The following is a 72,089-nucleotide window of genomic DNA, read 5'->3' on the forward strand; positions in this document are numbered from 1 at the left end:
GTTGGCTATCAATTTCACAGACATAGGAGTTATTCCTTAATATATATATATATATACACAAACCATCTGCCATTTAAGCCCATATTTTATGCCTGTGCCCATGTCTTGTCTGCCAAAAATGAATCAGTAAGTTTCCTAGGACCCCAAAATTGATACTATTGGGAATTGCTCACTTGAGCAAGGGCTTCTGGGCCTAGTTACAGATTGCACTAATAATGAACAGAAGCTTTCCAATTATTTTTCTTTTTTTTTTTTTTTTTAAGTATTCTTATTCATATACTTGAAAAATAGAATTAAATCCCTACCTTTTATTGTCTTTCAGGATGACTTGGGTGTTGAGACTTGTCCATGGAGTAGCGACAATTTGTTACTACACCAATAATACTTGCACAGTCATGTGGGTGTGTAGGTGATAAAAGTTGGGTCCCTTAGTACAAAGCTGTCCTGTGGTCATGGAAACTATAGTCCTCTTCTGGCAGGCAGTTATAAGAGCAAGTCTCTTACTCCTTCTCCCACTCTGCTCTCACAAAGCTATATCCATATCAACATTGGCTTGGATGTGTGCCATCAAACAGGTTGTTCCTCTGAAACACTAAAATCAATGTGGAGTTTGTTAATTTTGGACTTGCTAGGCCCTCACGCTGTCAATGTTAAAGCAGCCTGAGGAGAACAGATGGGCTGAAGGAGGAAAAAAGGAGTTCTTGCTGAACTGAGTGAGCAAGGGAAAGAAATGGTGGTGCTCCCAGAAGATGACATGGAAAGCAGGACATACCATAAGCACAAATTAGGAGAATGCCACACAACCTACTCCCAACTTTTTCAAGTAGGACTACAACAATATCTCCAGTGGTCTGAGATAGTCATGTTCTTCTTTGAACGTTCTTTGTCCTGACCAACAGGTGCTATGTTGGTATAGGTTACCATCTCAAGGATAAGATCAGTTCATATTACTGAATTATTATGGGTGTATCTGCTGCAAGGGTTCTGGAAACTTGTTTAATTTATTTCCTTTTAGAAGTTTTTCTATCACTTTACACTTATGAGGTAAAGAGTAAGACTATAAAAAATAAAAGTATGCCCACTTTTCTAAGTAGAAAGAGACTCTGAAGGAAGAAGATTTTCAGCGTTGCAGTGTGTTAGGAGTAAATGCTTTATGGCAATCCTGTCAATCATCCTGTGCTAGTCTGTATTCCTCTCTGCTCCACTTTGTTCCTCTTCCCTTGGAATGTTGTTGCAGGAACAGTTTTCAATGGTCTTCATGTTTCTTCTTTGTCTTTTCTTTCCACGTTGTCTTCTCCCCTCTTTCCAGTTTTCTACTTCAAATCTTTGCCAGCATCCTTTTCTGTCTGAGACTGGGCACCTGAAAGAAAGTAAAGGTGTGGTTGAACCAAGCAGGAAGTGACAGAGGGAAGAAGAGCACCACAGCACCTTGCACTTCCCTTGTCACTCAGGTTTTTTTCCTACTTGATTGAGAAAATACATTTTGTGCAATTGCCACATAAGACTGGTTCCTATGCCATGCTTGAAAGTGTGTTTCATAAGTCTTGCTTACCAGCTGGTGTAAGTTTATTGACCTTCAAACCATTCTTTCCATCTTTACCTTTTACCTCTTCATCACCTTTTGCTCTTACTTTGTCATGTTAGTGTGGTGTTTGTGTTTCTGTATCCCTCCTTTCTATGAATGTCCCTGTCACCAAACTCCATCATAGCTTTCTTTCTCCACTGCTTATAGAAGCAGTGTTTGACTTGGATGCTACTTGGAGGTATCTTAAGCTACAGAAAGGTGAAGGGAGTCTTAGTGCAGTCATTTTTACAGTTCTTCACAGCTCTTGTTAATGGAGATAAAAATTTGGTAAAATACTTGTGACTCTTCCAAGTTGAACTGATAGTTGCTGGTACATAGGCCTGTCTGGACAACAGATTTGGATAGATGTCCTAGAGTGATTTCTTTTTAAAAAAAAATTTTTATTGTTATTTTTTTTACTGTGTTGCCATTCAAAACTTTTCCCTAAAGAAGGGCTTAAACCTGGTTCAACCAGAGCATGGAGTTTGCAATACATATTAAAGAAACTTAAGAAAACTTTCTGGTTTCTGTGATAAAATAGATTATTTCTTCCACTTCTCCTCACACAGACATTGGTAAAACTAGAGCGATCTATCCTGCACATGTCCTTCTGGGCAGCAAATGCATAACCAGAGCTTCCAACAAGGTCATGTACTTGGAGTTGTCCTGATTTCCTACCTCCTGGGATGCAGAACATCTCACTGAGCAGCAACCAGGAGATTAAATTGTAGACCATGAAGTTTGCAAAGTAACTGCAGTGGGATTTTAGATCCTCCCATTTGCTGAATAAGTTTGTTCTTTATTTATTGTGGTCCCTCTGCAGGCTGCAGAAGTGCAGGCAGCAAACAGCTGGTGCATAATACTTCCTATAGGATGCTTATGGTTTCACAAGTGTGGTGCTCCATAACATCATCTAACTGGCTTAGTGCATGGGAGGTCATCATTCTTGAATCCCTTCTTAGTAAAATTGCAGATGGAAATGCAGAAACTCTCATGGATCCTACTTGCTCTACTCTTGCATGTCTGTCTCTCAGAGCTCTGTGGAAAAGTTGTCACTTCCATGCCAAAGTAATGTGTTGAAATGATGGGAAAATGGCACTACATGGAGCAATTTTCTGTTAGATCACTATGATTTGTTTCTGATCTTCACCAGGTTCCTGGGTAAATAAATTGATTTATGCTCCTCTAGCCTGAAAGCTGAGTTTGGCTATTGTCCTGACACCTCTGGTATCCTTGTCTTAACTTTTTTAGAGGGAAAGGGTCAGTTAACAAACTAAATCTCAGTCCTTAGTTTTACATGCTTTCAGGCTGATACTTGATGTGAGGTTGTATTAATCTGATGGATAAGTTAGCTCTGCTTGGTCCAAGCAAATATAACAGGCGTTGGAAAAGTAGGGGAATGGATAGAACAAGAATCTCTGGTGTAAATCTATTGACATTGTAGATCTGTATGTAACCTGTTGATAGGATGATGTTTCTTACCCACAAACTACTGTTTGTAAGGAATTGATAGGGCCGTAAAGGAAATCCAGACTTCAGTTTATTTTGATGGCAAAGGAATACTTCATCTTGGCATTTTAACTTGTACCCTCCACTCGTCTCTAGGCAATGGAGTGGAAACCAAGAATGGAGGGAGAGCAAAAACACATCAGTCATTCACTTTTAGAAATAGTAATTTTGGGATTTTTTCCATGAAACTTCTGCAGTAATTAGTCTGGAAGGTAGCCAGGCAGCCTCTTTGGATTTGATGCACCTAGCCTTGTATGATTTATTCTAAACTTGAAGGATTTTTGCTATGAAGTGTGATGTTTTATTTAGAACAGACTTCCTTGCAATACAAGCTGTTGTACAGTGTGTCTGGAAACAGAGCAAGTGGGCCAGAAACATCCCACTGCAAACCATGTAGACCCACGTGAGCCACCCAGATGAAGCTGCTGTTCTCCCGGGTGAACTCATCAGTGGTCCAGTGACAGTTCATGAGAAGTGACTAAAAATTATGCCTTTTTCTAATGTGTGAAGGAGGGCAGTGGAGGAAGTTGCTGTACATTGAAGATGGTTTTCAAGAATGAGAACTTTATTTTTAGCTGGGATGTCATTTACTCAAATACACTTTCTTCAATATGTAAAGTGAGCTTGTTAAGAATGGACACACTATAGACAGAGACAAGACTTGGGTACTTTAATTCCTGTTGAATTTAGGCATGTGATTACATTTCTAGAAGTTTGTGGTATTCTAGGCTGTGAAGAGCTTTCTCTATTTTTTAACTTTGTATATTATTAGAAATAGAATGTACCCAGCAAAGTCTTCACCAGTGACCTGAAGTGACTTCATATAGGTTTGTCCTCTACATCTTTCAACCTTGTAATAGAGCAGAGCTAATAGAAATTGGTAAAAGTAGATTATTGTCACAGATCCATGTGCAAAGTGTATCTGTATGCATGAACATCTCCTTTGTTGAGTTTCTAGGATTTAGCTTGCTTCGAATAGTCAGGTAGAGAATCATTGCCTTTTTCTTTTGAAGGGCAGAGATTGACAATGAAAGGTGGAGATGCTTCTACTATGCTGAGTTTTGGTTTGGTTTTGTCTTCATCAAACTGTGGGTTATCACTGAGCAAAAATCTGCAGAGGAATTACACCATGTAGGCTGAACTGAGTGGTGTTAGAGGTAACTTGCCATGTGAGATTTGAGAAGTTAGTTTTCTTGAACCCAAATACAATCCTATGTGACTGTCTCTTATGAGACTTGTAATACCCTCTTGATCTTTCCTTACATTGGTAATGCTTTTAAGAGGCAGTAATGGACTGAAATGCTAAGTTAGAACTACAAAATTAGAGACTTTCAAAGCACTGTTCTGTAGCTTGAGAGAAGCTGGGGGTTTTGTGCTCTCTGTCTCCCCAACTCTGCTGTGATTTTAACCTTTTATTCAGGGCTCTTTTTTTTATTGCTTAATTGTGTGGTATGTGCTCATGCTCACAGGACTAAAATTCAGTTAAATTTTTCTTCATATCTAGCCTTGCCCTCACTCTCCTAGTGAAATACAGAAATGCAAAATGTCAATGTGTGATGGTGATTAGAAGTGGAAAAATCTTATTACCTGTGACAGTGTGACTGAAGTCAAGTCTTGCTTATTAGTGTCATCGATCAAGTGTGACATTTTGTTCCAAGATTTTCTTCTAAAGAATGCTTGACGCTGACTACAGCTTCATCTTGGGCTACATGGAAATGAAAATGCCCTTCTCTACTGGGATGGGAAACTGAGTTCACACAAGCATTTCCCAGGATGTCCTCTGAGTTGGAGAGGTCTGAGCAGTGTTCTTGCTATAACATTCAAAGACCAGTAAATGATTATGCTGTAACTGAGATGGCTGAAGATCCTCTGTTTTTACTAGTTTGTTTAATACACTTGAAGTGACTTTTATGCCACCTTTGCACATGAATGAAAGATGGAACATGCAAGTAGGTATGTGTCTATTCCATGGGATAGCTGGATAAACAATGCTTGCTTAGAATTAGAGTGGCTTGCCAAACTGGAGTCCTAGAGTTGTTTGGGTTTTATTTGTATTTGGGTTTTTTGTGTGTTGTGCTGATATTGGCATGACTCTTGTAGACTCTTGTTCTTGAATTGTAGGACCATAATAAGACTTGTTTGTGGTCGAATTTCATGGTGGAGGCTTTTGGTGGGAGTGGTGATGAGAGATGAGAGAGGGAATGATTTTGTTCCATCCTAAAGCTAAGCTTGTTTCTTGGAAAACGTTGCAAAGTATACAGGAATTTACTGAGAAGCAGGTAGCTCTCAAACTGATAAAATAGCAGGGACTTGGGCACCCTGTCAGCTGTTATCTCTATAGCACCATAGTACTAAGGGTATTTGGATATAATGCAGGATGTTTGAGATCGCCCCATGGGAGTGACTGTGGGGGAAGCAGAGACTCAAAGGCTGGAAGGGACCTCAGACTATCTCTAACCCAACTTCCTGCCCACAACAGGGTCAGCTTTCAAGTCAGGCTTCTCAGAGCTTCATTCAGTTGGGGCTTGAAACCTCAAAGTCTCTCCGGGCAACCTGTGCCACTGTCTGACTGTCCTCTTGGGAAAAAATTTTTGCCTCGTATCCAGACTGAACCACTCCTGTTTAAGTTTTGCCTGTTGTTTTTCCCCTTCCTGTCTTGCACTGCTGTAAAGAGTCCATCTCTTGACCTTTCAGTGACATCCCTGTAGGCACTGGAGGTGCTGTTGTGCCCCTTCGAAGCTATCCCAGCCTGGAGTTGAACAAACTCATCTCCCCCAGCCTCACCCCCATCATCTCAGTGGTCTCTGCTTAACTCTGTTCAATTTATTGGTGTCTTTTGTGTATTGCTGGGGCCCCAAACTAGGCAGTGTCTAAATATGACCCAGAGTGCTGAGTAGAGGAAGATAATCTCTTCCCTCAATCTACTTACTGGCTCTGCTTGTGTTTATACAGCCCAGAGTGCTGTTGTCTGTCTTTGCATCCTGCTGGCTTCCTGCCAGCTTGCTATCCTCCAGGACCTCAAGGGACATTTCATGTGTATCAGCTATTCTTCCCCTTTCTAATTCTAGTTATCTCAGATTTGTGTTCGAGACACAGAAGCACTAACATTCCCATCAGCAAAAGAAAAAGGAATACACAGTAGCAAAACACTTTTGGTGACATAAGGCTCAAGCCTATTGTCCCTCAAAAATAAGTAAATGTAGGCTTTTGAGGTGAATGAGGAGTAGATGCCAACCCAGGATACCACTGGAAAGAAAAGTGGCAACCTGAAATCAACTTCATGGTGGTGGCATTCAGAAGAAAGTACTTTAAAACTGCAACAACTGAACTTAAAAATAAATTACTTGGTTTCGGGTTTTTTTGGTAATCTAATGATACATGTAAACAAAAGATATTATATTATATATATCCAGTATTATATCCAGCCTGCTCACATTTATGTTTCTGATTTATTTTTTTCTTCAGCAAACCTAATCTTTCTTTATAATTGGAATATAAATTTTAAAGTGTTTGCAATATACCAGGTTGCAAATACCCATTAGCTTGCAAAACAAAAATTGTGAAGGAAACTACCTTGGGTTTATATTTTATTCTGAAAGTATGGTGCTTTATATTAAATAACACAACTTTTCCCTGCAGCTGTATCTGCAGTTTTATTGAAGACAAACAAAGCAAAGCCTCAGCTTTAGATAAAGAAGTGATGTTTAAGGCTTACTCTTGTTTTCTTTAAGCCTCCAGCAACTGTTAACCTTTCAGATTGAAGCATGTCTTGCTGTACTACTAAAAAGATCATAGAGTCACAAGAAATTCAAATAGCTGGTGTTTATTTAAGGAAAGCTTGTTTTATATTTTCAGACAGATCTTGCAAGAGGTCTTTTGCTGTTCTGTGTGATTATAGTAGTACTGCTTTTCTTCCAAGAAAAGCTGTGGTTAGTTTTCGGAGGGGAAACTGCTGTCTAGTTTAACATAAAGTGGATGAAACAATTGGCAATGGATGTGTACGTGGGTGTGTTGTTGGAGGGAGTAGGAAGCTGCTTTGTGGAAGTGATGTGGTATGGGATAAAGTCCTGCAAGCTGAAAACTTGAGCGTATGGGAAATCCAAACTTGATCCTCACCCCATCATTCTCAATATAAAGGCTTAGAACATGAATGAGTCTCTTCCTGTCAAAGAGCATTCAAAGGTGCCCTTCAAACATTGAGTCTAGAGGCTTCTGTAGTTGCAGATTCAATTAACTTCTATGAAGTTAATGGAAAATTGCTAACAAAGTCAAATCTACTTGTCTTTAGACTTATTTCAGCCGCATGACTTAAAATCAGGAAAGGCTGACAAACTGACCACAGAAGAAGAGAAGTATCTTGAGGGTTCCTTAGTGAGAAACTGTGTGTATAGCATGAAGCTGGAACATTTTCTTAAGCCGTAAAACAACCCACAGCTACAAGTTCATGTGAGTGAAACCATGTAAAAGCACAAACTCAGGCTCTGAGCAGTGGGTGGGTGCTGGGGCAAACTGGCTGCTCCCCAGCACTTGCTGTCTCTGGGTGTCCTGCTGTTGAGTCTTCAGAATTTTGTATTTCAGTCTCTCCAAATCCGTAACTGCTGTCAGCTTCTCAACTGAATTGTACAATTGTTGTGCCCTTTCTTTCAGCAAACTCATAAACATTTATCAACAAGATTATCACTTGTTGATGAGAATCTTTTTTCTCATGTGTCTTTCTTTCCTACAAGTGGACCTTGAAAGCCTTCCTGATCTGCAGACATCCAACTTGCTGAGGAAGGTCTTTCTTAAAGAAAACAGGAGGCTGGAAGTCAAGTCCTTCTCCCTGAATAAAAATGAATGTGTGGCTTTTTGGTTTGGGTTGGCTTTTTTCTAAGCACACTTAATGGCAAGTGAGTTTTTGGGTAAATTCTGAATTGCTGATAGAGCACACCATTCTAAGCTAGGGCTGTTCTTCCTGTTCACTGGGATGCTATAACAACCTCACTGGAAGTAAAGTTTCATCTATGAGAAGTCTATTACATTTTGAGATAAAAAGACATTGGCAGAAATTAGGTCTTCTGGCTTTACAGGTTTATGAATAGTTGAACTTAGCTGTAAATTGTAGTAACAATCTTTTTAAAGAGTTTAAATACCATTTTCTTCACAGAAAATCTTTACTGAACTCCACTAGAGGATCACTTAAGGAGGTATATGGAAATAGAGAATGCTGCCCTCCAGTCCTACTTGTTTAAAGATGACTGTAAATTCTCACCTTCTGATTCAGCTTCTCAGTCTAGCCTGGATGTAAATAGCTTAATGCCATGTGTATGTGTGTGTTCACAGAAGTGAATTGTTGCAAGAACTGGAGAGCATGGCATTGCTTTCTATCTCTGTACTTAGCAGGTGACAGCATTTAGAAAGGCTGTGTTCCACACACAAAAATTAAACTTTTTACCTTATGAACCAAGACAGCAGCATAGATACCCTGTACTTTTGTTTGAGTTGGAAGTCTTGCCTCTAGATCTTGAAGCCCTCTTGTTAACAGAGTCAGGTGGAAGTTGATTGCTTTGTGCCCCTGTGGAGGAAACTGCTTTTGAGGCCATGGCCTTCCTATGGACCCAGTTATTAGCTGGGACTGTACTGTAGGGAGCTGGCTGTTGAACTTGCAGGGTGAGCACGTTCTCTCCAAGTTGAAGGGCTTTGATATTGACTTCTATGGCATCAGGTCTTCAGCTGTAAAGTTGCTTTCTATAGACTTCCCCACATACATTTTAATTAAAAGGGAGAGAGCAAGGAAAATTTATTCTTGTAATTTCAAGTGTGGGCTTTTGAAGACATCCAAAATAGGTGCTTTTAACCACTTGTCATGCTTGTTGTGTCACTTAGCTTTTCTTTTTTTTTTCAATCAACTACCTTCCTTTGAGTTTAGCTTTTTGCATAGAAGACAAGGGTCTCTGAAGAGCTACAGACATGCTCTAATTTTTAATGAGCATTCAAAACAAATTTATAATTTATAATTGTCTGTAGCTGGTAACTATTCTTGAAGAGATAGTATCTTGAAGCTCCTACCGTGCCATGCTTGTATGAGCCATTCCTGAAGGTGCAGGAAGTGGAACTTCTCTTCCCTTCAAAGCAGTAATAACGAAGCAGCATAATTTTCAGCAAGGACCTTGGTCAAAATCAAGAAGGAGCTGACCTCAGAGGCTGAGACTAGCATTTTTAGAGGGGGTTGATTTGACAGCTTCTGGCAGTTCTGGTGTGTTCCTTACACTGATGCCCTTATGGGTCAGATTTTGCAGTGGAACTTCCTTTGTTCAAGTTGATGTTAAAACGCTGAGACTCAGCTGTGAGAATCTTTCACAAACTGTATCTTTTAAACAGCAAATTATTAGACTGGAGAAGGGGAGCAGGTTACATCCCCTCCAGTTTTTGCCTATCTCCTGTGCTCGCTGCCGTAAAAGACCTATCAAAAGCTATAGCAGGAAGTGTTTGGAGCCTGCCTCTTGTGTTCATTAATGAACCAGAGTTAGCATCTCTCTGCCCTTGCAAGCAGGTGTCACTGCAGCCAGCACCAATTACAGCTGTATTCAGAGGACAGCAACATGATTCAGCCAGTCAAAAACAATATCAATGAAGGAAGCTTTCACAGTTCAGGGATTATATATTTTTAGCAAGCTGTATGTGATGTAACCCAACAAGATAGCTGTATTTTTCTGAACTTAAATGCTTGTTCTGTTCTTGTCAGCAGGCAATAGCACAATATAAAACTTGCAAGTTACAAAGAGGAAAGAATATGAGAACATGGTAGGGCAAGAAGATTTTTATTCTATCAGTGCTGATACATCCTGCAGAAGAAAATAGGTTTGAGGTTCTCTAGATTTATAAATTTGTGACAAAAGAAGTCAGACTTTTTAAGGCCTTCAGCACTTTTCAACATGCAGTGCTAAGGAAAAATGGGCTCTTAAATGATTTCTTAATGAAAGAACTTTCATTCAGGCTTTTGTGTGTGGTTTGTACTAGTACAGAGCTCAAAAGCATGGTCTTGTTCCCTTTAAGTGTTGGATTAAGTTGTCCCAATAACAGACATGTGTAGCAGTGTCCCGTTTTCTGGCAGCAAGTAAAAAAGTTTTAATGCCTTTTACAGGACATGAAGTACAGTAATTTGAAAAGTCTGCATCTTTTAGTCAAATACCATTTGTATGTGCATACTTAATTTTAGAAACTTAAAGTAAAGAGGTGGTGCCTGGGGAGAGTCTACAGTACATAGACAGGGTTGTATTTATGAAATTTCTTCATGAATTCTTCCTGTTCTCTGCTGGAACTCTCATGAACATTAATGAACATTAATGAACATTAACTGTAGGACACTAGATCACAGAACCAATGGGCAGCCCGGTCAACTGTATTTTAAGAACTCTGAATTCAAGAAGTGTTTGGGCAACACTCTCAGGCACATGGTGTGACTCTTGGGGTGTCCTGAGCAGGGCCAGGAGTTAGACCCGATAATCCTTCTAGGTCCCTTCCAACTCTGCATATCTTACTGTTCTGTTCTATGTAGCATGCAAATTATGGTGAAGAGAGGACTTCCAACAGCAGAGTGAACTGAGTGTCTCTTGAAGCTGCCACTTGGGAGCTGCTGTGAACCAGACAGGTGTTCAAAGAACACAAGTGTTTGAAAATGTCTAGGTACTTCTTCAAGCCTTCTCACTTATTTCTGTATTCTCATTCAAGTTTTTTACTTCTCTGAAAAAACACACAGGTGGTATAGTCTGGTCAAAGTATGTGCTCAGGCTGAAGTGTGAACACCTTATTTTTCATTTTGGTTTTATTTACATGAGATTTTTTCTTAACGTATTTCCCTTGTATTTCCATGGATGTTTGTTTCAAGAGCAATTTCAAAAAACTGAAGTATCACTTTTTTTTTTCTATCAGTAAATAAGTCTCAATTCTATTTCTACAGCACTATTATCACCTGTGAAGAAGAGGTCATCAGTGATCAATATATTACAGCTCTAGAAACACCAACCAAACCATCACCATGAAACACTTCCTGAGGTAACTGTTCTGTATTTTCTTAAAAGTGTTGAATTATCCTAATTACTTTTATGCTGCAGTGAGCTAAGTGGTTTAGCTGTTACAAGTATTACAGAAGGTGTAAACTAGTTTATACTAGACTGCTTCCCATTCACCTAGATTTCACTATTTAATTAAAGCTATTTTAATTTAAATTTTCCTTTGCGGTTCTTTTTAGAAGCAAAGAATGTAGGAACTGTCTTGTGGGATTGGAGCAGTGATGTATCAAATCAGTAGTGCCTGATATGTCACGGGAAAATAGAAGAAATAGTAATATAGAGCAGAGCTTGAAAAACATCAGGTTTTTTCCTTCCTGCTCTTGTCCACTGTCTGGATTTTTGGAGTGTTGTTTGTGAAAGCAGAGAAGCTTGCGGAAGGTGTGCAAGTGTTTTTGAAGCTGATCATGTTCAATTTTCAGGAGAAATGTTAATTACTTGCTCCTATATATGGGTTGCAGTTGTTTCCCTATAAACCTGGGATAGAATGGGGGACTTGCAAACAACAGATGTAAGGTGCAGAAAGCCCATGTTGCGTTTGTTCTGTAGTTAGTGGAGGGATTTGAACACTTCTCAAAACTAATACAGATCAAGAGCTTGATTTGTGTATAAATCAAAGAAATCATATTCCGTCTGTATGGGAGGAATCTTTTCAAGAGGACTGAAACATATGCTTCTGTATAGAGCATCTGTCACTATATTTTTCTCCCTTTTTAGACTGCTTGTAGGAAAGAATCTTACACACTATGCATATCAGCATCATTACCTTTAGGCTGATCATCTGTAATGGTTTTGTTGCCAAGACAGACATGGCTTAAGCATTTCTGTGGAGTGTTTGGGCCAGCTTCCTCAGGTATCTTGAACCAGCTGCAAAAGGACTCTGTAAGCAGGACATAGACCAAAAGTATAAAGCAACTATTTGTTTCCTAACATCCACAAAACATAGCCAAGGTTGAATTGAGCCTTAATTTAAACATTGGTGTGCTCACCACCTGATAGGCACCAGCCAGGAGGGAAGGAATTGATCCTTGCAGCTCTGTGCCCCAGGTCCTGGGTGGTCCCAGGTCTTCCACCAATTCCATTGGGGCTGGTCCAGTGACCTGAAAGTTCACAAATAGCCTGACTAACATCCCTTCACTGCTTTTTCCCTTTACAATTTTGTAATCTCATGTCGGAGCCTTTCTTCTGGAATCCTCCTAATTATTTCCTTCTCAACAGTCCTGTCTCTATAATTTTTACCTTTTTTCTCTGTACAGACTTGTTCAGCAGCCTGACCCAAGGTCACAAATTGATGCCATATGGGATTTGGTTCATGAGTCCTTCATAAAGTGGACTCTACCATCCTGTGAGAGGGGCTAGAACCTCTGGCTGGGATCACAGAGGGTGTTACAGCTTGCCCCCATAATGGTCTGGTATTTTCTGAACATGAAGTAACTTTACTCCCTCCTGATGGAGAAGCTGAGTTGTTGACAAGTTTGAAGCTGCCAGCTCTCTTCCTGTTAAACTACTTGTTCTGCTCACCTTCAGCTCTCCTGGCCCCTTGATGATTTTTCCATGTTGGAGGAAGAGTGCTATTTTGAATATGTGGGCTCCTGAGGCTATCATGGAGAAACTACCCTCTACTTCTCTTCATGTTATTCTCGAAGTCAGTGAATCCTAAAAGATTTGAAAAGTCTTGGTGGGGCTAGATTCTCTTAAATAGTCAAGGTGGATCTTCTGAAAAACAGTTGCTTATCTAAACAGGACAGTCTAGGACTTTGTTATAGAAAGTCCAGTATTCCAAATGGTGAACAGAAAGTTGGATTAAGGGATGGGGGGGAGGAGAGTACAGAGCACCAAAAATATGAACACAGTGTTGAAAGAGAAAAGCTATTTCTGTTTGCTTACAAGCATCTGGATTCTCTTATATTATGTTAATCCTTTGACATGAATTGGTAAGGGTACAATCCTCCCCATATTTTGTAAATATAGAAGAAAACCAGAGAGATTAAGAAGCAAAAATCCTCCAAGAAAAGCACTTACTGGGGATAATGAGTTCTGCTCTATGTGTTGCAACCTGCAGTCACAGGTTTGTGTGATGGGGAATAAGGCAGTGAAGTGTGGAACTGCAGGGACATATATGTGCAAGACTAGGATACTAAGCCTTCCAGCTTGGAAATCAGTTGGAAAATAAACAAGTTAATGTATATTGTGTCCCCGTGTTTGTCTGTTACCAATAGCAGCACCACCTGGGAGCTTAAATCATCCTTAACTGTGTTTGAAGATCAAAAGCAGGGCTGAAATGCAGAATTCTGGTGGCAGGGACTGCTCAGTGGCACAGTGTTCTCCTTGTTGCACAACGTGGAACAGACCCCAGAGTAGCTGATGCTGATGGCATAGATTATCTTTGTGTTTAAAACCAATGAGTTAAGTCTGCACAAACTGCAAGTCATTTTGTTGATTGCAACATGGAAAATGCTATAAAACAGATGGTGAGAGGAACAGGGCTTTCATCTCTGAAGTTATGATAACCTTGACTTTGCTTTCTAAGTAGTGACAGTACTTTACCTGTAGCAACTTCATGCAGCAGATATTCACCTGGAGACCCAAGGAGAGCTTTGAAGAGTGGATTTCAAATCCATCTTGCTGTAAGTGTTTAGTGAGGTTGAGAGACAGCTCTGGAAATCATCAAGTCCTATCCCATCACTCAAAGCAGGGTCAGCTATGGCAGGTTGCTCAGCGCTGCATCCAGACACATTTTGAGCACCTCCAAGGATGGAGATTCTGCAGTCTACCTGAAAAACCTGTTCCATTTCTTTAGAATCATAGAATTCCTTAGGTTGGAAAAGACTTTTAAGATCATTCAATCCAACCATTAACTCAGCACAGTCAAGTCTGCCACTAAACCATGTCACCTGAATGCCACATCTATGCTTCCTTTAAATATCTCCAGGGATGGCGATTTCACCACCTCCCTGGGCAGCCTGTTCCAATGCTTGACAATTCTTTTTGTGAAGAAATTTTAAATAATTTTCAATCTAAACCTTCCCTGGTACAACATGAAGCTGTTTTCTCTTGTCTTGGGAGAACTACACCCTCCTTTCAGGTGGTTGTAGAGAGCGATGAGTTTCTCCCCTGAGCCTCCTTTTCTCCAGGCTAAACACCCCCAGCTCCCTCAGCTGCTCTTCACAGGACTTGTGCTCCAGACCCTTCCCCAGCTCCGGTGCCCTTCTCTGGACACGCTCCAGCCCCTCAATGTCTTTCTGGCAGTGAGGGGCCCAGAACTGAACACAGGATTGGAGGTGTGGCCTCAGCAGTGCCGAGTACAGGGGGACGGTCACTGCTCCGGTCCTGTTGGCCACACCACTGCTGATCCAGGCCAGGATGCCATTGGCCTTCTTGGCCACCTGGGCACAGCTGGATCATGTTCAGCTGCTGTTGACCAGCACCCCCAGGTCCTTTTCCACCAGGCAGCTTTCCAGCCACTGCCCCCCAGCCTGTAGCGCTGCCTGGGGTTGTTGTGACCCCAGTGCAGGACCTGGCACTTGGCCTTGTTGAACCTCACACAACTGGCCCTGGAGGGATCTACCTCTAACAGATCATCACTCCCACCCAACTTGGTTGGAGAAGGAGTCTGTCTGTTAAACAGTCTAGTAGTTGGAGTAGCTCTAAATCCCTAAATTTAGACCCTTATGCTCATATTTCCAATTCAAGGTGATGTCCAAATGAAAATAGCTGGTTTAGGTTTCTTTTATTTTCCAGAAAGGAAACCGAAACCAGCTTGCTCTGATATGAATTATTTCTGACATCTGAAATATTACTTATGAAAAAATAAAGCTGTTTCTCAGTTAAATACTTAATCTTTCGGGGCTTTCTCTTTTTGTTGTAAAGGGGTTCTGAGGAATCTGTCAACAACACTTCTACTTTGACTGTAACTTATCTTAAACATCTGAAATAATAACTTGAAAAACCAACTCTAGTAGACCCTTAGGTTTTTTTCAGTAAATCCTAGAAATCTGACATCTTTTCTTGATCTACTGCAAAGCAGACTGTAAGCACTAGTAGATTTTAAGTGTACTGGAGTCATATCAGATAAAATGGAAATCAAATCAGCAAAGAGCAAGAACAGTGAATGTGTGGAAAGCTGCTGTTAAAATCTATTCTTATGTCTTCCCCAGTTGCCACGGTGAGTTGCTCCCATGTCTAAATGGGGAGATAAGGTGGATTTCAGTTGTCAAGTCTGCCAAGGCACAGAATGAAAGCAATTTCTTGTATTTTAAAGGAGGTAACAGCAGGTCTGACTATGGCAGAAATGGTGACTGCTACCTCATTTCTTGGTTGACCTTGTATACACACTGTAAATTATGCACATAAACCAAAGATAGTCAAGTTAATGAGCTCCTAACAGGGTTGTATCACTTGCTTACTCACCCATTTGGACAACTTATCAGCCATGACTCATGTGTCCTTGACTTCTCAAACTGTAATCAGAATTCTCAGAAAGGAAATACTGATATGTACTGTACTCTCTTCTGAGATGAGTATGTCCTTCAGGAAAAATAACCATCTTTAGTATCCATAGGACCTAAAACAGGACACAAAGGAAAGAAAATGATGTGTAAGTATGCTCAGTGACTTGTGACTTTTGTTTCATTCTTTTAAAAGAGGGGCTTTGGGGGGTGTGCGGTTTTTTGGTTTGGTTTGGGGTTGGTTTGGGGTTGGTTTGGGGTTTGTTTTGTGTTTGGGGTTTTTCTGGTAGGGGTGGCTTTTTGGTTTTGGGGTTTTTTTTTTGTTTTAGGGGTTTGCTTGCTTTCCCCCCAGTTTTAAGTCCAGTAACTAGCATTGAGTATCTAGTTGAAATTTTTCATTTTATCCAGAGTACCTATGTTTGTTACTAGCTCTGAAAATACTAAAATTCTGAAATTACTGAGGGAGGGAATAAGCACCTTTTATTTTATTAGTTTCAAAAATGTTGCACAGTAATCAATCCCTACATCCCTTCAGGAAGTACTTTGTGTTGCATTATACATACACCTTGCTGTTTAGGTGAACAGATCACACAGGAAAGAGCTTCACAGAAATTCTGGGCAACTTTGGAAAGTTTTGTTCAATTTTGCTTCTGACAGTTTATCATGGAGAAAGTTGTTTAGGGCCAGTCACCTTTAAATAAAAAGCCAGTTTCCATGAAAATGTGATGTCATACTGTCATTGGAGAGAGATGTAAGTTCTAATAGCCATCTCATGTGCCATTTCCATCACACTGTCCCAGCATCAGCTGGGCTAGTTGAGGGCAAACCTGGAAATACCTTGTTGAAAACCACTCATGTCCTTCCCTTTGCAGTGTTGGGGTGAGAAACAACGTGCTCAGAGCTCTCTGCTGGTCGCTGCCACATGCTTGCTTTCCCCAGGAAGAGCAGCACATGCTGTGGAAAATAGAAGTACTGTCACTGCTGCAGCAGTACTCTTATTTTGTGCTGGTTTTGGCTCTAAATTGCTCTGTGTCTTGCAAGGCTCTGAACAATTGTAGAAACCCCTTTCTTTGTCCTTTTTGTCATGGAAGAGAGCTCTCCAGAATCTCTTCTGGGCCCCATTATTGCTGATAGAGATTGTTTGCTTGATTGGGTTTGTCATACAGCATCCTTGGCAAGGGAACCAAATGTTGATTTGACATCTTATTATGCAGTTTTTTCTTTGTTTTACTTGAATAAATGTTCATATGAACTGTTTTAAAGCATGTATAAACACAAATATGCAGCTTTTCACAGCTGCTTGGAATACAGGGGAAGGAACTTGGATTGAAATAGGAAAGAGTAGAGTGTGAGTTTCTGAGGAATGCCTTCATTCCTGGAATACTTCTGTTCTTAAACCTCACCTCAGGATCTGAAATAATGCGGTACATGACCACATAAACTATTTTCTGTGCTGAGAAACCTGCACAGGCAAGCAGGTGGGGAAAAACCCACAGAACAAACAAACAAGAATAACAAACCAAAGAAAAAAAACCACGGAGGAGACTAAGTGGAGAGGAGGTTTGGAAGTTAGCTCTGAAACAAACCAGAAATTAGTGCTGCTGTGCCACAGTCAAACATGTGGCTCATGCTGTGCTTTTGGGGGTTCCTGTTCCTGATACTCTGTGTTTGGTTCTAAAGTGCATAGGGGCTAGCATAAAACTTGTCTTGCATAATCACTGGTGTGCTTTTATTACAGGATTTCTGCAAGCAAGAATTCCCTTTTATAAACAGCTTGTGATACTTTTTATGTCTATCGTGTTACAAATGGAAGGTTTCAACAATTGTAAGCTTGAGATGGATGAGTAGTAGAAAACTGAAGGTACCCACAAAGGCTAACTTTCTTCTATAAGCTACCTAGTCAAAATTAGTGTGTGTTTGGTTTATTAGTAATAGCTGCTAAACATATTTTAGTGAATCACAGAAGGAGTGCTTGTGTGTTGTAGCGTCATGTTTTTAGTAGATTAATTTTTATTAATCTTTGTGCAAACCACAGCCAAAGCAGAGCTTTAGTGGAGAAAGTGGTTGCAATTATGTGGTCACAGCTCTATCCCATTTGGAGTCTTCCCTTCAATTTGCAAATCTGTCCTTGAGCCTAAGGCAAAAATATGTAATTCAAATGCACCTGATAGCTTCCCTCCTCTAAGCCCCCAAAACTTACCCACAACATGCAGTATTCAATTATCCACAATATAGTAATCAAAATGGTTTTTAATGAAATGGGTTGTCATGTTTCAGCATTGGAGGCAACTAAGTATAGGCATGAACTTTCTTAAAGGACATGTGGTTTTTACAGGAGCTATCTTGCTCACTAGAAGGAAATCTTACACGTACTGTTAACATGACATTAAGTGAGTCTTTCCTCTCATCTTCCATATAAATGGGCTCTCTGTATTTTTTTTTGCTTTAAAAGAGACCTAACATTTGGAAACAAAGCAGACTGAAAGAAAGCAACTCTAATTTCTACTACAAATCTATGATGAAAACTCAGGACTTTGTTTTACCATACTCCACCTTTCAATTTGGTGTTTTCCTGTGCCTTTAGCCTGACTACAGAGCTGAGTTGTGCTGAGGAAACTAAGGAATGGCTATAGATTATATCTGAATTCTTCACAGATGTGGCACTACTCAAATCTGTGAAGGTTGATATCAGATGTCTACTGGAAAACCAAAATGCCCAGTGTTAGCCTATGGGGTTTTCCAAGCCACTATTAAAGGCTGCAGTTGAAGGTACTGGTTAACTTTATCTGAGATTGATTCTTTGATATCCTTATATCCCAAGGCCAGTTGGATGGGGTTTTGAGCAACTTGGTCTGGTGGAAGGTGTCCCTGCCCATGACTGGGGGGTTTGGAACAAGATGATCTTTAAGGTCCCTTCCAGCCCAAATCATTCTGTGTTGATTCTATTACTCTATTTCTGACTGTTGGAAACTTTAAAAATGGCTGCTTGCCTGATGATGGCCTTGCCTCCTGGTACTTGGTGCTGTTCTCAATATTGAAGGTGATAACCTGCTGTGAAGCACAAGTTAGCTCCTCACAGTAGTGTGTTCTGGCACTTGAACAGATCTCATCTTGAGTCAGGGATGAGGGAGTACCCAAATGCTTTGATGTTAGCACCTGAAACTTCTTTTTTTTGTCTAAAACTTGATTCCATCATGGGACTGATTCCCCATTCTTTAGGTGTCAACTTATATCTAAAATAGAGGCTTCCTGTTGCATAAAACCAAGGAGGTTTGCCTGCATGCAGGCATTTGGGAGTACTAAGTGAATTACCTAGAAGTGTGAAGATAAAGTGGATGCTTTTAAAGTATTTTAAATACTTGTGTGGATACTTTCCATTTAGACATAAAATGTCTTTAGTTCCCATTGCTTAATCCCCCTTCAAAGATGATTAAGCTGAAGCTAACATAAAGCAGATTAAACTCCTGTGTGGACATTAACACACATTAATTCATCTTCCCTTCCTTGAACATCCTTCTACACCATGCCCTTCAGGAAGTTTTTAGCAAGTGATGGAGCTCTTCAAGCTTTACATACATACATATACGTATTTATAACTGATTTGAGTATCTGGAATTCAGTATTTTGAAATAATCACTGCTGTCTATTGAAAAGGATAATAGATTCTCCTAAGAAATAACTGTCCTTTGAAAGCATCAACAGCAGAAAATAATGGGCTAATGACGAATATTCATACACACAGGCTTAGAACATGATGGACCAAACTATTTGTGAATATTTATTGGCAAGCCAGCATATCAAAGTTGTATTGATGTTTTCCTATAATATAATCACAGAATATGATCACAGAGAGGTTGAGATTGGAAGACACATGTGGAGGTCATCTACTCCATCCCCCTGTTCTAGCAGAACCACTTGTAACCAAGGACCAGGCCCAAATGGCAATGTTCCTACTGTTAGTTCTTCGCAATTTGTCTTTTATGGGATGTGTTTCTGAACCCAGGGACTGTGGATGGATCCATGTGCACCCCAGGAGGTTGACAGATAGTTGGGTAACATGGCAGGATCTGTGCCATCATAGCCAGAGAAACAAGAAAGATAAAATATTTCCAAATAAGTTGTTTCCCATAAGAAGTATGGGTTTGGGGTGTGTTGTGTAATTGGGGTAGCAGTATGTGGGCTTTGGTAGCAGCTGTAATGCTAACCAAGTTTAAAATAGAGTGTTTCTCATGTACGTGGGCTTTTGTAGGATCCCAGCTGAACCTGGGAGGGACCTTAGCAGGCCTCTGGTCCAACCTCCTTCTCACAGCAGGGTTAGCACTGAGGCCAGACTGGGCTACTTGGGGCTTCTTCCAGTCAAGGATTAAAAAACTGAGGAAGGAGACTTCAGAGCCTCTCTGGGCAGCCTGTGCCACTACCTGACTGTCCTCGAGGGGAAAAAGCTTCTCTTCGCCAAGCTGATTCTCTTGTGTTTCAGCTTAGGACTGTTGTCCCTTGTCTACTGGCCCTGCACTGTCAAGAGCCCAGCTCTGTTTCCTCCAAGATCTTCCCACAGGCAGATCCCCCTGAAGCTATCTTTGCTTCAGGTGGAACAAGCCCATCTCTCCCAGCCTTTCCTCACAGGATTTGTGCTCCAGCCCTACCATCTCCACTGAAATACATCCAGTTTGTCAACGTCTGTCTTCTGTTGCTGAGGCTCAAAACTAGTTGCAGTAGCTAAATAAAGGCTTTCTTGGCTTACTGTCAGTTCTATACTTTGAGAAATTGTGCAGCATCAGTGCTGTGTAACAGCTGATCTTGGGAAGAATTGGCGATCCTCAGGACAGGTCCTTAAGCACCTTTTCTTTTGAAAGGGAGGAAGCTTTGATTGCCTTAATTTTCATTCTTGGGGACCTGACATGAATGCTCTCAGCATGTCGAGTTTGTCAGGATAACTAACCACTCTTCTTGGAGCAGATGGTTGCTGAGGCAAAACTAAGCTGGGGTGTAGTGTCTTCTTGGGTTCTCAGCATCCATCGTATCAGGGTGAGCTATACTGCCTGCTCATGTAGTCCTGTTTCCCCAAAGCATTGGTAGGAACTATACAGTCTTTTATGTTAAGAGGGCAAAGAGTTTTCTATAAGTACTCTTTTGAAACCTCTGGAGTTTACTTTTTCTGTGCTTGTAGTTGGGGTGCTTTCTGTGTGGGTTGTTTCGTTGGCTAATACTGAAAAGCGCCATTTAACATTTACTGGCATAAATGTTTGTAGTGTGTTTGCTGCTTTTGCTCTAAAGGTGCCCTTAGGCAATGGGAGTTTGGGGTGAGGAAGTCTTTTCTGTTTGGGTGCTTAACAGGTTGAAATAAACTCTGTTCCAGACTCTTATTTTCAGTCTTCCTCTTTTGCCAGGATGTTTGTCCAGGTATGCCTGTACTTCTACTGCAAATGCTTGTGGCGCTGCCTGAAATTTGTGGTCAGGAAACTAACAGGTCAATGTGAATTGCAAAGGATCTGTTACAATACCAAACCTGGAGCTGCCAGAACTATGAAAATAGGTAACTGCAAAATACTTAGTTCTGCACACCTTTGTAACTTTCTGCATGTGCTAAAAATAGCATGCCGTTGTTATCAGAAGTAAGTTGTTAAATTGATCCAATGTCAAAATGCTCGTCTGACATGATGCTTTCAAATACTGTTCCCTTACAGAGGCATCCCTGAAAGGTTCAAAAAGCAAGGTGAGTGAAAGATCTTGTTATTCACCTTTTCTATTGTGTCCTGTGCTGTTGGTTTGTTCAGTCTGCTCTTTGCTCACCCCAAAAAATCACTTTAAGATTTGATATGATTTTACATTAAAACCATTTTCCACTGAAGAGGGTCTTGTGTCTGCAATAGCAGTTGATCTTGCAAAGTCAGGTAGAGTGTCCTGTGTTCCAGGGACAGGCCCACCATGGCAAGGATGGAATCAAGGGAAAAATTTGCCGTGGTGGAGATGATGAGAGTGAAGTGTTGTAATCTAGGGTTCTTGGCTTGATTCCTCATCCTGTCTTGGAATATCTGTAATCTGCAGTCAGTCACCTGCAAACTTAGAAGAAAAAAGTAAATTTTTGTCTGGAAAGGAACTTTCCCAACTTTGTTCCCTCCTTTCCTTTTAAATGCATTAATGGGGACAAGCTTCTCTCACTTCATCCCTTTTACTGTGCTAGTGGTTATGCTAACCTAAGTTCTTCTCTAAGGCATTTGTGTATATGTTAAGTAGCATCTTTAAGCCTTTAAATTCTGTCACAAGAGTCAGTGATGTTGAAAAGCTTACCTCAACATTAGCAAAAATGATGTCATGGAGCTCTTAGTTCAGCATAGTACTTCCAAATGTATTTCTAGCACAAACAGAAAGGCAGAATCTTATTTAAAAGCTTGCATTTAAGCAAGTCTGTAGTTCTGAGACAAAGCACAAGAAAGTTGAACCTCTTAAATTTTCAGATGGCATGTTGGTTTTTGAATACTGAACTTCCAGGGGCATTTCTACAAATAGCAATTATGTGTGAAAGAAAGGAAAGAACGTTTTGCTGTGTTACTGCAACATGTGGAGAGAGGGAATGTCAAATGAAGGCTAGAAATTCCAGTGTAATTAGGGGGATGGTCTGAAGCTGCTTCTTGATCTGCACTGAGGCCTTTGATCATCTTCACTGACAGCTACCACAGAAATGCAATAAACTGACTACAAGGGCCAAGAGACTCAAGTTCTTATGGGGCAAGTGCTCTGAAATGAGTCAGTAGGGTTGATGGAAAGATACGCACATGTGTTGAGTTGGGTCTTCTGGGCTCTTAATGTAGAAGCTTTCGGGTATCAAATTTAGCATTGTTAACTTCTGTTGAGTAATAGCTTCTAAAGGAATTAATATGTGTTTAAAACCTCTTTTTAGCGGCTGCAAACATCAGTAAATGTTCACCCTGATGCTATTGAAAAAACAATAGATGACATCATGGAGCTGAAAAGGATTAATCCAGATATAAATCCACAGTAAGTTCATAGTTTCCTTACGGAGCAAGTGGGAATTACTGATTTCTTCAGTGCCTAGGTCCATGGAGAACTGGTTCTCCATAGTTTTTGTGGCACACAGTTTGAAGATGAATCCTGTCTCTCAGCATAAAATTCTCATTTTAGCTTTGCCATAAAAAAACAAATGTAAGAATGAATGATTTTTTAATGGTGACTTGTCCCAAGTTTTTTATCTAGCTGTTCTGTCTTAGTATATTGTCAATGCATGGATTTATGGGGGTCATTTCCCCTGGGATAAAATACCACCAAACCAGGGATCCTGGCAGGGACAGTGACAGCTTCTTAGAAAGGCTGTATGTGGCCTTTTGAGTAGGGAAGAAAACATCCTGGTTTAGCTAATATAAACATGTACTGGTTTGCATTTTAAAACTGCCTTTAATTATCCAAACAGAAGTTTTAATGATATAACATCACTTTTTTACTATATTTATTTATTATTGTAAGAAGATATTTATTACTGTAAGAAGAGATTGACAATCAACCATTAAATTTACAAGTGTGTATTTCAAGAGTAGATAACACTTTTGTGGTTGCCTTACCTCTCATTTCCTAGCTTAAGGCACAAGATGTCTAGGTCAGGAGTCACTAGGAGGTAAGTTGAGACCTGTATTAGCCAGGTGATCAGTCTGAGGTTCACTCCTCTTCCCAAGCTTGAAGTTGACATACATAATTAAAAATGGGCATCCATAAATTGATAGCTACTTTTCTTTAAGTGGTCATCAGCATCAACAGATAACGTGGTCCCAAGGTCTGGCTGAGAGACAACTGTTGTGATGGTGACCACACTACCAAGAATTCTAAAAATGGTGACCCAGCAATTAAAGAAGGGAAGAAAATAACAGAAACAAAACAAAGAGAACCCCTCATTCTCATAGGTGAGAAGCCCTTTGATTTTTTTCTGGAAGTGAGCACAGAGCTTTTCCAGGCGTGTCTCTTGGCCCTGCCCACATGCTGTTCAAAGGGAGGGATGAAAGACCAGCTGCTTCAAGTGGATGTGAGACCTTTCTGAGAGGCTGCCATCTGAGGAGGGTGTCACAGCACTGGTACTCTTGTGTTACACAGGATGCTGATAGCTGAAATACAGAAAAAAAAACAGCAATAGCAAAATTAGTGAAGGTGACATATGAGGAAAAACTGCAGGATGTAAATGTGCACAGCTCAGAGCCTGTCCTGTGGACATCAGTAATTGGAATGTTTAGCAGTCAGGATGATCCAAATTCTAGCTTCTCAGTGTTGGACCCTTGGGAAAATGGATGGAATGATTTCAGGAGAAAACAAGAAATTATTATTTTGTATGACATCAGAGATTGCCCTCTGATTCTCCTCATGGCATGCCTTTGGCCTCTGAAGAAATGTTGTCCTTCAGAAGAGAGAGAGAACAGAGGTGCAAATGACTTTTCCTTGCTTCAGGACCCTGAACTTCAGGTCATATTTTGAGTGATCTTGTCCTTCCAGTACATGAAGGCAGCCTACAAGACATCTGGAGAGGGAGTTTTACAAGAGCCTGTAGTGACAGGAGGAGAGGGAATTGATTAAAATTGAAAGAGTAGGTTTAGATTAGATGTTAGGAAAAATTTCTTTACGGTGAGGATGGTGAGGCACTGAAACAGGTTTCCCAGAGAAGTTGTGGATGCCCCATCCCTAGAAGTGTTCAAGGCCAGGTTAAGTGGGGCTATGAACAACCTGATCTAGTGGAAGGTGTCCCTGCTCATGGCAGTGGAGTTAGGACTAGACTAACTTTAAGGTCCCTTCCAACCCAAACCATTCTGTGACTAGACAATAATATTTTTTTTTAAATACCACACAAAGGGAGAAAAAACCCCCAAACAACTCAAACACAAAATCGCCTGAATTATCTTTTCTGATCCCAGTGGTGTTCATATGCTTAGCACAGGACAAATGCTTCACTATTTTTAGACTAGAACCCTTGCACTCAATATTTTACTGCATTTGAGTCTTTTATCCCCTTTCCCCCTTGCACTCCCTTCAGTCTGGTAAAATATATTTTTAAAACAGTGAGGAATGGGGGCCTGAAATGTGCAAGATGATGCCACATACGTAGATACACACTCTACCGATAAATCGGTCCTTATATTAAATTAAACATATTTCTGCTAGACTTTAGACATCTGCACTGAAGTTTTACGTGTGAGCCATTTATTTTATACTGAAGTTTTCTGGAGAAATTTGAGCAAAAGCAGGTCAGCTGTTTCTTTAGACATGATTAAGGAAAATCCAATGCCTTGCCTTCTCTTGAACATAAAAAACCTGCATCCAAATCATCTTGTTTAGAAGCTCTGGCCTTGTGTTGGCAGAGACTTGAAATCTCCTGGGGTAAGGACAAGGGAGCGAGTCATACTGTATGTGTTTCTGCAAATCTATGCAGTCATTTTTGTTAATGTGGCATCTTTGCAGAGCTGACCTAGCATCCCAGGGCTGCCTGCATTGGGCTGTTCTTGAAGGCTGTGTGATCTGAAGAGGAGGACGTGGCCCACAGTAATTTTCCTTTATCAATGCCTCTCAGATAGGTGTGTATTTAGCAGTAGGACCAAGTAGGTTGAATAACCTGGTGGTGACATGTGCAGTCTACACTAACTATGGAAGCAGAGATAGAATCACAGAAAGGCTTGGGTTGGTAGGGAACTTAAGGATCATCTAGTTCCCCAGCTCCAGTTTTGGGCTTGCCTTCATCTGGTGGAGCACCTGGAGCTGAGAACAGTGCGGGTGCAAGCCCAGGTACGTTGCTCCTGTGCTGTGAGAACTGCCACAGCCAGCGCAAGGATGACAAGGAGCAGGTATGGGACATCAGCAGCTCACCCCCATCCTGTGTTTGGCAAGAAGAACAAAGCCTTAATGAAAATGAAAGTTCATTCAACCCCCATCCCCTCACCCAAATAACCTTGCATGGAGCTCTTGACTGCCTTTAGATAAAGTGCAAAAATGGTTTACTTTGAATGTATTGTGCACCTTGGATCTTAAAAACATTTTTTTTTTAATATAAAATTGATCGGCTTTGCCACAGCCTGTGTTGTGCTGCTCTAAACTCTTCTGAGGCTATAGAGAAGTTAAAAACATGGCTGTAATTTAGTGATACTCTGCAGCAAATCACAGTCTGTCAGGCTTTTCAGCTTTCTCTGAAAAGCAGACTTTCTGTAAAATTGGAGGCTATAGCTAGTGAAGCATGTTAAAAAACCCAAAAAACAAACAAAAAAAAAAGCCCACACCAAAAAAACCAAACAGCAAAGGAGGATGGAAAATGCTGTGCAGCTTTTTCTGTCTGAAAGGGTTATAGCCTCAAATGGGATAAAATTGCAGCGTGAGAAATGGACTAATGCTTACATCTCTGATTCTGTAGATTAACCATGGAATCATTTAGGTTAGAAAAGGTTTAAAATCCTCAAGTCCAACAGTTAACACAGCACTGCCAAATCCATCACTAATCCATGTCCCTAAGTGCCACATCTACACACCTTTTAAATACCTCCAGGGATGATGACTCCTACTTTCCTGGGCAGCCTGTTTCAGGGCTTGACAAACCTTTTAGTGAAGAAATTCTCCCTAATATCCAATTTAACCTTTTTCTGGGGCAACCTGAGGCAATTTCGTCTTGTACTGTCCTTTGTTACTTACGTGAAGACACTGACCCCCACCGGGCTACAGCCTCCTTTCAGGCAGTTTTAGAGAGCAGTAAGGTCTCCCCTGAGCCTCCTTTTCTCCAGGCTAAACACCCCCAGATCCCTCAGCTGCTCCTCACAGGACTTGTGCTCCAGACCCTTCCCCAGCTCCGGTGCCCTTCTCTGGACAGGCTCCAGGCCCTCAATGTCTTTCTTGTCGTGGGGGGTCCAAGAGCTCTGACTTGTTGAACCTCATACAATTGGCCCTGGCCCTTTGATCCAGCCTGTCCAGATCCCTCTACAGAGTCTTCCTGCCCTCCAGCAGATCAACACTCTTGCCCCACTTGGTATCAGCTGCAAACTGACTGAGGATGCACTTGGTCCTCTCATCCAGATCATCGATAAAGATATTAAACAGAACTGGTCCCAAAATGATCCTTGGAGAACACCACTTGTGACCAGCCCCCAGCTGGATGTAACTCCATTCCCCACCACTCTCTGGGCTTGGTCATTCAGCCAGTGTTTTACCCAGTGAACAGTGCACCCACCCAAGCCACAAGCAGCCAGCTTCTCCAGGAGAGGAAAACAGTGTCAAAGGCCTTAGTAAAGTTCAGGTAGACGACATCCACATCCTTTCCCTCATCCCCTAGGCAGGTCACCTTGCCATAGAAGAAGATCAATTTAGACAAGCAGGACCTGCCTCAAAAGACCAGCAGTGAAAATTCTTCTGTTCAGAAAATTTAAGAGTATTACCGAATAAACAAAATGTTTCAGTGTATCAAACACGACAGATGAGGAACCTGTGCAACTTAGTATCAGTGCAGCCTGTGTTCCACAGAGGAATAAGGGTGCACGCTTAGCTTGCCCTCCAAATTCATACTAGGGTGTTCAAATAATTTTAGACACTATTAAATATTAAAGGACTTATTCCCACATATAAGCATATATTTCTATGAGCATGGGAGTTGCTCACTGCATGACTTGCATTTTGTATTATAAAATCTTAATGTAAAGCTGTTGTTTGGTGCAGGGTTTTCTGGTGAGTTTTTTTAAGTTTGGGTTGGGGTTTTTTGAGGGTAGTTATTTCATGTGTGTTGGGTTTGGTTTTTTTGATGATGCATCAGGAAATGTAAAAAGGAAACACAAAAATCTGCATTATAATGAAAAGAGAACCATTATGATGCTTCTTAACATGAGACAAAAGCCAAATCTGCCTGGAGGCAGATCTTTGAAGCTATATTACTTCGGGGTTTTAGCTTCTTTATGCTAGCTTTTGTGGCACAGAAGCAAAATGATTATTTTTGCTTTTTGCTGAGTTTTCTCTCCCCCCTCAGCCCTTTTCAAGTTCACATCTCTGATCCCAGAGAGTTGTTTGAGAAGCTGTCTTTGGAATGAGGAGAAAGATTCAGTGATGTGCTGTTATAGGCATTCAAAGCTGCTGTGTATAATTATTATGGGATTTCAGTGTGAAAAATCGCTGTTCACGGTTTTAAAAAAATCCCAAGTATTATCATCTAAGGAAGGCACTAAATGAGACTATGTCTTTCACAATGCCTTGTTTAATGTAATATTGATCTCTTGGAAATTTTCCCGTTGCAATTGAAGTGTTAGACTATCAATTCATGAATGTAACACTAGTCGTGTATTAACTGTGTGTGTACATGGTAGCACTGTTTCATGGCCATACATGATTGAGTTGGAGTATGTTGCTCCTCCCACCCTCAGGTTGGGAGTATCTCTTCAGGCCTGCCTGCTGCAGATTGTGGGGTACAGAAACCTTATTGCAGAGGTTGAGAAGCTGCGCCGAGAGCCTTACGATTCAGAGAATCCGCAACACGAGGAAATGCTCCTGAAGGTAGGCGCTGAAGAGGTACTTAGAGGGCATCCTGTATTCATGTCAGCTCCCAAGCCTGGTTCATAAACCTATTTGAAACATCCAGAGCTATTGTCACCTTCCTTTATCGTGTACCTGTTTGAAGATAAGACTACACAGCATTATAATCTGGTCTGGGTGTAACACCTGCCAAGCAAGCAGCTCACTCCCTGGCTGATAAATGAATTTCCCTTGGTTGGACTATGTCTAGGCACTGGATATGCAGCTCTTAGAGCACTTTTCTGCAGTGAGCTCTGGAAAAATAGCTTTATGTCCTACTTCAGTACACCTTTCTCCAACACAAGAAGGATATTTTTCTCTATTAATCAAATTACAAATTAATTTTTTTGATGTATTGTATTTTTGAGGGCAGTGTCTACCAGTGGCAAATATCTGTTTTTATTATGTGGAATGGAAGAGCAGGAGTTGATGACTTACACATTTATAGTTACCAAATATATTTTCGAATTAAAACAAAATGAAACGATTCTTTAGATAAGACATGAAGAGCTATGAAATCCTTACCAAATGGGTTTTACTTCCTTCGTGCTTTCAGGAAAGCCTTGCACTGGAACAGATAATAAAAGCTTTTTTTTTTCTTGAAGCCATAAGCAGAGGAAGAGCTAGAGAGTTCTTATACTAGAAGGAAACTGAGGAAAGAATAAAGGGTCTGGAAAACAGTCTAATAGCAAGCCCTGGTCCTGATCCCGGTTTTAACCACCGCTATTGCACGATGCTTCAGAGGAATGCCAAGAAACATAGAATAAGTGATAGTGAGCTTATTAGCTACAAGCAAAAGGCCTTCTTAGAGAATTTTCAGAGTTCTTATAAAAACATACTACCTGTTTGGTTGTGAGGATTTTTCTTTTTCAATTATTTAAAACAAAAATATTGAAAACTTTAACAATACCACATGATGATGAAAATATCTTCCATGCTCTAGCTTGCAGTGCAAGGCTTTGCACAAGTTACAGTGAGAATTTCTGGAAATTTTACCACAGTTACTTGGTCTTCCAAAAATCCCAGTAGGCACATTATACAAGCACTGTCAAATGCAAGTAACTGCTTCTATAAATGCCTCAAATGGTCAGGGTTCCTTCTGGTGTCTGGAAAGCTGCCTTTAAGGTTTGCCCGCTGCTGGGACGTGGGAGTGTCACCAAGGAGTGGTCAAAATCCAGAGCTGCCCTGGAGTGTGCTAACCATCAGGTAGACTTGGGCAGATGGGCTCCTCCTGTTCACGTCCTGCCCCTGTGCAGCCAAATGCACAAATTTATGGAAATAGAGTGAGTTTTAAATAAAGGGACACACAGATTTACCCACTGAGGAAGCCTCTGTCTTGGAGATGAGAGATCCAGGTGCCAGCCTACAGTGTAGGTCCCTGAAAATAGCAGGCACCTCACTGCAGATTAAAGAGGGTCTTTGGCTCCAGCAAAGCATTCCTAAATACCTTGGGAATCTACATTGCCCAGGGAGCAAGTTGGGTCTGAGGGTGGGATCATAGGTGAGGAGGACCAAGGAGCTGACTGTAGTCTCTCCCAGCCACCCAGCCTGTGAGGGCAAGGTCCTGAGAATCGTGTCATCAGTGATGTATAGTCATGTAAGTGCTTTAAAATCATAATGGCATGAGCATAAAAGCAGAATAGAAACGGAGCATTTGTCTGAGGAGAGATTAAACAGTGCAGCTTATGCAACATTATGCAAACTCATACTTTTGAAAAAAGTATCAGTTTCACCTACGTATTAGCACTTGTTTACAGCAGGTGTTCCGCTTTAGCAAATGTCAAGTGGAAATATGTCCAAGGGTTTAATTCATTTTCCAATCCTCACTGTGGCTGGTTGGTTTTCATTCTTTCTAGATACTCTACTAAGTGATCTCTGCAATGGGTAATTCAGGTTCCTAATGGCTATCATTTATTCATGTTTACCAGGAGAGCGCTTTATGAATGAGAGAAAGATTAACTTAATGTGATTGGACTAATGATTAATACTGTGTTTACTGTTGATGGATGAACATTGGTTTAAACTATGATGCTTTATGCAGTCATTACAAAGTGAAATCATTAAAGTTTTAACCTTCCTAGGGCACTTAATTTAAATGCTGTTAGAATTGCTAAAATTAAAACAATTTCTGTTTTTATTTGGGAAATGCACATACAGCTCTTTCCCTTGGGTGGACTTTGTGTGCTTTTCTTGAGGCCGTACTAACCAACTCATGGTTGGTGATTAATACACTTTCTTAGTTCTAAATTCTGATTTCTTAATACACTTCAGAAAGGGTGAGTTTGTGATATGGCACTTGAGGTGTGCATAAAGGTATGTATTTGTCATATGTCAATTTAGGCTGCTTTCAGGTGCATAGCAACATGGTACTTAGGCACTAAAGTTGCTGGACCAGTGCAGTTAAATGGATTTATTCCAGCTGATGATGTGGCTTGTTAAATCACTTTGGACATTTCTTTATGTGAGATCAATGAATGATTCTTCCCTTAGTTAAATGTGGTGGTGCACATGCTATCCTTTTATGGATTTTTTTTTTTATTTTATGTTCTCCAATTTGCTCTTCAACACTGTGGTAGCCAAGTCAGCTGTCTTGTTTTATAACCTTTCCAGAGACTTGCAAAAGGTGCCTGAGAAAAGATTGCTGCAGAGCCTCAGGGACTCAAAGCTACTCTGCTGCTCTGTCAGTGATTTACAACCAAATTCCAGGCCATTCCTGTCTCTGTGCTTGTGGAGGCAGACACCACTTCGATGCACAAAGCATGAGCAAAACAAGTCTTTGTGTGAGATGTTAGAGCAGATGATAGGGCCAGAAGGGCCTTGTAGGGCTGAAATGTCTGCAGTACTTCAGAGTGGCTTGGGATTCTCCCTCCCACACCCCCCCATACAGAGGAACTTCATTTGATTTTGTGTTTGGGTTGCTGGGATAACAATGCAGTGATGTTAAATCAGAACTTAGCTTGGTTTAAAAAGAGGGAAAAAAACAAGGTGTACTGTGTGGGAGCTTAATTATTTTTTACCTGTAATCTTCCTAGTTGTGGAAATGTTTGAAGCCGAATTCACCACTGAAAGCTCGGATTTCAAAGCAATGGTGCGAAATTGGTTTCCAAGGTGACGATCCTAAAACAGACTTTAGAGGAATGGGTCTCCTCGGCTTATATAATTTGGTGTAAGTATGTTCCTGTGCAGATGGGTTTATGTGTGTCTGAAGTCATGAAAAGCAGCATTACCTGCAGAGTTTAGCAAATCTGTGGGAATAACTTATAAAAGTGCTAGGGACTTCATATTAAGAAAATGAAAGAATTTATTTGCTAGCCTAATTTTTGGAGGGTTTCTCTTCTCAAAGTGGTCTTCTTTCTTTCAGTATTCGTAATTCAACCCCATAATACCACTTGCTAAGCTCCTTTTTTAGTTTCTCTGTGACACAGTAAGTTAGCACTCTCTTCCTACGAGAAGGAAACTGTAAAGTGTATTTTCACCAGTACCTAGATCTCCTTAAACAAAATACCCTGGAAGTATGTAGGTGGGAGGGTTATGTTACTGCTCAGCTGCTTTCTTTGGGAATTTCATGCTGAATTCATAAGCAAAACACTTGATGTGCAGTCACTGATGGCCCACTTAGGTAGTTTGAATACTACTTCAATTTCCGTCGATACTCAAAATTAAGCAGTGAGTTTACATCACTTTTTCCTTCCAACTCACACACACCAGGTGTTAATGCCATAGCTGTGCTTTGTAATTTGGGAATTGACTAATGCCTATTATTTTCTCCAGCCCTTGCATTTGCTGCAGGTAGTTACATAACTTGGAAACATTTGGTAAAATAACTTCTCCTTCTGAGGCGAAAAAGAAGTATTTTCTGCTTTTATAGATTGAAGGATATAAATCATCCTCTGTCCGTATGTTGTTCTCTAGTAAATCTCAGTTGAGGATCTGGACTTTTGACTCTGGCTTTGAACTACCATTTGAAATTAATCCCTAGCATGTATTTAATTTCTTAGTCTTCTGTGATGACTCATCTTGCTTAATGAATCTGCCAGATCAAGAATCCTGAGCTGCTTTCCCTTGAGCTCCGCACCCAACATGCTCTAGTAATAGGCAACTGATTTTGTGTAGGGTTGGTAGAAAGGAAACTCTGGTAATGCACATTCACTAAACTCATATGGGAGTGTGCTTGTCATTTGTGGTTGCTTTAATCTTTCGGTTTGGGGGTCTGAGTGGCAGCTTAATGAGTTTAACATGTCAAATGCTACTCATACTGTGTAACACATGCACTGACCTTTAAAAAGGCATGTATGGACAACTTAGTATGACTTCAGATGCTTTTTTTGCTGTTGTTGTTTTTTTTTTTAACAATTCTCCCTAAACATATATGTCTGCAGGTATTTTGCTGAATGGGACACTGAGATAGCTCAGCAAGTTCTCACTGACTCTCTTCACCCTAAATACAGGTAATACTTGAGACCAGAAACAATAACTTGAGAGAGCACTCTGCTGGCTCTGTTTGAGGAAGGGGGCTGGGGTATTTTCTCTTTGTTGGGAATATCCTTGGGTATGGCAACATGCTGTATGTTTTAAAGTACTGATCCTGAAAGTTGATCAAGTGCAAGAGGCACACTTGTATTCTGAATCTTGGAAATAGTTAAATTTAGCGTTAAATGTTATCACTTCTGTTTTCAAGTGATTTTTGTATTTTTATTTACCTTTCTTTTAATTTATTTGTGTTTTTCCATAATAAAGGGAAGTCACTAAGAAGGAACTAAGGTATTTTTTTTTCTTTTTTCTACGTTTTCTGAGACACTACATGTAAATAAAAATCAGACTACAATTTGGTGTGTTATAAAATCTAAGTCTTTGTTGCAACACCAAGAGATCCATATTCTTTTCTTTAAAGTTGACCCAAACATAGCTGGGGATGGAACACTGGGTATATATGAGCGTGCTTATATATCAAAAATGAAATCCATCCTGCTTGTTGTAGTGACTGACTTGATAATCATAAGTAGTCTAGGCCAAATATTTGTTAGCAGAGCTGAAAAGCCCCTTTAATTATGGTCACATACCCTGTCTACCTTGACTAATGATGGTTCCAATCTGGCTACTCCATTGTCCTGACTGTTAAGAGATCAGGTATCTTCAAGTGTCACAAACTGTGTTGTGAGTAATTTGACAGTAAGATACTTACTCCATAATTATTGGGGGGATAGAGGCCTCTTAGCCAGTTAGAAATCAGTTGCCTTAAAAGACATTTTTCTTCTGCCAGTAATGTTAGATATCCATAAAGCTGGTTCACACCTAAATCCTGAAGCTTTTGATCTCCTCAGGGGTTTGGGGGGTTTTTTTTGGTTTTTTTTTTGGTTTTGGTTTTGGTTTTGTTGAGTTCCTAATGGTAATTCTGTGACAAAAAGCCCTTGGAACATGTTGGTATTCTTCGTTTGCATGTTTGATTACCAAGGGCAGTCCTGGAGTGCTGTGTGAACATGTGCAATTTCTATGCCTTGACAGAGCATTCAGTAGAAGATAGATGCTGCAGGTGGTGCCCATGGTGATCTTCCTGATGTGGTTGCTTAGCAGCTGTGCTGTTTTCTGATGGGATCGTGATCAGTGGATTTTCTATCTCAGTTGAACTGTTTCACTTGCCCACATCCTATGTGTGCCACCTTTATTATTGGGTCTTTACCTGGGGTTTTCTAACTGATGTTATACCACAGCCTACAAAGATGGTTCAGATTTTAGAGGAGCAAAGAATAGTGTATTCCTGTATGCTAAGCTATTTAGGAGCTGAAGTTTTGTCCTCATGCATGCCACCTAGTAACCCTCAGGTCACGATGGGTATGAATCTGTTAGCATCTTAAGTACTTAATGACAACAGTTTTTATATACTATATTTACTTGAAGCTCAGGGAATTGTTTTTAGTGTAGTATACACTTGTTGAAGTTCAAGAATAGTCTAAGAACAATGCTTTCACACATAGCTGCCTATAATTTGCAACCTAAAGCTTGCAAACTCAGATTTGCCTTACTAAGGCAAAACTGCCACAGACATGTCAAGGTTGTAGCACCCTGGTTAGGGTCAGTTCTGTGCCTGCCTTGAGCTGGTTATAAATGCAGGCAATGATTTCTGCTAAACTTGCTTATTTCAGTAGACTCAAATCTGGTTAGCGGGATGTTGGCTGACTGGTTGGATCACACAGCTCTTTTGAATCATTGAAGAGCTGAAATTTAGTTTAAAATCAATCTGTTCCCTAACTAATTTTATTTTAAGGGAGGCGTTTTCTGTGTCCTTGAAAAGCACTGCATTATTGTGCCAAATAATAGGAAACACTGTTCCTTATCTTTGACTGTTGAGTGATTTCTATTTGGCAGGTCATAAAAACTTACTGTCAGAGGAATATTTTCATGCTTGCTGCCTCAGGTGGATCATGCCTCCAGTGATGAGTATAACATATATCTCTGAAAACACAAAAAAGCTAAAGCCATCTTGGATTAGTTAAATGTAATTTCAACTTTTTGTACAGCTCAAGCTTAACTGAGGTGGATCATCTTTGTGGCCAATTCAGAAAACAACGGGCTTTTGCTGAGAGCATTGACATAGGTGCATTTTGTAATGGTGAGACAAGTCTATTGGCAGTGCTCTAAACCAGTCACCCATTTCAAGTCTGTTTATATCAATCCATTCAGCCAGAAGCAGTGTTAAATGGGACTAGCCATATAAAAGAAGGGAAAATACCATGTTCAGTCAATGTTATAACATTAGAAAAGTGGAAAGAAAATATTTGTCAGTTAGTAATGCTTGGCAATATCTAGATTTTAATTATTTTTTTCCTCAGCCAACTTAGCAAAGCTGAATGGGAGAAGAAAAAGTTCGATAAGGCAATTGGGTAAGTTTAAAGATCTTTTTTAATTTGCTACAAATTAAAGCAGGTAACCATGATGCTGTATATTTGAGGAGAAAAAAAGGTGTTTCCTGGTTACTTTTTAAAGGAAACTTCTGAGAGCATATGAATATCTGCTGTCTTGACCACACCTTGGTTTTGATGAAAGATTACAGGAGAAACAGTTCAAGCTACATTTAGAAAAAAATAACCCAAAAATTTTGTAACAAGGAGAAACTTTGTGTGCTATGTATAGTGCGGTGATTAATATCTGTTAAATTCCTCTTAGAACATGACATGATCAAGTCTCACTTCTTGCTGTCAAAACCAGGTTCAGAACTGCTTTCAGGAAAGTATAATAGGGAAGAAACAGTAGTGTGGGTTTTTTCTTAAGCAGTGGGTTTGGTATAGCTGCATTATTCATGAGTATGGAACTGGATGTTCCTTCTGAATGTATCTAAAAATCTGTAATACAAGATTTTACTTCCCATATTTAATTTTTCTGTGAAACTTGCCATTAGGCCTCGTTCTGAAGTTAACTTCTGGACTTCTGTTTTTATTTTTTCCTCCTGAAATGCAAAAGAAGGTTGAAGAAAAAGAAAATATTTTGGTTTGCTTGATAGAGGTAGTTGAAAAAATACCCAGGACAGTCTAGAGAAGACAGCTGTCTTTAGCTGAGAACGAATATCCAAACGTTTACTTTTATCACTAAATGTCCATGTAAGTCTTTACATGCTTTCTTGGGAAATAATCACTGCTAGAAATGTCAAGTTCTCTATGCACCAGCCTCACAAATTAACTTCCAGTTTCTGAGCTTTGTTGTGCCTAAATATACTTCACTTGTTGGTATCTCTTAGCAGGACAGTTCGCTTAATGAGCCTGATTTTCATGTTTCTGTTTCCAGCATGCTCTGATTTAGGTTTTTGCCTGTTTTCTGGCCTTTGTCTCTGGTTCTCTTTTAGGAAGAAATTAGAGGTGGCTTGGCTGGATCTTTTTCACAAGCTTTTTAGCCACATTAATGTCTTTATAGGACAGGTTGTTGAAACCTGATACTCCTAACTATGGGTAATGAGTTCCAGGGGGAACTCCAGCAGTTAAAAATAGCAAATGATGGGTCACCCTGCAGCTGTGGCCACCGTGTGGAGTCCTTGCCCTGTTTAGGAGGCGAGTGCAGGCGCACAGGGAGGTCTGTGCTTGTTCCTATTTTGTAGGAATTAATCGGTACCGTTCCACTGAAATGACTGGCACAGTGGTGAAATTCCTGTTTTAACTGTGACCATGTATTTCCCCAGGGAAATACTGTACAGAGCATGCAGGATAAATGTTTTCTTTGCTTTCCACCCCACACGCACCTTAGAAACTCACAAAGGAGAGAATTAATACATCTCAGTAACATGCAATCTGCAACATCAGGGTCATCAGTATTTCTTAAAATGTGCTGAAAGGTGAGCTCTCAACAGAAGTTGCTGCTTTTCCTTACAGCTACTCTTTTGCTATCGTGGGCATTAACATAACAGACCTTGCATACAACCTGCTTGTGAGTGGGGCTCTGAAGACCCATTTCTACAACGTTGCTCCAGAAGCACCAACGCTCACTCACTTCCAGCAGACGTTCTGTAAGTGCTGGGTGTGAGTGTGGGGCAAGGGGTGGAAAGGTGTAACTGGTGCTCTGCTAACACTTGTTGTACTGCCCATAGTTTAAAAAAAGAAATAAAATCTGCTGACACAGCACAGAGACTGTAATGCTAGACTCCCTCTCCTGTCTTTAGGATGCTTGGATTCAGGTCTTAGCTGTGATGGAGGCCACTACCAAACCAAGGTGTAAAACAAATGAAGAAACACAAACAAAAAAATGCACTAAGTGCCTTAACAAATGACCTTCCTGGTTTTTTTAATAATAACAAGAAAGCAAATGTGCTTTAAGGAGTGTCTGCATATTGCTTCCCCTTTAATCCAACTGCTATATGATACTTGCTTCTACATTCAAGTGTTACTCTCCACCCTTAAGCAGAGTTGCAGCTCCCCTGCCAAAATAATGCTTTGAGAGCTCTTTCCCCTGTATTTGAGCATCCCTTCTACAGCAGAGGCCTGCTGTTCCTCTTTGCACAGTGGGAGTAACACTTCTAATATTTTCAATGTGTAGGCAAGGAACTGATAATAAGCACCTGCAGCATCTTTCCCTGGTTTTATACTCCCTGGTTTTATGCTTCAATTCGTGAATCCATATGTCAGAATGAGTAGTGACTTCTTGTGTTTATTGTGAGAGGTTCTGCCAGTGTGTGTAATATTCATCCAATTTTGGGGTTGTCCAGAATAGGTTCAGTCTTGTTCCTGCACAGTGTCATGAGGTGTCAGATCTCAGTGACCAGGATTCTCTGTGCAAATCCTAATAGTTAATTCCAGGCTACTTTCTAATTTTATGTGTCATCTTTATATGCTGTATTTATCTCTTCTTCCTTTTTATTATTTTGTAGGCTACTTAATGCATGAATTCCACAAATTCTGGATTGATGAGGATCCACTGGACATAATGGAATTCAATCGTGTCAGAGAGAAATTTTACAAGCGAATCTTGAGACAGCTCCAGAACCCAGAGATGGCTCTGTGTCCTCATTTTGCTGCATCAGAAAGTTTAATCAATATGTAGTTACTCAGTTGATTTTATTTGGAAGCACTGTCTCACTCTTGGTTTAGATCACTGTTAGACCATCACTAGCATACTGAAATGACCATGGCAATCGTGTGCATGTTTTTGGCGCAGTGTTCATCTATTTTTGTCACATGATCCCCTTATGCTTCTCTTGTTGGGGATTTTTCATTTTAAATGGGTGCTCATATCGCCTCATTATGCAGTGTTACCTTCTGAATTGATGTCCAGATATCAGAGTTTTTTCTATTTTTTTAGACTTTCCTCATAATTCAGCATTGACAGTTGAATTGTATTTCTCTAGCAGTGTTTTTGTATATGTGGAATAAGTAGCTGGATCTTGTATTGTGAAAGCTTTTTAACTTCTCGGTATGTTTTAAGATAACTACTGGCATTTCAAGCAAAATATATGTTTGGACCTCATCTAGAAGATAATGTAATTTAATCTAATGCAGGCAAACACATTAAAGTCCAGTTTTCTCCATGCAGCCATTATATGCTTAATGCAAAATTAATGAGGCTTATGAGATACAAGTTTCAGTGGGAAGAGTTTGCGCAGAATTACGATCAAATGCATGAATTCCAAATGGTCTGGTGATGCTAATACAGTGAACTGTGAACACACTCACAACTACCAGATACTGGCAGGGGCCAAAATTATAACATCAGGCTGTTGTTACCAACACCACCGTGCTGAAGCATGGTCCAGATTCCTGCACATTCCTTTAGGTATACAGAGGTTAGTGTTTTGTGTCACACGTCGGAGGGCAACATGATTTGGTCACGTGGTGCTTGGTGAATTCAGGGGAACAAAAATATGTATCTTTTCTTTGAACTGCTGAAAATGTTGCTTTGGTTGTCAATTCAGTTCCTAAGAGCTGGGAGAAATAATTAATTAGAAGGTTTAGAACAAAACTGCTTGTGTTTCCCAGACTACTTATAAAAAAAAAAAAGTAAAATGGCAAACTGCCTTTTTTCTAAAACCATAAATGAATAAAAGTGTTTGACACTAAGATTGTGTAGTATACTGAACAACATCTACCATGGCATTTCATACCCATGGTATTTTTTACCTTCTAAGCAATCAATTTTAGTATTATATGTTTGTGTAAATCACTTGCATATGGAGATTAAATTGAGTAGTGTCCAACTACTTGTGAATTATATGAATAAATTATACATCATTCTAAACTGAAGCACTGTGGGTTTTATTTTTGAGAGATGCAGTAATACAGAGGAAAAATATTTTGCATAATGGATCGGGTAAAATGGGATGTAACAGCCCTGTGGTGTTCCCAAGTCTGAAGTGTGATCGCAGCTTCTTCAGATAAGGTGCTTTATATTGTTCTAGTTACTGCTTGGGCCATCACTTTGTTAAGAAAAAAGTAAAAAATAAAGAAATTGGAATACTTCAACTTCTTGGGAAACTCCTTGGGTTTAAGCCCTCTCGTTGCTTCGCTAAAATGTAAGCTGGGGGGTCAGCACTTCTCTACACAGCTGGAAACTTGCACTCACTGTGGAGTTAATCAGCAAAATTCTATGGTTGTTGCAATAATTAGTCTTCTCCAATGAATTTGGAATTTTGGAACTGGAAATATTAGCGTATTTTGCATGAGAATACAAGGAATAAAAACTATGCATGTTTAACTTAATACCATTGATTTTGGAAAGTGATTTTTTATAGTCATTAGGCCTTAAGGACTTTTTGTGTCACTCTTGAAGCTTCTAAAATAAGTTTCTAGGAACAGTTTCCATTGTTTCAAATTTTAGGCTCTCGCTTTCTTTCCTTGCCCCACTCTGACTTAAAAATCTTCTGCAATTTATTAGGTTACACTGGTTTATTTTTAATACTCTGCAATGGAGTTCATGGAGTTGCGGGGGAGGGAGGGAAGGTGTCTGCTACCTTTTTACTGCTCTGATCCTCTCAGTTATGCCTTGTCTCAAGGTGTCAACTTCAAATAAAATCAGAAAATGTCATCTGGCTCTGTGTCAGATTGTATCACTGTAATCTAACTGGTTTAGGTGATTATTTTTCCTGTCTTGCAGGAAGATGGATTTAATGAAGCTAAGTGTGAAATTCTTTCTCCTGTGGAGCCCTTGCATTCTGGTGCCTCCAAATTTTATCATTCTGCCCCCTTGTGCTTCAGCTTTGGCCTGTGACATGCTTGTTCCCAAAATCCATGTCAAACCTGGGGCAGAGAATATCCCTGGAAAGTGCCTAAAACTGGCTGGGCACTGCTGAGAGGGAGGATGTCCCTCCTTCCTCCCCTGGAACGACCTCTTACCATGACACAAACCCAAGCTTTTCTTAAAAAAATTAGAATTTACACTATCACTTAGTACAGATCCAAACTGACCTGTGAGCAACTGGATGCTGCTTTCCCTAGGGAGAAGAAAATGAAAGAAATGGGGGGAAAAAGTATAAAAAGTTGTTTCAATAAAGAACAATCAATGTTTATACTCACTGCAGGGTGCAGAGTTTGGTTTCATTAAGTATAGAGACAGTTTAGGTTGGATCTTTGGACAGACTTTCCACAGCTTCATGGTTGTTGCATTTCACCAGCCAGCTCTCCCACAGGCTCATGCCTGGCCATGTGCATCTTGGGCAGCAAGTGCTTCCTGCCCAGACTGTAAAGTAAATGGACACCTTCTTTCTTAACAGATAATTTTTCTCAGGTAATTAATTTACATTGACAATGCCACACAGCCTAGGTGTCATTTTAAAAAGGCCCAGCCGTGTTGTAAGTCTAAGCTGCTACTTTATTGTATAAAATTCAAGATAGCATGCTAAAGCTATGCAGAATATGTATTGCTTTGGGTCAGCAGAGGAAACTATCATTGATGAAAGTATAATATTGGAAGGTTGAATGTGTTAAAATGCAGAAATATTTACCTTGATCTGTTTAAAGCCAGGATAAAAAAAAGGGGTATGTACTATTGGAGTTCTTTAATTCTGTATGCATAATTTTATAAGGGTGGCCTATATTTCTCTCTGTTACAGATTCAGGCACTTCCCACAGCATTTTCTTATCCCAGCTAATGTGTAATTAAATTGGTACCAGGGCTCCTTCAACAACAGAGGTGGACACTGACTTGTCTTCTTTAACCTTGGTGCTCTGCCAGCATCTGTGGAGCTGGGATGTGAGAGCCAACAGGATCTGCGCCTGGGGGGTTGATGACAGCCAGGAGGAGGATAGCAAATGCTACCTACAGCTTCCTGACACTTCTTGGCTTGTAGCTTTTTTTTTTTCTTTGAGGCAAGGAGAAATAATTTTGCTGCTGTTCTAATTGGCTCTTTTGGAGGGTATTTTTTCAAATGACGGTGCTGGTGGTATTTCTAGATACTATTTTTAGATGCAAACAAGGTCTACCTTATTTATATGATTTGTCTTGGACAATTTTGTCTCCTGGCTGTTCCTTGAAGCAGCACTGAAGCTTGATTGAAAAATTACTGTCATATAGAGGGTAAAGGACATTAATTTCTTGTCTTTTTTAATGAAAGAGCAATCTTTAAAAGCACCTGTGCCCACTGTGTGCCCTATGGGGCACAGACAGATGGTGATGACTTAGCAGGCTGAAACACTTTGCTGCAAGCAGGGCATTTTCAGCATATCCCCAGCTGAAGTAAGTGCTGTTAGGTGGAACAGGATGTATGTGAACAGAGTGCTGATGGTCAGGTTAATGAACCCAGATCCACCTCTACTGACCCAAAGAATCACTGGTAGCATCATGAACACAGTGCCTTCCATTATGAGGGATCATTTCCTTCTTAATCCCTCCCTTCATGGATTGTGGTTAGTTTTTAACATGTCATTTGCTGACCTGTCCCTTTTTGTCAGAATGTGACCAGAGATTTTTGACCCTTCACAGGAGTGAGCAGCATTGCAGGGTTGTCCCCTAGTGAGGTATTGCAGATTGTAGTCATTTCCTGCCCGAGCTCTAAAGGAAACCTCAATCTGCAGCTCTGCCACTTGGATGGACCCGACTCGAGGTAGGAATCAGTTACAGCCTGAAATAGTAACTGGAGTGCAATTCTATTACTGTTAAGTTCATGTCTTTGGCAAGTGCTGTTGGGGAAATAGGGAAACTCTGTGTACACATTGGGAAATACGAGAACTCTGAATATACTTCCCTCTGTCCCCCAGCTGGCTCTTAACAGGCTTGACATCATCAACATATGACCATTTTGGCATCACAGGAAGACTCCTCTGGAACTGTGTTTTTCAGAGAATTGTTGTACTTTGAATCTTGTTAACCACCCTGATTTCCACCTATCATTCCTCACTTGGAACTTCGTCCAATGAGAGCTCAGATTTTGCACTAATGAATCCTCTAGGCTACACTGAGAAAACAGTAGGGCTCCCCTCTGTACTCTTGCATCTGCGGTATGGCGCAGCTAAAAATCACATAAATTATTAAAATAGATGTTTTGCAGAAAACAATGCTGAAATGGATAAGGAAATGAATTATTCATTGTTTTCCTTAGTTTGCGGCAATGCAGGTTTTCTGTAAGACTTGCCAAAGATTATACAGGACTCTTCCTACCAGATCCTATAGGAACATAGCAGGACAGGCTTTGTGCTTTCCCCTGTGAGCAGTGCACATAGAAATCAGGTCATTACTCATTCTAATAAAGTATTCTACTCTATATAGAACTATAATTAGAAAAGAGATTTAGCTCTAAAACCTCCAAGCAAGAGCTGGGTACAGCAGCTTAGCTCCAAATGAGCTATGAGGAAGGGCAGAGGGCTGGTTACCTGGGTTGTCGCATTCCTAGGCCTGGGCTCCGCTGTGCTGAAGGACTCTCAAAGCTGTAGGTGGTGTATTCCCCAAAGAGCTTACAACCTGGAATGAGGAAGAAGAGCAGGACAGGGGAGCACGAGGACAACACACACCAGCACAGCTGGCAGCTCAGCAAAGCAGAGCAGCACAAGAGGAGCTGGAAAAAAGGGGCATGAGGTCTCCTGTTTTATGTTTACAGGCAGTATTGCCCAACTGAAAGGGTAACCAAGGGAGGTACATGCAGGTGACTGTGAAAAACCTAACCAGTGGACAACAGGGCATGGCCCTGTGACACTGGAAATGAGGACAGAAGTGAGACCCCAGCTTGAGCAGTGCCTCAAGCTCTGGGGTCCTCAACACAGGTTGGACATGGACCTGCTTGAGTGATTTCAGAGAAGGGACACCAGGATAATTGATTAAAGGGATGGAGCTCCTCTCCTATAAAGAAAGGCTGAGAGAATTGGGATTGTTCAGCCTGGAAAAGCATAGCCTTGGGGTGGTCTAATTGCAGCCTTCCGGTTCCTGAAGGGGTCTACAAGAAAGATGGAGAGAGACTCTTTACAAGAGCATGTAGTGACAGAACAAGGGGGAATGGCTTTCAACTAAAAAGGGCAGGTTTAGACTAGATATTAGGAAGAAATTCTTTTCTGTGAGGGTAGTGAGGCACTGGACAGGTTGCCCAGATAATCTGTGGATGCCCCATCCCTGGAAGTGTTTAAGGACAGGCTGGATGGGGCTCTGAGCAACCTGGTCTAGTGAACGGCATCTCTGCAGTCAATTAGAACCAGATGAACTTTAAGGTCCCTTCCAATCCAGGCCGTTCTACTATTCTGTGATCCCTGGTGCCTACCTCATGGATGAGAAGAAAATCTGTGATTTTCAAAAGAGACTAGTCAGCAAGTATCAATAAGACGTAGACATAGCCTAGATGTAAAGCCCTGAAGGGAGGTTAAGGGCCAAAGTGGGGCCCTTGGTCATAGCCCAGAGACAAGATAGGAGTGTTCTTCACAGTTAGAAAGTACTTCTAGGCAATCAGCCTGTGAAACCTGCCTGCTCACCCCTGAGAATCTGCCTCTGCTTGATGTGCTGGATGGGGGAATACCAAAGGGGCAGGATGCAGAAGACCCAAGGATGCAGTTTTCTGTCTCTCTTTGATAGGGGAATTTGTGATGCTGCTTTGGCTCTGGATGGTCTCACATATTCCTTTCAGCTGTTATGACTAAGCCATTTTTTGCCTCTTCACTCTCTCCCAGTTTTCCATTCACAGTGGGTTGGTTTGAATTTAAGCCAACTGGCACACACTTCGCCTCTGGTTTCCATGCCTCTGGCCCCACTGGCCCTTCTCACACATTTGTCAGCAAGCCATTTTGCAGAGGATATGAGGGTCACTTCTCCGTATCTCTGTGGCCAAAAGAGAGCAGAAAGAGAACAGTGGGAGCAGAGGTCTGAGAAGGCTGCTCTGAAGTGCCCTGATCTGGGGAGCCCGCTCCTCCTGTCCCAGTTTGCAGGGGGCCAATGTGACACCAGGAGTAGGAAAGATGCTCTAAGCTTGGCTGTCTCCAGGCTGCTGTCTCCAACTGCTTTGTGCTTTTCTTGAGGGCTGTGGGAAAGGGACATGAGCATGTGGCTGCATGGACGACCCAGAGCTTGTCTAGCTCAGCTGCTAACAGTGCATGGGGTTGTTCTGCCCCTAAAGCACCCTCAACCTCCCACCAGGCTCTCTCCAGGGAGAATCAGCTTCTTTTGTATTGCAGAATAGAATGGGGGTTTGGGGGGTTTTTTGTGTCCATGCCTGAGACCAGCCTCAGTTAGTGTAATTCTTGCCTGTCTGCTGTGAAACTCAGCAAATTTACACTGGTTCCAAATCTGACCAGAAAAAATGAATTCAGCAGCAGTAAAGAACAAGGCATCCTGAGCCCCAGCAAGAAGTTATAATCCCAGCACAGTACTCTTCTTCATTAGCTGGATAAAAAGACAGGTCTGAGGGAGATTTGAACATCAACTATCTAGCTGTATGTAACCAAAAATCAGTAAAAATAAAATAAACTCTTTAACAACCATGCAATATTAAGAATCAGGCATTATTTATTCATCTGGAGGCATGAGGGAATATCTCCTCCAAAATACCATGCTGAGTACAGGAAAGCTCTTGTTTATATACTGTATTTTACATACATATTCATTGATTGTCCCAGAATAAACATACATCTGTCATAGTCATTTCCCTGAAATCATTGACATATTTTCCCTCCCCTTCACACATGTGCTCTTCTGTGCTGGGGGTCTCTTTGGTGGTCCCTGGTGGTCAGCAATCCCAAAGTCAGACCTGAATGATTGGTGACCTTAGAAAAGTTAGCAGAACTGGGGCTGGTTGCTTTCCAGTTCTCCTTACACAATGGGCATTGTGCACTTCCACAGACCAGTGGGTTTTGAAGAATAAGCATTGTGTTAGCTCACCAGGTGTAGATGATTTTTCATCTGGCAACACAGTGAGTGGGTCAGAAGGACTTCCTTGACCATTGGTGTGAGTGCCCTTGCATTAAATGGTAGACTAAGCATTCATAGCCATACAGACTATTTTAAAAGTTTGCCAGTGACTTTCTCCTTGTGTGAAGTATCAGTGTTTTTGGAGCACTAAACTAATTTCTAATTCCAGTAGAGATCCAAAAGATACAGAGAAGTGGTGGGAACTGCATTTTGGAGCTGTCTGAACCGCAAACCAGAGAGAGATGCTGGCAATTTATTTTGCATGTATAGGTGCAATTTAAGGATAGAGAATAAAGCATTAAACGTCACTGTCTAGAAACAGTATCTTTTGTGATCCTCTTAAATTTCTTATGGATGTCTATAATCACTGCCTATGAGTTTTATACATAATGGTGATTAACTTCTATGTCACAGTTCTATTCCATTATTTTTAGGCACAGCAATCACAGCTCCTAGACATCCGAGTGATGAGAGTTAGAGACTCTCTTCCCCAAAGAGAGAGAATTGCCTTTGGGGTAGATCACTGTGGGAGGCAATGCCGCCTGTGTCATTTGGGTTAGGTCATCTGTGATGCTACTGAAAATTTAATCAATATAATCCTGATATCAATTGCCTAAACTTCAGAGAGGAATATAAGCACAAGTGAAAATGCTGATAAGACCATGTACCTATCTAGGAAAAAGATAAGCCTGAAATGCCCATTGCAGCTGGGGACTGCAGTGATGAATTACCTGTACAAGCAGTGGGACTTCTACATCGGTCTTGCACTGTGCCAGGAGTTAATTCCAGGATACCTCAGCTCACTGCTGCTCCTAGGATCAAAGCAGTTGCAATATTTTCATTTCCTTCCTATTAAATTGTCTGTAACAAAAGGGAAATGGGAAAAATATTGTGGTTTAGAGAGAGAAAATTTTTTTGTTGACAAGTCCACGTAATATCAGTGTATCTCAGGTAACTGCTGTTGCATGCCTGAGTCCCAATAGCCATGCTCCAGCAAGGACAAGTAATGCTTTGCCCATCATACAGAATTCAGTTTTACAAAATTCCTGTACCCGGACAAGGAACACCTACTTATCACATTTGAGGAAAAGGAGGTGCAAAATAATACAGGTCTCAATTATGCTAGTGCATGGAAGAGGCCTGAATTCCCATGCTCTCCCTTCTTGCTTTAGCCATGAGGAAGCTTTCTCGAAAAGACAAGTAAGATACCCTCTGAGAATGAAGTATCTTGGTTTATAGTTGATGAATACAAATTTCAGGTATGATCTCATTGTTTTGTCTTAGCTGCTGTACCAGCCACTTCTCTGACATGGCTGAACTTTGTGTTATTCCATACATATATCCACTGAGCATGGAACACAGTGTCTCGCCTTGTTTAAAGCTATCACATCATTGTCATCATCCTGCAGCACTTGAAATCTGACCTTCAAGCAACATCTGTGCTGGTTTTGGCTGAAATGAAGTCAATTTTCTTCATAGTAGCTACTGTGGGGCTGTGTTTTGGATCTATGCTGGAAACAGATAATACAGAGATATTTTTGTTACTGCTGAGAAGCGCTTACACCAACCCAGCAGTGAGTTGGCTGGGCGTGCACAAGAATTTGGAAGGGGACAGAGTTGGGGCCTAAAGGATATTCCAGACCATATGGAATCATACTCAGCATATAAAGCTGGGAGAAGAGGGAGGAAATGGGGATGCTTGGAGTGATGGTGTTTGTCTTCCCAAACAACCATTACATGTGATGGATTCCTTTCCTGGAGATGGCTGAACACCTACTTGCCCATGGGAAGTGGTGAATTAATTCCTTATTTTGTTTTGTTTGTGTGTGAGGCTTTTGCTTTACCTATTAAATTGTCTTTATCTCAGCCCAGGAGTTTTCTTATTTTTACCCTTCTAATTCCCTCCTCCATCCCACTGCTGGGGGATGAGGGAGTGGCTGGGTGGTGCTGAGTTGCTATCTGGGACTAAACCACACCACCACCTAAATACAGAAAGTCAGATACCCCTGGCAGAGGGGGCAGCTTTCTCTGTTTAATGCCTGGCACTTTTTCTAGTTTCTAGCTAGTTGACCATCATACCTTTGGGTTTTGTCTCCTTGCCTATTTTTTCACCTGTATTCTTATCTCCTCAAAACCAAAGTCTCACTCCCCCTTCAAAACTTTTATTCTTGCAAGGCTCCCACAACGTAACTCTTCACCACTGATGTCTGGCTATACAATGACTTTGGCATTGTAAGACAAAAAACAAAAACAAAACCACGAACAACAACTTCAAAGCCATAAGCACCAACATTTTTATGAACAGCCTGACATTATGGTCAGTGAAGGGCCATCATGAGGGTGAAAGTTCTAGAGGGGAACCTGTTTGAGGAGTGGCTGGGATCACTTGGTGTGTTTAGCCTGGAGGAGGCTGAGAAGAGACCTCACTGCAGTTACAACTTCCTTGTGAGGGGAAGAGGAGGTGCAGGCGCTGATCTCTTGTCTGTGGTGCCCAGTGACAGGACCCGAGGGAATGGCCTGAAGCTGTGTCAGGGGAGGTTTAGGTTGGGTATTAGAAAAAGGTTCTTCACCCAGAGGGTGGTTGGGCACTGGAACAGGCTCCCCAGGGAAGTGGTCACTGCACCAGCCTGACAGAGCTCAAGAAGGACTTGTAGAATGCTCTGAGGCACATGGTGTGATTCTTGGGGTTGTCCTGCGCAGGGCCAGGAGCTGGACTTTGGTGATCTTTGTGGATCCCTTCCAACTCAGGTGATTCTATGACTAATTTCTTTCCAGTTGACCCCTCTGTGTTATAACCAAGGACCATTCTGGGCTAAAAGAACGAGATTTCTCGTTTTGTTCTCAAAAACATCCAGAGATTTTGAACAACCCCCTTCTCCCGGTGCCAGGGTCCCTCCCTCCCAACCCCGGCGCTGCCACCGCCTCCCGCCGGTCAGAGCGGCCCCCGCAGCCGCGGAGGGTGAAGTGTCGCCGCTTCAGCACCCTGGACAGCGCCGGACCGCGCTGGGCGTGCGGGGCAGGGAGCGCTCCCGGGGCTACTGACTGGGCAAAAACAGTAACCCGCCCTGCTAGCCCCCGGTCATTCCCGTGTTACAGCCCTTTGCTGCCACTGAGTGCTGGAACAATAGCAGTGGAGATGCTTTGTAACCATCTCCAAGAAAGCCCTGGTAATAAAATTAGGTAAATTATAGTCGAGTTTCTGATGGAATTCAGAGTTTGGCAGTCATGTTGAGGCCATGCCCTTTAGGGCTTTGGAACTGTACCGGGTGATTTTTCGCTCAGTTTGCCTGTCAGAGTTCACAGAGTGGCTGGGCAATGCTCTTGGCCATTTGGTTTAGTTTTACATGTTGCTGCGAGGAGCAGGGTGTTGATGTCGATGATCCTTATGTGTCCCCTTCCAACTTGACATAATTTATGCTTCTATTCTATCAAAAGTTGCCTGAATAGGATTTGGCTGTTGTGAATTCACTCACCTTGGGGAAAGTCTGCCAAGGATCCTGCACTTCAAGATCTGAGACATCCCAAAGAGACAGGAGCAGCCTGAAGGAAATAAAACCAGTGCCGCATTTGTCTTCCCTGAGGCAAGCATTTTCCATGCTGTGAAGCACTGCTCTGAGTCACCTAAACACCTCCTAAATTCCATCAAGGAAAGTGCAGATAGGCCTGTTCATATACCCCTCATCTGTTCCTGTAAGAAAATTACAGCAGCTTTCTATTAGCGGTTCTCTCCATCCTAAAATGTTCTCCTCTTCATTGTGCCAGGCTGGGAAGGCTGAGGCCTCTTAAACCCTGAAAGAAGCCTTTGATATTTGCTTTCACATGAGCTCCTCAAGAGGTAATATCCCTCTCCTAGGACAGTTGTTATAAAGGATTTCTGATGGATTTTTGAACCCATTCCGTGGGACCACTGGCAGTATCTCTTGACATTGGTAGCCCCACACCTCTCAACAGTGTAGACAGTAATCAACTATGCCACTCATTAGTTAGACTGAGAAAACTGCTCTGAAGTCTCTGTTGCTAACATCCAAACCCATTACTTTGTGTGCAATGAAAAGAACTTTTTGCTTTCTTCTTTGCTGCTATGTTGTATGTATTTGAAGGCTGTTAAGAATCTTCTTTTGTCTTATTTGGCCCACCCCCATTCCCTGGTGTCTGCTGCTGGGGCTGGTCACATTGGTGCCCTGATGACAGGTGAAACAAGGAGCAATAACTCTCCTGAATACCTCCTGAGATTTAGCAGTCTGTGGGTTAACCTTCCTATGGAGCCAGCAGGTTTATCCTCATATTGGTCAGGACTCGATGTCTTTTTTTTTCCTTCTGCCGATTTGTCTAAACATTTTTAAACACATCTGTTCTGTTTTCTTTCAGAACATCTTGTACTTTCGAGTTTTACATCTCATTTTTGCTCTGTGAAATGCCTTTCTTCATTTTATATGTTGCTATTATGTTTGCTATTTATTTGATGGACTGGGAGACTGCAAATAGCCAGTCTTTGTGCCCTTATTTGCTACTACTCATGTCTTTTCTTCAGCTACCTTTTTTTTTTAAGGTAAAGGGATCTAATTCTACTTAATTTCTTCCCAAGTCGAAGCTGTTACAATGCTTTTTATGTTCTTATTGCCCTCTGCAATTTTTCCAACACTGACAATGTAGCTGATGTGTTCAGGGAACTCTCTGCAGTAATTCCTGGATTTTTCCTTTATGCCAGTGTCTGCTGAGCTCATTATTTTGTGTGTTGAAATGTTCTTTCTCCCTATGCATCCTCCTTCACATTTATCAACTTTTAATTTTATCTACCATTTTATCACTTACGATTTGTCATTCAGATGACTTTCTGCAATCCCCTCATCTATGACAGTTATACCGCCAGAAAATTTTGCAATCCTTCTACTTTTCCTGTAAATATGTTAAACAGTGCAGTCTCTTGTGGACCTCCTTTTATTACACAATTTGCCTGTTCACTGCCATCCTCTTTCTGTCTTTCACCCAGTTAAAGGAAGAACTCCCCTTTCTGTCCCATGACAGTTTGTGGTTTTTAAAACATTGATCAGCTCACTTTTACTGATGGTTTCAGAATTGTAACAGATACCAAAAGCAGGATTTCCCTTTGCAGAAGCTTTGCTGACTTCTTCCACTTAGAATCATAGAAATGTAGAATTGTTTAGATTGGAAAAGGCCTTTAAAATCATCAGCTCCAACCATTAACCTGGCACTGCCAAGTCCACCACTAAACCATGTCCCTGAGTGCCACATCTACACACCTTCTAAATACCTCCAGAGATGTTGATTCCACCACTTCCCTGGGCAGCCTCTTCTAATGCTTGGCAACCCAAGGCAATTTTGTGCCTTTGGATTCTGTCTGTTTCTTTTCTGTGGTTTGGCTTTTTTTTCCAATATGGAAAGGGAGCTTCCTGGTCTGTAACTGCCCAGGTGTCCTCTTAAAAAACGGATACTTCATCTGCCACCTCCTGTTCCTCTGGTACCAGTCTGAGTGAGCAATAAGTTACACTCCACAGTAACTTGGCAGGCAATTTCATATCCGAGCTCCTTTAAAATCACTGGGTGAACATCATCTGGTCCTGCTGATATATCACTGTTCATGCTATTGGCTTCTGGCCCGTCAGTTGAGACCATTTCTCATCACCTGCAGATAAAATTTCTAGCATGGAAACTCTCCTAATCCCTTCCACAGTGAGCACTGCTGCAGGTAATTAATATACCTTTCCTATACCAAACATATTTTCTGAGCACTCCTGTTCTGTATCTATCATCTGCAAACCCTGCATTCTCCTGGCAGGTTGCCTGCTTCTGATGTATTTTATTTTTAGCTTTTAATGCATCTGCCCTGGTGTTAATCAACATTTTTCTTGCCCTCCTTACAACCATTTATTTAACTTTTCTGAGTTCTTTTAAGTTTTGCCAATGTAGACACATTTTCTGTTTTGAGTAGTAGTATTTTATTGATAATTCCTCCCTGTGCTTTGCTAATTCTTCTTTTACCCTTCCTAGTCCCATAAGGAAGTTTCACTCATGCACATTGTGGTGACGGTCACACCATCATTTTACAAAGGTAACATTTGATGCTGATCCTGTGCTCTGTTAATGGCTGCATGGCTTCTCCCTCTGTGATGTCTGACTGCCCAAGGAGAAATAATTTATGTTGCTAAAAAATGTAGCCAGAATTAGAGTCCAGTTTGACATTTTTCCACTTTGTGGAGGCAGTGTGAAGCTGATGTTTCCTATGGCCACTGTGCTTTCAGCCTTACAGCCTCCATGGTGTCTTATTCTGGTTCACACTTTAGTCCTCATTGCACTTTTCTTACTTTTTAAATGTCAGGCTAGAAGCTTACTATATTTCTTAACAGCTAGTTTATTTTGATAGAGATTTCTTTAATGTATGCTGCGCTTTCCTTACTGATACTGTTGTCTTTGTCTTGCTGGTATTTTCATTAACACCATGTCCTATGGTTGTCTCCCAGTTCCGACCTCTCTCAGAGGCCCGTCCTGGTTAACAAACAGATGTTCCAAATCACCCAGCTTCATTTTGTGGTTAGTAATATTCCCAGAAAAAACAAACAAACAAACAAACAAAAACTCAAAAAACCCAATACGCCTAACTGTGGTCTTTTTCTGTTTCTGGCTAAATGGGCCTTTATTTGTTGAAATTGCTGATTGTTTTGTTTCCCATGTGAATTTCACCCTGTTCCATATCAGGGGATGCAGTATGGTATGATTTTAAATCTAGAAGCTGAGCACTACACATTTGGAGCTGGCTGTTTATGTAGACAAGCTTTCCCCAAGCCTGAAAGGGAGTTTCCAGTAATTTCAGTGCTCAAGTGAGTGCAGCCTCAGCAGAGAAAAGAGTCAAAACTCACAACCAAGGCTGCAAAGGGAGTGCAACTCTGGGACAACAGGTGTAAGTTCCCACTTATTTATTTAGCCTCATTATGACATGGAATTTATTGTATCTGATGAGATAGTTTCAGCTTAACAGTTTTCTTGATACACAACACAAGTGAAAATGCAGCTGAAGTATCCAGAGGTATCATTAAGTAGGGAAATATCCTATACTGAAGAAAGAAGAAAACAACCAAGGCTTAGTGTTTTAAATGCTTATCTTCTGACTTTACTTAGATTTAAACCATTAAAAAAAGAAATAGACTAGATTTAAAGTTCTACTGCGGTTGTAAAAAAAAATTTGTTGTAAAAGAAGTCTATTAAACTCAGTTAATTGTTATTACTTATTTTGTTCCAAACCCAATAGGTTTTAGAACCTAGCAATTCAAAAGCATAGCTTGAAACACAGCTATAGATTCAAAGTGTGAGGCTTACTGTTTCCAAATCATAGCTTCATTAAAGTATTAATTAATATTGCTTGTAGTGAAATTCTTTTATTGAAAATTGTGTTGATGTGAAAGATCTAAAGCTACTTCTGGCATATGTCTTCTTGGTGATGTTAAAACAGAACTTTGTGGAGGGCAGATCAGAACCATAGAGACACAGAGGGGCAGATCCTTGTCTGATATAACCAGGCCCAGCTCCACTGGAGCACTTTGGGGAAATGGTTTGCAGCAAGCAGAAACAGATCCTGCCTGTCACGGTAACAAGGCTTGGCTCAATCCTACTGGAACTGGCAGTCACCAGTGAAACTGTGCTGCAGGTATTAAAAAATCATGTGCCTGCTTTCAGCTATGCCAAGAGATGTCTGTGGACAAGAAGCTGAACAGCAAAAGGATTGAATGCAGCAGGGAAAAGAGGTACATGCAAAATCCATTCTGGATTATTTATTGCTCAGTGTGTCCCATAGTTTTGATTAAGGAAGTGGGTCACTCCCACTAGATATTTTGGTTTATGCATCTGGGCCAGGCTGTCACAGTGACGTGCAAGCCCACATACACGGCATGTGCATGTAGAAATATGCAGATTTCTATGAGCACGAGGTAGGATCTTCTCCAGGAGCCCTTCTCCCTAGGCACATCTCCATGAGCAACCTAGATACCTGGATCACCATGAATATCCTGGCCCCATCAATTTGATCTTCAAGTCACCTGAGCCACACTTGTTCTGGGCCTTCATACACACGGCAGGGACGGCAGGGAGGAGCAGACATGAACAGGGCATGATATTATTCTGGTAGACTGTGTACATCTCTGGCCAAGAGGCTGAGACAAAACGCACTGCCTGCTTCCCAAGAGGGAAGAGTCGAAACACAAGGAAAATGTGGGAGACAGAGAAGTAGAAACTCCTGCAATTAAAAGAGGCTTTGATTTACAACCCTGGAAGAGACTAGGTCTGGCTTAATTGACAGAGATTTATAGATCTTAAGCAAAAGGATTACAAGCTTGTGTTCCTATAATTATAAGTAAAATTGTACACTGGGTGTTCTGGTGGAGGGCTTTAAAATATAATAGTGTGATTTTATATAGTTTAAGTTAAGAATGTAGATGGCATAATAGAGACATCTGTGTGTACGTGACATGAGAAGTTATTGGTCAAGACACAGCTGCATTGCAGTGAGAAGTGCCACAGGTGATAGGTCATAAATCCAAAACAAAGTGCTGTTTTAAGCGCCTATTGGATTAGGAAGTTATAAATTATGATGTAACTCTAAATCTTGTGACTAGTCACCATTATTGGGAGGTATTGTAAAATCTCACACCTCAACTGATGTGTTTGTTATTTTAAACAATAAATTTGTGTAATTGCCTAGTCCCATCCCTGGAAGTGATTTCCTCCGACGAGTGAACATGCAGGAAATTCGACAGGAAAGCAGTCATTTGGAAGAGAGAAATAGCTCTGGCTGCTCTTCTGGGTACAACAAGAGGCATAAACGCAAAGCCAAAAGATTAAGGCACATCCAGGCACGTATAAGAACTTTCTCAGCCTGCCATACAAGCTGTAGTAGAATGGGTCTGCATTTATCTAACCACTGCTGCCAAAACCAAATTATTATTCATCTCCCTCATCCAGCCACTACAGCCAAGAGCTGGAAGGTACAAGTGGAATACAGCACACAGGGTGGGACAAGATGACCATCTCTGTTCATTCCATGTATGAATTTATGCTTCTTTGCACTCCCTCACGGATCAGTGTGAGTAGAGATTGGCATTAGCTGATAAGCATAGCAGAGCCTGCCTGAAAATGCTGTCATGTCTCTGCAGAAGCTGACAGCTGAACTGTTAAGCTGCGAGGTCAGAGTTGATTGGCTTGAGCAGAAGCTGTATGTGGCCCTGAGAAATGTGCCAAAGGCTTTTCCAACTCAGGCCCACGAGACGTTAATCCATGGGTAAACCCTGCGCGCAGGGGGCAAACTGGCTCAGCTGTGTAGGTGAGGAGTGATTTAGGAGCCCCTGCAATGGCAACCCAGGTGTCAGCACCTGTCAGTCTTCTTGATCCCTTCTAGCTCACTGCACCAGCAAAATATAGATTATGATTGTGCCAAGTTCTTCTTGAATTGCAAGGGCATCTATTGCCTCTGGCACACTTCCAAATGCAGTTGTATAAATAGAACTGTGCTGGACTTGCTACATAGCGAGGAAGTTATTTATGCTTCACGTTTTTTTGGCATGACCCAAAGATTCTGTGCATACAGAGGAATGCTGCCTTGATAAGGTTGAGAATGCCAGGTTTTGCATTTCCTTCTTCTTTTTTATGTCATCTGCTGAATACATACACAGAACTTACACATTTCACATTATATATTTCCATCTGCTGAACACAGGCATTACACAGTGTGCCATTTTTTTCCGCAGAAAACTGAATTTTGAGTGAATCTTTGCAAACTGAAAAAATGTCACTAAGAAAATGTTTGTAATCAATTCACTTAGGAATGCAGCATGTGCAGTTCCTTGATGTCAATCACTTTTTTTTCCATACTCACCTCTCTCTCATTGCATCACAGTTTCCTACCTTGTGACTTGGAGGTAGCATGTCATGAGAGTGGTTGGTTATGTCACATGGGATAGAGAACCTGCCTGGCCTGGAGCCTGGGCAATAAAGGAGAAGGGGGCACAGGTCACACAGCCTACAGCAGCAGTGACACATCGTTCCAAAGCAAAGTGGACACAGTTGGCTTTCAATCATGACATTTGCCTTTGACAAATTTTATTTTTCCTTGATAAAAGTGGTTTTCTTGAAAAAAAATACAGAAACTGGTTTCAGCTGAAAACACACTGGATTGATAAAAGCATTCTGGTAAACCCCACTGAAAATTTAGCCAAAGTTTCGAATCTCAGTGCCTAAATTTTTTCTAGGTTAGTATCCAGGCACATAAACTAGTGGTCTGATTTTTCCCAAAAGCATGCTGAACACCCTGTGTCTTCTGTGGACAGGTGCTAAGGGCTTAGCAATTGCAAATTACCAGGTCTAGAGTCAAGCTTCTGAAATCTGAACATCTGGAATTAGGTAGCTATGGCCTGATCCAAAGCCCAGTAAAGTGACCAGAGAGACTGCTGCTGGACTTCTAGATCTGTGTGTGGCTAATTCCTCTATGCTTAGTTGTCAGAGGGAAAATTACCTCGTTTGGGCCAGGTCAGTCATGAGCAACCACTGTTTTGTTCATGGTGGGCAGTTGCTGCTGCACACAGTGCCTTTAACAGAGGAGGTGGGATTGCAGAGGGAATGAGGGTAGTAAAGTGTCACCTGGGCAATCCTCCTCACAAGCAGGAACTGTGCTGCACTAATGTGTTGGGCACACTGTATGAAACTTCTTGCGGGTCGAATGTTGACATACAAATGTATACATGGGGCCAAGCAGCTGGAAAGCAGCTCTGCAGAGGACCTGAGGCTCACTGTGGACACCAGGCTGACCATGAGCTAACAATGGGCCCTTGTAGCAGAAGCCAAAGAGCCTCCTGGGCTACATCAGGCAGAATATTGCTAGTAGATTGAGGGAGGTGATCCTTCTTTTCTGCTCAGAGCTGGAGACACATCTGGAATGCTGTGCCCAGAGCTGAACTTTCCGGAGAGAGACTCTAGCAAAGGGCCATGAAGATGACGAAGCATCTGACATACGAAAAAAGGCTGAAGGAGCTGGGCTGTTCAGCCTGGACAAGGCTTAGAGGGATCATCTCAGTGTATGGAAACACCTGCTGGGAGGGAATGAACAAGACAGGGCCAGACCCTTCTCAGTGGTGCCCAACAACAAGACAAGGGGAAATGGGAACAAACCCAAATTCAGGAAACATAAGAAAACCCTTTTTTACTGTGAGGACTATCAAGCACTCCAACACTTTACCCAGGGAGGCTGAAGGGGCTAGAGCAGCTACTTACACTAAAGTATTGTTTTAAAGAAAATTTTGCCTAAAATAATTTGGCTGATAGACTAAAGACAAATCACTATTAGCCCAGAAGTCCTTTGATGTTCTCCATCTCCTTTATACTGGAAAGGGATGGAAAATCATGATAGCATATATCTCCACAGAACCATCTCTCATCCAGGAGTTCTTTGGTGAGCAGGAAGGTAATGGAGAGAGTTTCAGCCTTAAGGGTCACACCAAACACCTACATTAAGGCCCCTCAAACTAGGAAATTTTGTATTTATAGAGCTGTATTTGATTGAAGTTCTTTGACATTAATGTGCCTGTACACCTACAAAGTGCTGACTCTTCACAGCATTTGGCACTAAATACTGAATTGCCTTTTTCCTCAGTTTCAGGCAAATGACCTAGGCAAGTAACTTATCTCATTCAAAGTCTGCCTGAAAACTAGAAATGCCTGAAAAGAGAACCACTTAGGCTGGTGTTTTCACTTTTAGGAACTTGTTCCAGGTGATTTACCTTAATTGTATTGTCAAAGTCAGATGCATGTCGACTCTGAAAAAGGTTGGCAACTAAAAGTTGTGGATGATCCAAACTCTCTAGAACATTTTCTCAGCATCTTTCAGCACAAATACAGGCTGGGTGGAGAATGGATTGACAGCAGCCCTGAGGAGAAGGACTTGGGGGCATTGGATAATGAGATAATGAGAACTCAGCACGACCCAGCCATGTGCCCTCACAGCCCAGAGAGCCAGAGGTGTCCTGGGCTGCATCCAAAGCAGCGTGGGCAGCAGGGCCAGGGAGGGGATTCTGCCCCTCTGCTCTGCTCTGGTGAGACCCCACCTGCAGTGCTGCATCCAGCTCTGGGGTCCCAGCACAGGGAGGACACGGAGCTGTTGGAGCAAGTCCAAAGGAGGGACACTGTGATGATCAGGGGCCTGGAGCACCTCTCCTCTGAAGACAGGTTGAGAGAGCTGTTTAACCTGGGCAAGAGAAGGCTCTGAGCACACCTTCTAGCAGCCTTCCAATACCTAAAGTGGTCTGCAGGAGAGGTGGAGAGGAACTTCTTACAAGGGCATATAGTGATAGGACAAGAGGGGATAGATCTAGAGTGAAAGAGTCGTCTAGGGGAAGGTGTCCATGCCCTTGGCAGGGGGGTTGAAAGTAGGTGATCTTTAAGGTGCCTTCCAAACCAAACCATTCTGTGATTCTTCCTATCTGAAAACTGCTAGGATCACTTTGAACTGTTTCTGAACCACTGCTAGTTCAGATAGTGAAGCCCACACCTCTGGTTTTTCCATTGCTAGACTGAGATGAGCCCAAAAATGTCATATTTACTCATGGTATGGCTCTCTTCTGGGAGTTACAGCCAGTGAAAGATTCTCATCTTTCATACTGAATTATAAAGTATTCACAGTATTTGAAAACAGATTTTCCCTGTCCTTCTCCAGCCATTGCTTGCATATCTCAGCCAAGCTTATGAACACAAACAGACCAGATGCAATACTGATAATAGAGCAGCATCTGGTACAAGGTGGGCTGCAGAGAAGGGCTGCATCCACTGCTGACAGAAGTTCATTTCAATGTTGCAGCACTTTTTTTTCAGAAAATTTGCCATCCCTAGAAGTGCTGGAGGCAAGTTTGCTCATTTGCAGCCAAGAATAAACAAGAGGTGACTTTTTATCATTGCACTGCAGTGGGGATTCCTTGACTGGGAGAATGAAAGGCACAAACTGCAAGACTGCAAACCCAGACAGTACAAATGACACAGGGCAAGGGCTCATTTGTTAGCAAACTTTAAGCAGCAAAACCCCTTAATAAGTGGTGCTGCAAGAATTGTGGATGCAGAAAGCTTGATGCAGAGAAATTTTCCAGCTTTCTGCCAGCATCCATGTGAAAGTTTGCTTTCACAAGCATGCTTGCTGAAAACAGTGAGAGGTTTCTGTAAATCAATCCTTTATTTTGCAGGTGCAAGATTGTTGTGCAGTATTGTTATGATACTGACTGGAGAAATATTTTGAAATGGGTGTTGTAGGTTTAACCAATCATTCTAAGAGGTGGATGGTCAAAGGACCAAGAACTTTATGCCATTCAGGCGAACCAGGTTATATAAACAAGTTTGGAAATTAATAAATAATTCCATTCCCTTCCTGGACTGAACTCCATGTTGCTTTTTCACCATCCCCGGTACAACAGCGACAAAGAACATTTGCTATTTCCTTGAAGCGTGGGCCCAAATGCCACCTGTGAGGGCCAGCTCTGCCTCACCATCAAAGACCTGAGTAGCCCAGCACAGCCCTGCAATGTTGCCTGCTCTTTCCAGGCTCCTGGAAAGAAAAGAGATGTGTAATCAGCAGCATGGCACATACTTCACTGCCTTCCTACAGGAAGCTGTACTTTGTAGAAGACGTTGATTCTCTGGAGCCATTAAAATGACAGATGGGGAATGATGAGGAGGAGCTTGATCACTGATTTCACAAGCCCAGGAACTGTGGGCTCTTCAAGCTGGCTCAAGATTTTTTAGCAGGTGACGACAACATCACAGCAACCCAGACACAGTCACACCTCAGCCTCCTGAGGCTGGGCACGGCTGTGCCGTGGCACCTGGTGTGCCACACTGGACCCAGAGGGACTTCTGCTCTGGCCAAGGCTCACAGCAGGGCTGGGGTGCCAGCGGGAACCTATGCCTGCAACTGGCCAGGCTCATCCCTCCAGGCACTGCTCCAAAAATAGCTTGGCCAAAAATAGGACTGTGGGAATCCCTGCCCAAAATCAAGCCTCAGAGAACGCAATTATTGACAATGCCTCAGTGGGAGAAAGGCTCTCTTTGAAGTCTGTATCCACAGGCACCAAGTGTGTAAGTCTCTCTGGACAGAAATGTGACCCCAACAGGTCGTGTATGTGGTTACATGTCTGTTATGCTGCTGGGTTTCCATTCTACAGCATTTTTTTTTTAAATACAAATTAAAATGTAAGTAGGAGGAACAAGCAAACCACCCCACTTGCATATCACACTGTACTACAGCTGTTATCAGCTCAGGTCAGGAGAGGGATAAGGAACGCTCAAAAAAATGGTTTTACATGGTCTTTATTTAAACAAAATGTGCAAGTGAAAGCAGAGGTTTCATATTCCTTTCTTTAAGCAAGTTTATTCCTCTTACATTGGAAAATACAGGCTCTTGCATTACACACTGCAGTTTTATACCCTCAAGTACCCCACACTGCTGCCAAATGAGCCAGCATGGTGGGCTGGGGATACAGCACTCACAGAAACTACCAGAGGAGAGAGCCACATCAAACCATTCCTAAGCATCTTACATTTTACAGCTGGATCACTGCAGACTAAAATAATTACACCATCACAGACCCATAACAAACATCAGCACAGGCACAAGATAGGACAGAGTAAAAAAAGGGGTTCATTACATCCTCAGTTGACTGAAAGCTAATTGCTGTGGCATGCTGTGAGTGTTACTGATGTCTGTGGAGGCACACACTGAAATCACCTCCAGAGTTCCTGAGAGTCTTTCAATCCTGGTAAGACTTCACGAGGAGCCACATGAGGATTACGGTAATCAGGACAATCATGAAGTTGAGGCAAATTTCTCGTGTGGAATGTTCCATTTTTTGGGAATAATGAGGAGAGAGCAGAGGTCAGCAGGCAGAGCAAAGGGAAAACTTCGGTGACTTGCTTGGATGTGTCCTTGAGCTCAACCTTCAAGTCTCAGGCTCTCTTAAAAAAATAAAAGAAAAATATGTAAAGGACAGATGCATGAAGGTGGCAGAGTCAGTAGAACTTTTTACATCGGTCTAAATACATGTTGTTTCAGTGGCCAGGAGTCAGAAAGCACAGGGGTGCTAAGAAGTAAAAGCCATCTTTGGCAGCTTATCACCTTCTTTGATTTCCAGCATTTGACAAGGACGTTCCCAGTGTCACCCCAAAATACAGTGCACAGGTGTGAGCAGTCTGTGGACATCAATCCTGCTTAGAGCAAGCATTTTCAAATAAATAATGCCCAAGCCCCATTTAACATTTTCAACAAGAATACATTGTAAATATACTACTGGTAAGAGTTTTTAAATTCCTATATTTATCTGTGTATTTTTTTTTGAAGAAACTAAGTGTAAACTACTATTTTATAGAGAAAGACTAATAAATCTGAATTATTTGTTACCACTAAAAGTACAAGGAGAACCTAAGGTTAAACATTTTCATTTCTGAAGAACTTCACATATTTTGTGAGTCATTCCTACAGATGAAATAGTATTTTCTCAAGAAACTCCTGCTTTTCCTAAAATTTCAAGGAAAAATTGAATTGAAAAATGCTAAAAATCTCATATTTCAAAAATCCCATTCAAGTTGTACTCAAAAACTTTTCTGTTGGTTATTGCTTTTTATTTACTTCATGACAGCAATTTTTGAATTTTACATGCTTTTGGAGTTCATGCAGAGAAAAGAGAATACTTTATCATGAATGTCATGAACTAATCCAATCCACATACCAGGTAAATAAAATAAGAACCTTTAAACAAATTAAGCATAAACTCTAGACAAAGAATTTCAGCTACGCAACCAGATTAGGCTGTAACGTCTCTGGTGCAAATGAGAAGCCTCAGGACCATACCAGTATGAAGACAGAGAGTTTCAATTGAAACTGCTTTAGTTTGCAGATTAAATATTAAAAGCCTAGTGCATGCAGTTAACAAATTCCTACATTTTCAAGTTGTTTTGCCAGCCTCCTATGTCCTTGCACATGAGAAAATCTGACCTAATAAGTAAGCCAGTTCTTTTACCTTGAGGAGGTAAATGGAGCCCAGTGGTTCTGCCTCTGGACTTTGGGTCAGTGCAGATTTTATTTCCCTCCAAGCTTCTGCCTATCTCCCACTTGGTCTGGATGCTCTGTCCCTCTGTGGGAACTAAAGTAGGCTGAGGGTGGAGACCAACAAGTGTGTTGGCAACCCAGGTGCTGACATCACCCCCCCAAATATTTTTAAAGGTCTAAGCTGGGCTGAAGATTTGGTTAAGGCTGTTTATGCAGTGGACCCTGTGGGCTGATTTGCTTCTTTTGCCATGGTTCTGTGCTAACAGCAGAGCTGTGTGCATCCCTTGGGAGTCAATTGGATCTGACAGAGAATTTCATACAATCACAGAATGGTTTGGGTTGGAAGGAACCTTAAAAATTATCTAGTTCTAACTCCCCTGCCATGGGCAGGGACACCTTCCACTAGACCAGGTTGCTCAGAGCCCCATCCAGCCTGGCCTTGGACACTTCTGGGAATTGGGGCACCCAGCTTCTCTGGGCAACCTGTGCCAGTGCTTCACCACCCTCACAGTAAAGAATTTCTTCCTAGTATCTAATCTAAACCTACTCTTTGAGATGGAAGCCATTCTCCCATGTTCCGTAACTACATTTTTTCCTTCAGCCTGTTGGTGTCTTCCCCAGTGTGGGGAAAGGGAAAGAAAGAGAACTTGAAGAGTTCTGTGTGCAGAGCTAAGGATCTGAAGATCATTTCTAGGATATGGAGCCTGTCTACATATCTACCTTTTTGAGTACAGTACCACTGCTGCTGTTCCACATATCTATAGTTTGCACAGCTTCTCAACTTCGTATGCATTTAAAAGAAAGTGAATAGGAGCAAAATATACTTTTCATTTCAATACAAATAACTGAAACAGGATCATTTGCTGGATAGAAAAGTTCGAGACTAGTTTGTGCTGAAAAGTGGAAAACATTTCTTTAAAGAACTGCTGTCACTTTTGCATGCTCTTCCCTCATTGAATTTCAGTGCTGGTGTGAATGCTTCACCTGTCTGAGCAAACAGACAAATATTTCTGCCACCCTGCAGTGTTTCACCCCAGAAAGACACTGCTCTGTGGCCTAGAGAGCTGTAACCCCACATTCCCTTATCTTTGCTCAAGCCACTGCTAGAACTTGCCCTAAACATGAACAAGTAGAAATGGCTATTTGCTTCCTTTGAATTGACAGAGCAGAGCGAGCTGGAATGAACTGGGAGTGCCATGGGTTTCCCCCTACTTAGAAAATACAAGTACTTCCACTGAAGTCAGAGGGGTCACTTCTGCAGCACAGTACTGCCAGAGGAGTGTGGGGATCCTGATCAAGCTAAAGTGTGTAAGGCTATCCACAACGCTGACCTTATTCTCACTGCCAAACACGGTGTGATATATAGCATGCAGATTATTTATTAATTCTGATGCCTTTTGTATATTTATATTCAGCCATGCTCGGACATACCTTAGCTCAGAGTATCCAAGCTTGTTTGTCACTGTCCCCCTCCCTGAGCTCCCAGGTTTCTCCCTTTGCACCAACGCTGGCACTCATATCATGGGACGATGGCCCAGTGAGGGAGGCCAGCTGGCTGGAAACCTACCCGGTGGAAAACACAACACAACAAACAGCTGTGGGTAACCAGGGGAGTGGAGGGGAGTGTTACTTGGGTTTTGCTGGATGATCTCCCTAAATAATCTTCCCATGGGATCAGTGGAGGTAGGAGGGGGATCAGAACAGTAGAAGCCTTCCTTTTGGTTTGACTGCCTTGCCACTGCCCTCCTACACAACCAGGCAGCACGTTCAAAAAAGCCAGTATGCTGCGTGGGAGTCTTGAGCTAAAGTACACAGTTCAAACAGCAAAGGCTTTAACCCATGCCTCATTCAGGGGTTACATGCCTAAGTAGGCTTGTAGGGTCCTGTTACCATGCTTGTTCTGCTGAGCCAACCTTTCAAGGAAAACCTGGGCAAACATCCCACACTTAACAGGGATTTGGGAAATCTAGGTTGAAAATGCTCCTTTTAGCCCGCGGGAAGCAAGACTATGACTACCATGAGCCTACCCTATACTGTTTCCTCCCTTGGCATGTTCTGAAGCAGAAATCTGTGGATTTCTCATGCAATACCTCATCTACTTCACCTTGAAACACATAAATCTTCACCAGAAAAATGGTGAAACATTTGAATGCCATTCATCCTAATTATCAAATGTTACACAGCACTGCCCAAATATTCCCCTTGGGCTGTGGAAACCTCGGGATTTATTTTACTCTCTGCTAACAGAAAACTCAAAAAGTGTATTTTTAACCTATAACCCCTCAGCTCTGGTCCTCAGGCCTGTACTTGCACTTCTACATTGACAGAGAGCCCCTTCCTCCTCTGTCCCAATTCATCTCCTTCTTGAATGTCCTGCACGACAACTAGAAAATTTCCCTTCTCCAAAGCAGGGAAACAGCGCTATAAATGTCACTAATCAGCACACACAGTGAACACCCTAACTCACCTCTGCAGACACAGACATCTCTCTCATTTTTTGTGCTGAGGATCTTGCGGAAGACCATGGATGACCATCTAGGATCACAAGAATTCTTTGTTGAACCAGAACAAAACTCATCTAACCCAACACACTGACTGGTAGGGAAATCCAGGAAAAGCATACAGAAACACAGCAAATGTAACATGATCTTTGCCTAGGTATCCTCAAACGTCTGGGAATCAGTCTACTGGGATTGCTAGATAGGTACTACAAACATGCTGGATTTATGGCTCCCTCTTGCTCATTCCATGCATAATTCTAGATTAGGCAACTTGTTCATAGTTGAGCTTCTCTACACAACATGCTACATACTTTCAACATTATAAAAATTATATGGCAAATTAAAATATTCTGTACAGCAAAGAAAGTAACTTTTCTGAACCCATCAGCAAAGTGAAGGCAGCTCATTTGCTAGAAGTGAGAGCATGTAGCCAAGAAACACTTTTTGATTGACAGAGATAGACCATAGTAACTTTAGAAGAGCCAAATTATATTACATTTACTTCTGATGTCATCTGACAGGATGTACCTATATATTACATATGTACACACGCACGCACACACACACACACAGACTTGTGAAAAAAAAAGGGCTTAGCACTGACCAGGAGGTCCAATAAACACCCCTGAGCTGTGGAATGTGCCTGGATGTTAACAGTGAATCCAACCAGTGTCTGAACATCTGTCTTCAACTCGCCATAGATTAGAGTCTGAGGTTGCCAGAGGTTGAAACTTCTGCCCCCTCCACCCAACTCTCCCCTCCACCAACAAAACCCCGCTTATTCCTGCTCTTTATGAACAAAAAGCGTAAGGACCTAAAAGGCTGTATCTTTAAAAAGTTGGTTTATTTGTCCAAGTGATTTAGTACTGATTAGGAAAGCAGAAAGGAGAGAAAGAGTGAACGTAGTGATTTTACTTTAAATGCTAGTCATTGTCACTTTTTCTTCTTTTTCTGACTGATCTGGATGTTCTCAGCTTTCATGTGGCCATGCCAAAACTCCTTTTTCATGCCTTGCATGCTCAAACTTAAGGCTCTAGTCTATATTTAAAGCTGCTGTTACTATCTCACGTTCTTCCCAGCCTACTAATGAAGTACCATATAATCTTTCAAAGCCATTCTTACACAGAGGATATTGTGTTCATTTTTGCTCTCAGCATTACCTTTCTTACCAAATGCAGTATATGTATGTATAAGTATGGGCCATGAATCACACAGATGTTTACAGTTGTTGCCAGCATAATTCCTTGTTCTCTGTCAGAACTTGTTCTTTATACTTGTTCTTATAATATTTTTCTTAGGTTTTGGCAGTTGTTTTATTAATTTTAGACTTCAGAAGATACTCTTTTTATTTCTCTACAACATTTTCAACTGGACAAATGTTGCAATCCTGTGCACATAACTACAACCCTCTGTGGCAATGCAGTCAGACCAATAAAAGATCACGTGCAACCCTGAACACAGAGGGGAAAGAAGAAAACTTGAAATTACTTCTAAAGCACCACAAATGAGAGGTAAGATAAGACAGATAAAGCAGAGGAGGCCTTGATTTTAAACATTTATAGCTGGCTGTCTCAAAAAAAATTTAAATGTCAGGTCAAGAGTGAAGAAAACATCAATTCACTTTCAACAGCAGTGACCCAGTCACTCCAGGAACAATCAAGCAGTGAGTAGCATTAGGAGATTAAATATCACAGGTGGAATTATGCAAAAATGCTGTTGAAAGTTAGACAAAAATGATGTATTTTACATCTTGGCTCCTATATTCTTACATCCCACTTGTTCTGAATGGAATTGAATTCTGGGACACAGACTTTGTCTTTCACAGGGCTTTACAGAAAACCATTAAAAGTCAACTTCTCCATGATGCTAAATGTCAGACCTTGAAGTTAATGAGTTTCTCCAGGAATTTAACTAAAGGCTAGTCAGGAATTCATGGCTATGCACTGGGATATGCTATCGCTGTGCTTCCTTGTCCAGACAGTACTGGGGAAGATATGGAGAGGGTTTTGAGCTTAAATGCCCGTAAAGCGAATTTCAGCAATCAGGATCAAGGTCACAGACATGTAGATTACTGAGGCCATATTCTTCCATACCACCTTAAAATGTGCTGCCAGACAGAGCTGTAGTTTTGGCAGATAGAGTAGGCAGGAGCACATTAAATCCCTGGGAATATGAACCCCTGCATTGGCAACATCAGAAGCACATTAGTTGTGACCTCTGCCACAACAGTAAAGATTCTGTCTTCTGATGAATGCCATTTATGAGGTTTTATGCTTGAACCAGCAGACTGCTGTCCACAGGCATAAGGTGTTAGCAGAACAGATCAAAAATCTAGTAATCAGTGGTTCAAAGAAAAAATAATCTGCAAACTAGTAAGGAAATACATGAGAGGGATTGATGGCAGAAGCTGCAGTGGAAGAAGAACACGTTCAAATCAGAAACAAAATCAATCTTTTTTAAAGTGATTTCTGAGTGGTGCAGGAAATTTCTACATGTGGTGGAGGAGAGACTGGTGCAGCAGGGTCAGAGACAGAGAAGTGCAGATTTCTGTACTCAGGCCTTGGTGTTCAGTGCTTTTTCATTAAGAATTATTGATGCCCTTGTAGCTATCAACATGTCACAAATCTCCTGCAAAGGGTCCAGCTATCCTGGAACAGGTATGGACACAGAGCAACAAGGGTGGCTGTGAACCTACAACCTGTTGGTTGCATCCTGGTAAATGGGCATATAAGCAAAGATAGGGTGCTTATCTCTGAAAAAAAAAGGGGCAGCTTTGTAAGTAATTGTAGAGTAACTTCTGAGTAGGAGTCAGGCCACGAGTTTCCACTGATGTCAGTCATGTTCTCCCTTTACTCTAGCACAGAGTGAGGCATCTGTGCACTTACAGCCTGGTTTGATCTCTTCCATGGAAAGAAATGAGTCTTCAATAAACTATGTCCTGGCGCCATGAAGAAATACAATTTTTATCTCTGTGAATAACATTATCAGCACTACTGGTATGTGACAAGCTTTCAACTTAACCCATACAGCTGTTGTGTGAGTTCTGCGTCTCTGAAGTCACTCACAAGGCAGCCTGTAACCCCTTCCTGAGAAAAAGGTTTGCCTTTAGTTACTAAGTGGCCACCAGCTGTTGTGCCAGCACATCCTGGTACTTCCAGCCAACAGCGTTTGTGTGGTTTTGCAGGGCTGTGGGCCAATGAACCTGCCTTTGAACCTCCCAGCCCATCTCTGCTGCACCTTGCAAAGCACATGGCTGCCCTTACCCCAGGTGTGCTGTGTGGTCCTTCCGCCTCTGTCGTATTTACCACGGAACAGCAAACACAGATGCCATGTAGCAGGTGCTGCATTTCAAGAAAGCAGCACTATCTCACCTCAGGCAGACAGTGTCCTGCCCAAATCCTCATGACAAAGCCGTGGCAGTCACAGGGGAGTGTTAAACATCCCTAGTTGGCTATAGGAATACAAAGAGGGGTGTGCTTCAGAGGGTGATGGGGGCTGTCCTGAAGGATAGGCACTATGGAAGGAAGAATGCTGCAGGGGAGCAGCCTGTGCATGCGCAGTCAGAAAGGAGTGGAGGGGGCCACTTTCTCTCAGTGCACCTGGGAAACAAATCCTATGACAGCTCCACCATAACCCAACAAAGAAAGAACCCTGAAATTCTGACTAAACCTTGGCCAAACTGGGTTCTCAAATACCACTCCAATAAGCAAGAAATTCTGGGTATGCACTACCTGTTAGTACAAGCTTTCATTCCCTCCCATTCTCACTACTTTACAAACACCAACAGCAAACTCTTTGACAAAATAGTGCACTTGGTTCAATTAAAAAAAAAAAAAAAAACAAAAAAACAACCAAAAAACACCATGATGGGACCTCACCCTCAGTCAGAAGATCATCAGGAAGTAACTACCAGCAGTAGGCATGTTATATAGTCCAGCATCCACAGTAAGAAGACAGACAGCCCATTCCTGGGAACACGGAAAGGAACTGTTCTTCCCTAGGGACACTCAGAGAACCATGTGAACAGAACCAGTAAGCTGAAGCCTTAGCCTGGGGCCTGTCTTGGGGGGGGAGGGGGGGGGGGGGGGGGGTGGGCAGGGAGGAGGAAGGAAAAACAAAAACCAAACCACAAACAAATGAAAAGACACCAAAAAAAACCCCACAAACCCCACCAAGAAATAGAAAAACAAATAGAAAGCAACTGCCCTGCTTCTGGAGTTGTGGAGCTCAGAGGTACATAGCAAGCCACATACTTTCATCCAGGAATCAAGAAAAAGAAGCATGGGGGTCTGCAAAAGAGAACATGTGGGGTGAGCTCTGGGTCCAGCTCAGGACTGGTAAAGAGGAAACCACACTAAGTTAGGTATCTGTATTAGAACCAGGAATATTGTTGAATTTAAACAACGAAACTTTATAAATGCTTCATGGCATGAGCCCTCGTAAAGCACAGTTTAGCACACACCATCAATTAGATACTGGGTTTTACAGTAGACTGAGTTTCTGGATGCTGTAGACAAGAACCCTCAGACAATGCCTGGGACAGGGGGAAGCCAACAGGGCTGGAAGACCTAATACTTCTGCAAGATTTAGGTGTTCTCTACAAATGTGAAGGCGTGTGATGAATAGATAAACTGCCACTAAACAGGACGTCAAACATCTCTTCTAGCCCACCACTACCACAAATACCCTTTGCAGAGATTCTGACACTCACATTTCAGTATTATCCATGGAGATAAATCCAAAGCCGGTATTACTTAGCAAGAAAAGCTCATGAAGGATCTGATCCTTCTCTCACTTAATTCCAGAGGAATCTTGCTATGGGCTTTAGCAAGGGCTGAGTTGAACTCAAAGGATTTGGTTGCATTGCTTTGTGTTCATTAGAAAAAAACCAGAGCTAATAAGGGCTGGATTGACTTGATAGTGGGGGGAAGCAGGAGAAGATCCTCTCTCAACACAGACTCACCCTTCATTTTTGAGGTGTCTGTACACAGCCAAAGAGAGTCAAGAGGTCTCTAATGACTTTCGAATTACATCAGTCACTGACCCTGTGTAAGTGGGATGAAATCTGAAATAAACCTTGACTCAAGACAATGTAGACCAGGGTTTTGCAACTAACTAATGAAAATAAACTGTTATTCTTTCTCAGAGCAATGTACTTATATGGAATAAATGAGAAGAAGTAAAAACATGGATACTCTCAACAATCCAGTAACCCCTTCTCTCTCCAGGACCCAGATGCTTCTCCAGGCTATGAAATGAAGCTGAAAAAGCTTTTGAGACTGTCAGGATTTAATCCAGAAAAAAAGTTTGAACAGCCAAATTAGTGGAACAGTCCAAACCAGCACCCTCAGCCCAGGCCCTGCCAGTGCTTCTTCTTTCCTCTTAGTCAAAATCCACATCTATTATAATTGCTCTCCCAGTCTGTTTTGCTGGGTGTATGTTCTGGGTCTTGGAAAGACAAGTGTTAAGAGTGAACAATAACTTTTAACAGGACTACTGACCAGTAATGTATTGGGAGCAAAGTCTTTCAACACTAGATAGCTACATCACTAAGGTTAAGCTTCCTCTGTTGTTTGCGATAAATGTTCTTTGCCCTCTTCTTGTCTTAGTAATCACAGTTTGTGCATCACTGATGAATAGTTAAATCCACTTTTTGCTTTCTACAAAATCAATTAACACATCTCTGCATGAACAGATGGAGACTTCATTACCTGAGGGTGTACAACTGCAAGAAAGAAGCAAGTGAGCAGCACACAGTCACCCACGCTTATGCCCACAGACTCAAGTGTTATATGGCTAAGGGGCAAATAGGAGATCCACTCCCTGCTCAGCTATCATACCTTTCCTTCCCTTCCTCTATTAACACTCTATCTTTCATTCCCTTCCCTGGAATAGGAAACTACTTGTTTTAGCCTCTCAGGGCTTGATTAGGTAACTGTTAATATCAAACCTGTGCACTACCAAACCAGCTGTCAGCATGACTCTCTTTGAATCAGGTCATGGACATAATCCTGCAGCAGTGAATAGGTGACCTGCCAGCGTGCACTCAGTGTTTATGGCAGCTGGAGCCGGGCACTCCACCTTCCCTTCACCCTTGGAGGTGCTCCTCAGTGCTACCCATTTTGCACAGTGCAAACCTTTTCATGGTTACAAGATACTCTGCTTGAAAGTGCTGTGTTGAAAGTATTGGCTCAGAGCGCCTCTGGCACTTGCCCCTCTGAAGTATCTTCCAGTTCTTCTTTATTGGAAGATGTGTTATCTGCCATCTTCCGGAGCTTTCTGCATCACAGGAGACACTTTCCAGGTAGGTGGTCTGGCTAAAGTGTCAGCAAGAATGAACTCCTACCCATCATAGAACATGATCCAGCTGTGCCCAGGTGGCCAAGAAGGCCAATGGCATCCTGGCCTGGATCAGCAGTGGTGTGGCCAGCAGGAGCAGGGCAGTGACCGTCCCCCTGTACTCGGCACTGCTGAGGCCACACCTCCAATCCTGTGTTCAGTTCTGGGCCCCTCACTGCCAGAAAGACATTGAGGGGCTGGAGCGTGTCCAGAGAAGGGCACCGGAGCTGGGGAAGGGTCTGGAGCACAAGTCCTGTGAGGAGCAGCTGAGGGAGCTGGGGGTGTTCAGCCTGGAGAAAAGGAGGCTCAAGGGGGGACTGTATCACTCTTTACAGCTGCCTGAAAGGAGGCTGTAGCCAGGTGGGGGTTGGCCTCTTCTCCCAGGTAACAAGTGACAGAACAAGAAGAAATGGCTTCAAATTTCCACAGGGGAGGTTTAGATTTTATTAGGAAAAATTTCTTCACTGAAAGGATTATCAAGCATTGGAACAGGCTGCCCAGGAAAGTGGTGGAGTCATCATCCCTGGAGATGTTTGAAAATGCGTAGATATGTCACCAGGGGTTGGTGTGACATGGTTTAGTGGTGAACACAGCAGTGCTGCGTTAACAGTTGGACTCAGTGACTTTAGAGGTCTTTTTCCAACCTAAATGATTCTATGATTATGACTCTTCCCTGCAAGAGAGGGTCAGGGGTGCAAGTCTGTGCACTCTTTGACTTGATTTGATAACATTAACAAGATCAGTACTTTGCCCATAGGACCTAAGCAACCATCTGACACCTAATAGACTGCTCAGGCTGGATGACATGACACTGACCTGTGTCAACCCTGGATAATAGAAGGAGCTCTTAATCCATCAGGAACAGCCAGGGAACCACACTCTGATCCTCTGCAGAGCTCCTGTGGGGCTTGTTATGCTTTTGGAGAGAAGCAGCAATCTGTGCCAGGTCAGACAAGAAACTTGTTATTCCAGGCAACATTAGAGGGATGTTGCTTCATTAGCTCGAGCTAAAGTTCAGTTTTTCCACCCCGACACACTGACAAGGGTTGAAATTGTTGATGATTACCTGGGCAATAATGGCACGAGAACCTTGCTAGCTTGTGTTGTTTTCTACGTGCAGTTCTCCTCATAACAAGGAGTTATTGGTTCTGTGCCAATTATTTTCTGAGGTTTGCAGCACGTGGCTTGGGTATGACCAGCCTGAGAGAACGGAAGGTGCTGGGGAAATGTCAGCCAAGGAGTGTGTGTTATCCAAGGGGGGCAGGATGCACAGGATACTCTGAGCCAAGGAGCCTGCTTGCTCCCCACCCCCAGAGGCATGACTGCATGCCTTTGCCTGCTTACTGTCTCCCAAGCCATTTAACTTGGAAGTAAAAGAAGGTCTTGCCCCATGAGTCCTCTAAAGAAATGCAGTCTATTAAACTTGGTTGGAGGGAAAAGTGGCCAAGCAGAGCCCCATTCAAATTCAGGGAAACTGGTGACAGTCACAGTGACTTAGAAAATGCTGTTGGGCCCCAAGTACTTGCAGTGAGGTTGGCAGGACTCAGAGATCACGTCCAGACAGAACAGGGCTGAACACAGCTGGAGACAGATGTAGGGCACAGAGCTTTCTTCATCCAGCAACAAATATTTTTGATCATGATTGACCCCACCATCAGTTTTTACTTGGTCAGCAGTGGTACCCAAAATGGGACTTACTGTGATTACTGGCCAAGGCTGGTGCTTCTGGCTTTGCTGCACTAACCAGGCATAACAGAGCTGGTTTAGAAATGTCAGGGAAATACATTTTATTTTGGGCAGAAAACTGCAAATAAAACATGATTGTATAAATAACTGGGTTTACCAACTAACCGCAAAATCCCTTCTTCAGCAGAAATTCAGACAGCTACAGATTTAAGAATGCAGTAGGCAAGAGCACAAAAAGCCTGTTCCAGTTACATTACGCAGAGATTGTTTCTAAAATCAGGTTATTTGGGCTGCTTTCCTTCCCTCACAACAGTCCTCTGTTCTTCATCCATAACCACTCAGCTCAGACCCAGGTTTTCTTAATTGTTCAAGCTATGAATTTCATAAACACCTTTGGCACTTTAGCAGGCTGATGCCTGTAAAACAACCATAATCTCAGCAAGAAATATTGCTGATCCCACCTACAAATACAACCTTGGATTTGGGATTCAATCTCATTAGTGCATGTCTTGTCCAAAACACATCACGGAAGACATGCAGGAGGTGATGAGTTTTGTGACTGACTTGAGTGCACAACAGAGAAAAAAATTGGAGCCATCTGTC

At 41.8% G+C, this 72,089-nt stretch overlaps 2 protein-coding genes across 2 annotated transcripts; one reads left to right on the plus strand and one right to left on the minus strand.

Moving 5' to 3' along the window:
- Nucleotides 1–17,387: 17,387 nt before the first annotated feature.
- Nucleotides 17,388–37,610, plus strand: ELMOD1 (ELMO domain containing 1; the record flags this gene model as incomplete). The annotated part of the gene is made up of 11 exons (XM_082277443.1): nt 17,388–17,430; nt 20,957–21,102; nt 21,254–21,282; nt 22,468–22,565; nt 27,944–28,073; nt 31,124–31,257; nt 32,471–32,539; nt 32,829–32,852; nt 34,919–34,969; nt 36,446–36,579; nt 37,438–37,610. The coding sequence occupies exons 2-11, from the start codon at nt 20,958–20,960 to the stop codon at nt 37,608–37,610; spliced, it is 987 nt and encodes a 328-aa protein (XP_082133569.1). The 5' UTR covers nt 17,388–17,430; nt 20,957.
- A 21,599-nt stretch (nt 37,611–59,209) lies between these two features.
- SLN (sarcolipin) lies at nt 59,210–61,068 on the minus strand. Its single transcript, XM_082278772.1, has 2 exons — nt 60,932–61,068; nt 59,210–59,870 (listed from the first exon to the last, which is right to left on the minus strand). Exon 2 carries the CDS (start codon nt 59,759–59,761, stop codon nt 59,666–59,668), a length of 96 nt encoding a protein of 31 aa, XP_082134898.1. The 5' UTR covers nt 59,762–59,870; nt 60,932–61,068; the 3' UTR covers nt 59,210–59,665.
- Between the last annotated feature and the right edge of the window lie 11,021 nt (nt 61,069–72,089).

The sequence above is a fragment of the Coloeus monedula genome (assembly GCF_965178545.1).
Source record: "Coloeus monedula genome assembly, chromosome: 3".
Lineage (NCBI taxonomy): Eukaryota > Metazoa > Chordata > Aves > Passeriformes > Corvidae > Coloeus > Coloeus monedula.

Excerpts from the sequence above, each read along its gene's own strand:
- SLN (XM_082278772.1), bottom strand. The coding sequence starts at position 59,761 with ATGGAACATTCCACACGAGAAATTTGCCTCAACTTCATGATTGTCCTG.